Source organism: Pezoporus wallicus, unplaced genomic scaffold (assembly GCF_028554395.1).
Source record: "Pezoporus wallicus isolate ANWC-B61680 ecotype Strahan unplaced genomic scaffold, APGP_CSIRO_Pwel_v1 contig_7162, whole genome shotgun sequence".
Classification (NCBI taxonomy): Eukaryota; Metazoa; Chordata; class Aves; order Psittaciformes; family Psittacidae; genus Pezoporus; species Pezoporus wallicus.
Genome location: NW_026641997.1, coordinates 513,746 through 585,834, shown reverse-complemented (window position 1 = coordinate 585,834; position 72,089 = coordinate 513,746). Strand labels below are relative to the sequence as shown.

At 39.1% G+C, this 72,089-nt stretch overlaps 2 protein-coding genes across 3 annotated transcripts; both read right to left on the bottom strand.

The window, feature by feature from the left end:
- Positions 1-37,975: 37,975 nt before the first annotated feature.
- LOC130608516 (protein FAM240B-like) lies at positions 37,976-46,344 on the bottom strand. The gene is made up of 3 exons (XM_057426465.1): positions 46,262-46,344; positions 39,722-39,879; positions 37,976-38,347 (listed from the first exon to the last, which is right to left on the bottom strand). The coding sequence occupies exons 2-3, from the start codon at positions 39,859-39,861 to the stop codon at positions 38,269-38,271; spliced, it is 219 nt and encodes a 72-aa protein (XP_057282448.1). The 5' UTR covers positions 39,862-39,879; positions 46,262-46,344; the 3' UTR covers positions 37,976-38,268.
- Positions 46,345-65,324: 18,980 nt separating this feature from the next.
- LOC130608519 (cryptic protein-like) lies at positions 65,325-70,000 on the bottom strand. 2 transcript variants are annotated; one of them, XM_057426470.1, is made up of 6 exons: positions 69,768-70,000; positions 69,123-69,172; positions 68,839-69,015; positions 67,834-67,948; positions 67,620-67,729; positions 65,325-65,545 (listed from the first exon to the last, which is right to left on the bottom strand). In XM_057426470.1, the coding sequence occupies exons 1-6, from the start codon at positions 69,788-69,790 to the stop codon at positions 65,421-65,423; spliced, it is 600 nt and encodes a 199-aa protein (XP_057282453.1). In that variant the 5' UTR covers positions 69,791-70,000; the 3' UTR covers positions 65,325-65,420. The 2 variants fall into 2 exon arrangements, with proteins under 2 accessions (XP_057282453.1, XP_057282454.1); XM_057426471.1 differs by lacking the exon at positions 69,123-69,172.
- Positions 70,001-72,089: the final 2,089 nt, after the last annotated feature.

The following is a 72,089-nucleotide window of genomic DNA, read 5'->3' as shown; positions in this document are numbered from 1 at the left end:
GTTCCTCCCAGTTTGCAGGGCCTGCAGTACATGCTGTAAGCTCCCTCAGGAAAGGGAGGGAGGGAGCTTATATATGATATATATGTAATTACAGATGCAAGATGCATAAAACAGGACAATGTGGAATGTGCTGATGAGGTTTAGATGGTACTACGATCTTTCTATGGTCTGGGAAAGTGTTCTTATTGTCTCAGCACTCCTCTTGCTTTGCTACTCAGAAAACACATCCACCAACTACTCATTCAGGACATCTCTGTAGAGTTCAATTGCTGAATCTTGTCTTACTGCCATCTCCTTTTCTTTCCTCTCAAGCTTTTGCCTGTGTTGTGTGGATGTGTCTTCTGTTGTGTGGTTTTGGCCAGCAAGGTCAAGCTTCCTTAAGCCTAAAAATCAGGGTGATGAATGTTTTCTCTGCAACTAGAAGATAAGCAGTTGACAGAATTTAAGGGTTCTCATTACCATCTTCCCTTCTGTGTCAGGGGACAGTGCTTTCTGTGTGCACCAGAAAAGGAGGCATACCATGGATGGTTCCCAGGAGAGACACGCCAAAGAGAGAGCAAAAGTAAAGGACAAGTCAAAAACAGTGCAGTGTGTTGGCCCCATGATTGATATCTCTCAGGTCATGTAGATGGACATTATACTGTATGATGTGACATTATTTCATTTGTATTGCTATAGGATGGCAAGCATGTCTCTCCAACAGTCAGTTGTATCATGTCACTGGTCCTGCATAAGCTAACTGAAAAAATATAAAATTATTGGAAAAGAAAAGCAATTTGAGAATCTTGAAAACTAGGACATGCTGTAATGCTACATTGATCTGCAGCTTAAAAGAAGACTTGAAGGACTGACCAATGTGAAGCAAAAGTCTAGATACAGAAAATGTCCAGAATGGAAGACTACACAGGGGCTCTATGAGTAGGAGGTTTCAGGCTCTAGAGAGGAGTGGAAAAGATGTAATACCAAGAAAAACAAAACATTTGTGAAAAGTCTGAAATTTGGCATGAACAGAACATTGGGGAACCAACATAAAATCTACCAGTGAAAAATTAACCTGTCAAAATGTTTTGAATTAATCTGACTTTGCCATCTGAGTTTATAGTTAGGCAGTGTTTTGCACTGTGGTATTGTATTACTGGAACTGGAAAGCTGGCTTTGAAAGGCACGGAAAAGTGGCTTAGAAATGCGTGCCTAAGAGGCTGTATCAGGCTACATAATTTCTTCGAGATACAGTCTTAATAACACTCCAAAGTATAGAAAGAGTGGAAAGATTATTACAGTCATGAAGACTGGGAAAATAGCCGCTGTAGTTAAACCTATACTTCAGTTGACAGTGAGAAAGGGACTGTATAAGAATTTCTATTCCCCAAGATGATGTTTTATTCATAGTCACATGGTCAGATCTACTAATTACATTTTAACTTATTTTTTCGGGGGGGGGGGACGGACCACGGACACACAGAATTAGGCTAAAATTAGGGAGACAAAATTCATTCTACAAGGTAAAGAGCTCAATAACGAACGGGTCCACAGTTTGGGTAACTTTTAGTGCTCAGCTTTTCACAATTTGGCAGGTATAATATGCATTTTCTTATTATTAGCTGTTCTTGAAATTTGGTATGAGAACTGATGAAGGAAAGGTCTAACCTGAAATGAAGAGTCTGACAACAGTGAGGCAAATCACAAACAAATGAAGACTCTGAAATGCCTGGGTCTGGGGAAAATTTTCCACTTTCAAAAAGCAACACTCCTAGGAAAACCTCCTGTACTTTCTATAATGGTATTGTGCAGCTTCATAGTTATTTTACCAGTTACCATAATTTGCTTAGGTTTTTTATGAGATTCAGCTAACAGGTTTTCTTGAAAATAAGACCCATCTTAGCTGATGTTGTCTGGGTACCTAGGTCCTAAATATTTTAAGCACAGACACTGGCAATGTTGAAGCTCATTTTCTGGCCAGCCGAAGTGAAAAGAATCTCTTCTTCCTCTAGGTCAAGGCCAAAGGGAGGCATATCACAGTGGGAACTCTCACTTTTGCCTAACATGCAAGCATCACAACATGTAAAAAGCTTTCTATCCATTTCTAAATAAGCATTTGATGTCTCGAGCTAAAAACCAGTTTGCTGCCAGCAGATGCTCTGTGGACTTTATGCCATGATTTTGTTTTAGCTCATCATAAAATCTTACAATGTTTCATTTTGGAGCTTCCTCCTAACACACTCAGGGGCTCTTAGGCTTCATTTTTATTGCATTGCTCCTCCCTTATGGTTTTATTTAATGTTATCTATCAATGTCAGATGTGTTACTGACACCCTCTTATGCATTTCCACATCTTGGATGCTTTCACACAAGGCAATAGCCACCACTGTACTGCCTCAGCTACTCATCACCTCCGCAGTGCTAGCAGCTATCTCCTCTCCTGCTCTAACAGATGCAGTGCCAAAAGAAGTCACTAATACTTTCATCCAATGCAGCCCATATGTTTAAAGAGTCTGAAGAGTAGGATCCTGCTCACACAGATGTTTTGATGGAAATGGTTTGGCGTGAGATCTCATGACAAGCTCTGCTGACAGATTGAAGACAGGAGTGCTGAGGACTCTCACAGGGCCAGGTCACTGCTGCTAAAACCCACTTGTATGCCTATATTATCGCAGACATGAAAAAGAAAGCAAGCCTGTGTTTTCCTAATGGTTTTATTTGCTCTCTCTGGTCACACTGATGAGCTACATATTGTATTTCTCTATTCAGATGTTGCTTCCTTCTGTCCCAATTATAATTTACTTTTGAACAATACTCAGCTCCTGGAATCTAGGAGGAAATGGTAAAAGTGACAAGTATTTTTAAGTAATCAAAACATTATCTGCAGATGGTGGAAATAAAACCATTCACCAATGTTTTAAAAGGGCAAATGTCCATCACAGTGACGGTTGCTTCTAGGTGGGAAAAAGCTATGGCTAAGAGAATTTGCTACTCTGGCTTTTGTGCAAATATGGATAATGCAGTGAGCACCTTGTTACCCAAACATCTTTAATTTAAACTAAATGGTAGCTTAGAGGCTATCTGTGTCCTTAAGCTTCTGTTGCAGGAAAAAACGTTACTGCAAAAGAAGAAAAATCTTTTTTAGAAGAGTTAGTGGTTTGTTTTTGTTTTTGTTTTTTTCTTTTTGTTTGTTTGTTTGTTTTGTTTGTTTTTTTTTTTTTAATAAAAGATGTTTCCCACAAACAAAATACTAAATTTTGGTATTTTCTGACTTCATCTCACTTTTAATCTTTTTCTGTGTCTTTGGAGTATGATATAAGTGAAGGTTGTGGGCAGGATGATGTGAACTTTAGGGTCTTGTGTTTAATAGCATAAGAGCTCCTCAGTGCTGTTATGAATGTCAGTTTTTTTCAAACTAATTTCCTCAGAGGTGGTCAAGCAATTGTAAACTGTCTCAAAAGGGAAAGGTTCTGAGTATATTGGAAAGCACAGACAGGAAAAAGAAAAAAACCCTAAGCCCCATCCACCATTCAACAAAAATTAAATAAATAGATATATTGGGGAAAAAAGAACACACCCCCCTCCAACCCATTCTAGTAGTTTAGTGCAATTTTGTCTGGTTAAGTATTATATTTCTGTTACATACAAGTTAGTTTAAAATTAGTTCTGTATCTAGTTATATTCTGCCCAGCCTACTTTATATGTGGTAATTGTCCTTTATAATCAAGCTATTAGAATGACATTAAAATTTAGTCCTCAGAAAGTAATTTATCAAATGTTGCGTTAGCCCGCTTGACATTTTAATTTACAAGCTTTTTATTATTAGTTTGGTCTCTCGGTCATTAATTGCCTGAAAAACATGTCATTTTTCATGTCTTGTTTAGGCAAATACAAGAAAAAAGGTCAAATTTTAATCTTGGTGAAACCAGCATAAGTGAAATATAACTGCACTAAGTCAGTAAAAGAGTTACTCCTGTATAAGAGGCAGCTTCTCCCATATCTAAGCAGACTCAAATGAAAGTCTGCATCAAGCATTATGTAGAAAAGACATAATTTCTTTACTTGGATTAAAAAAAAATATTTTAGGCTGGGTTTCTTTTGACAGTGAAAGAGACGCTATTCTTTCCTCTTTTGTTTCCTCAGTAGTAATATCATGTAGAGCACCATGTAATTTCTCAGCTATGTTTCCTCCAGTCAGGCAATGTCCTGAAATGTTTCCTGTAAGGGCTTGGATGTCAGTTTCTGAAGCCGATAAATAAGAACTTCTTGAGCAGAAAAAAAAGATGTAAAATCACCTTCTGCTCCCACTGAAAAAGCTGGACTTGTGCTTGTTTATGAGCTGGTATGTATGGCATGTATATTTATCTTATTGAAAAATAATGAGTTTTGCTGAGAAAACCTGGTATTGATGTAATGTTTATTGTCATTTTATACCACTGTTAGGACTGTGATTACCAGACTGCTTAATAATTTGCAAGCAGCATGTGAAAAAAATTGCCAAAATCTTCCTGTTAAATTGTCAGTGGTGAAAGCAAAATGTTGAGCACGTATAACCAGCTGACCTGGAAAGCACAGTACTGTACATCAAATCTAGACTTGCCCTTTACGTTCACATCTCAAGCAATAAACCTAAAAGAAGTGAGAAGCTAACAGTCAGAGGTGCTGTCTGAAGAGATGGGGCTTTTTTTTTTTTTCCCAGAAACCCAAAGAAAGCAAGGGTAGCACAGCTGTCAGTAGTGGAAGCACAAGGAATAGTCTGCTTGTTTACAGAGCTTTTTACTTAAAAACCTTGCAGCAATTTATTTGGGATATAGGTGTTGTTTTAATTTTATAGATGGGAAGAATGAGACTTTGAGGAGTAAAGTGATTTGTTTAAAGCAACTCTATAGCTGATCCACGAATCCATCTATTAAATAACTGCAGAGAACACGCCCTATGCTATACTTACACTGGGACTGAGAATCTTTGGCTGAGTTATTCACTTCCACCATATCTCCTTTTTCATCTTAATGTGCTTTCTTTGGGCCATGATTGGGCATGGACAAATGCTGGGGAAAAAATATCTGTTATGATGTTTATAACAGAGAAATATCAGGAAATGTCAGAAATCTTTCATATTCTGGTTTTGCCATAGAAATCCAGTATCCCTGTAAATAGGGCTAACATGGCTGTCACCAGTGAGTAATAATTTTTCTCCCCGTTTCTTCTTTCATCTTTCAGCCTCCTAGCTTACCATTTTCTGAATTGCCATAATTAGACACCGGTATCTTATTTTAAAAAGAAAGAAAGAAAAAAGGCTCTCAGCATAACATCTGAGTGCCTTTACTGCCTTTAGTGTGTGCTTAGAGATAATAGAGAATGCCTCTGTCTGTTATGAAAGCAACCCTATTTCTGCTCTACCATGGGAAGTTAGGCATAAAAGAACTGACATATTATTACCAATCTATATCTTCTACAGACACACCATAAGGAGTTATTGGCTTTCTCTGTATTTTCTTTTTAGTGTGTTCTCACATTCGTACTTCGACCCTTTTTTTGCTATCCTTTATTGCCAGATAGCATCCAAGATCTTAATTCAAATAACCCAGTGAAAGACATTCACTTAATCTGTTAAGTGAATGTGACCTGACTTAAGTGATGGGACCTGATCTAATTCCAGATTAAGTCTGCACATTTTGCGTTTGGTTTGTGACAGTTTATTTATTTGTCTGATTTCTGAAAGTCTACAGTCCATCTTGTCTACATTTTTTTGTTTTGGTTTCTTTGTAGATATATCTCTACCAGACCTCTCCTAAGCAATCAAGGGCTTTTAAAAGATCCAGCCCTAAATCAGTAGTAACTGGACCCAACACTGTATTTTGTTGTGATTGAAATTCAGTCCAGATTCAGTGATATAGTACTATCTGAACATGTCAATGAATTTGGTCTGAATTCTATAAAAAATGGAAACTCTCTCTTGCAGATTTCCTGGACCAGTCCAAATCATCTATCACTTATCATAGGCAGGAGATGCTTGTCTTCCTTTTCTTCAGAAGAGGAGCTTTATGAAAGCTGTACATAGTAGGAGGTATGTGAGTGGTGAACATGGAAGAAAATAGGAACAAAGAAATGGAGGAAAACAAAAACTATGACAGTGGAAAAAGTGAAGTGAGTGTTTTATTTATATACCTTGAATAGCCCATGTGTGGCTTGGAAAGTCTATATTCACTGATCTTCTGTTTTGAGCTGGGTTTTCAGACTTACTATAAATGACTGAACAGGCAGTTTTAATTATAGTAAAGCATGACAACAGAAATGAATCCTCATGGTTAACAGGTCATAAGACTGCATCACAATCCTCGGGGACTGAGATGGTGAGGACTCAAATGTTTCTAAATAGTGCAGGTGTTGAAAACCAATATGAGGTTATATAATTTCTTGACCAGAGAAATGCCAACACATGTCTTGCAGCATTGTGGTGTGTGACAGTAGATTTCTGGTGGCAATTTACAGGCAGGGAAAAAGCTCTTTGATGTCACTGCAGTTGGAAACCTTTAAATTTCATAATCACTCATTGCCATCTCAAGATGTGCTAGCTGTCAGACAGAAATAAGACTAAGAAAAAGTGGCCAGCTGTGCTGCTAGTTTTTCAAGAAGAGAGCCACACAGTCTATGTGAATAATTTTTAGCCCATTATGTATGAAATACTACTGTTATTAGTTTCAGTTTGTTAATTATTCTTTCATGCCTAAGGATGCAAGTCTCATAACTCTTTATCTACTATTTAACAGAGTGACCACAGCTTGACAGAAGAGCAGAAAAAGTGGTGAATATCTAAAGAAAAAGACTATCTCTCAAGGATAATTGGTATGGAAACAGTGCAATTTCTGTAATTGAGAAGTAACCCACTGTCATATGTCCATGAAGACACAAGATGGGTGTCAAAAAACCTGATACAGTTTAATACTGTTTCTCTGAACAGATTTTTGCACTACATTTTCTAAGTTTTGTTCACTGTTCTCTTGTCCGATCAAACTTGCTATATTTTGTAAGGTTACCCTCAGGACTCAATATGGGCTTCAGAAATAGCAGATTTTATGAGGTATTTGAAAATATATGCAATACTTTCAGGGTAATCAGGACCATTTTTCTGTTTTGTTTTTGTTTTACTTTTCTGACAGAAATTGCGTTTCCATAGTGTTACAGATATATTACTTCTATAATTGCTCATTCAAGCATCCGAAATGTTACAATAATGTAATTTTAAGTCAAATGATAAGACATTCCATTTAAACTGCACTGTTGCCCTGAGCTGTACTCAGAGTCTTCTGTAATCCAGATTTATTGCCTTCCTTATTCTCAGCAAGTGTGAGCAAACATGAAATAGTTTTCTGTAATTATATAAAAAAGAAATATAAGAAAAGTTTCAAAGAGATGTCAAGGTTCGCCATACGCCACTGAATAATTTCCTGAGCATCTGTTCATTCCGGCTATTGTAGAGTCTAGCAGTGCAGATATGGTGTAAATAATAACAACAGTACTATTTACTGGGGTCTAAACCTGCAACTGTACATTTTGTAGAAGTCCTGCTGAAGGACATGGAGTTTTTAAGATGGAAACTTTGTGGGGCTGGGCTGCGATTTTAGACTGATCATAAAAATCAGTATCTGGCTTGACCTTCACTGCAACAATGTGCAAGTGCAGCCTGAAATCACACATGTAGCTACCCAAAGGGAAATACAAAGAGTTAGTACATCCCGCCACAGGGAATTATCTGTCCTCTTCATAGTTGGACTTTCCAGAAGACGGGGGTTTGAAATGTGATGGGCTGCAACACTTGGCAGCTGTTAACTGGTGCAGAGTAAAAATCTGAAAGGAGACCTCACTTCTAAGTGTGGCTTCTCAAATGACTTTCACAGGTTCCTTTTAATGTGAAGTTCATAAAGGATATCAAGACACCAAAGACCTGCTAGTTCACAGCTTCTTTTCACAGATTAAAATGTCACAGATTTTATGCCATGTTCTCACTATTTATTTTTTTTTGTTGACATTTCTGTGGTATATCAGGTAAGAGAGTCATTATCTTAATAGTTTTCTTTGGTGGGACTCCACTGTCTGTTGTCATACAAATACGTATTTTTATAACACTGTGAGAAGGGCCTGAATCAACTAGAAAGATTTGGTCTCTGTTCAGGTCATCTGTGCCTTCTCTGGGTTTCCTGGCAGCCATTCCTGACGGCCCTCCAGGAGACAGAAACTCTATGACACTAACGGCACATAGACCTTGTGTATAGCTGCCAACACTGCCTTCCTAATCAGAGACTGTGTCTCTGATGCCGTCTCAGCAGATAAGACTCTGAGAGGTGCTATTTAGTGTCTCCTGAAGGCCGTGATTTTGCCAGGATCAATTTAGTAGTGTATCTGTTCCAGGCTCACTGAGCAAACCTGGTGCTTTGGATACCTTTGTGGCTGAAAATTGCTGCAACATGCTGCCAGAGCTCCTCTAGAGAACTCAGCAGCCAGCACATGTCTGGGGTTTTGGCAGGGCACACACAGATGTATTTGTGGCCTGAATCCAGATCTAAGCCTGTTGCTCTTCCAGCCTTGTAGAGGAGCATGACAAGCTGCCCAGGGAAAGTGGGCTCAGTGCTTCCCTGAGAAAGAAGGATAGGGCAAGTTGTTTCCATCTGAGGAAACAAGCCTTTAATTATAACTGTTGTAGTGAAATTTGCCTCTTCTCATAGTTCCATAAAGAAGTGTGGAGATAAAATAAATGAAGAATTGGAGAAACTGAAAACTCCTCAGTATTTCACCACCAGTAATACTTAAAATAAAAATAGAAAACAGCTATGTTTTGAAAAAATAAGAAAAGTCACCTGGATAATTGAATTGTTAAGGAGTACAAGTTGTAATGAATAGATTTAATCAGGAAAGAGGAAGTACAAATATTTGCCGTGTTTTGACTAATACTTTCCAATCTGTGCACTTCTGTCCTAGCCCCTTCTGTTGCGTAATAAAAACTAATGATCACTTCCATGATGAGATAACATATACAATAAGATAATGTGTTTAATCTAATTTAATTTTGACTAATGTAAGTAGCATTTTTTTTCCCCTCTGGTAGCTCTGATTCTCTGTGATGAAAGAGATATCAGAATTGCACTGGACTCTACTGAACTGCTTTTCCGTCATTTACATCTAAGAAACACAGAGTGAAGCATTAGTGCTTCCTAATTTCAATTTATTTTTAATAACAGATAAGAAAAAAATTGTGCATGAAATATATCCCCTTAAGTGCTTAAGCCTTACTAAAAAAAAAAAAAAAGTAATTGGGAGCTAAACAGGATTAAAGCAACTTTCTGAACTTTCCGCTGTTTCCTGAACTGCATATCGGTGTTTGCTATCTTATAAGGTAAGTCAGAGATGGCTGGCTAGAGTTCTATACGACTCCTTATGGGGTGCTTTTTTTTTTTAGCATGGAGCAATGCCAGTCAGTTATTAGGTCAATCAGACTGGGGATATTGCTACATGTTTGTGTAGGTGGGGATGGGAAGTGTAGAGCCAGATATTGTTGGCAGAGTTAATTGAGTGCAGCTGTATAGATTGCTTCTGAAAAGTTAGCTGAAAACAGAACTTGTCCCATGTATACATAGAACATTTTTTGTCCCACATTAGGCTAGGTGGGAAAAATCCATTTCTGAACTCTTGATGACTTGTCTTTTCTTGAAAGGGGGAAAGTATTTTAATCAGATTGCCCTAATGGAGGAAAAGACAAAAACTCTCAGGCCCTGTGGGGAGCTAGACAATTTGAAAGAATATGTTCATTAAGAATTTTTTTACCTCCTTTCATTACATCAGTTGACATGTTTTTAAGCAGAATTTCTGTAGCCCACATAAGGAGCGAAATGTTTACTATAGTGCTAGATAGAGCAGTACCTGAATCCATTCTCCCTGCTGCAGGAAATGGCTAACTTATTGGTGGTCTGTGCAGGAGCAGCTATATAACCAAAATAGGAAATATTCCCAACATAGGAAAGGGTTATGAAAGAGAAACTATTGCTTGTGAATCAGATCCCACCTGGGTATGAACATACGTTGTTTTTCTTATACCTACCTCACTGACTGTCTACAGGCTGGCAAACATGGAGCTCTTCTGGGCATAGAAGTTATTGTGAGATATGGTATCAAAAAGATTACCTTGAACATCCTGTGTCAGTATAGCAAAGCTCTCTTATTTACCTTGGATTTCTCTGTGGGAAAAAAAAGAACCAATCCACCACCACCAAACCACCAAAGTAAAACAAAACAAAACAAAAACAGGTGCATTCCCCCCCCCCCCCCCCCCCCCCCCCCAAAAAAAAAAAACCAACCAAGCAACCAACCAAACCCAAAATAAACCAAAACCTGCTCTTGGAAGTAAAGATATCAATCTCTGAAATGATGAGAATTAATGGATCAACCAGGACCTAAGGATGTCTTGTGTGCTTTAGATAAATATTAACATTATGAAGCCTACTGGAGTGATCTATGTATCATAAACAGCTTCCTAAGCCTGATAGAAAGATCAGCTTTCATTCAGTTGGTGTTAGTCAAAGACACCTGGCTTAATAAGTAAATTACAATAAACCATCATTGAACATACATTTCAGAATTTAGCTTCAATGATGTGCTAGGTCTCTTATGATAGGCATAATCATAAATCTGCTCTGCAATAGTTCCAGACTCTTCCCTAGAGGTAAAAAACATATGAAAAGGGGAAATGAGATTGAATTTTGTGATTCTTCCTGCCCCATTTTGAGTTTCAAATGAAACTTTTTAAAGTAGAAAATAAACACTTGGATCAGTTAGTTATCAGAGCTGAAAAGGCTCTGAGGGAGCACAGTGAAAAAAAGATATCTTTATTTTAAGTTATAAATACTTCTCATGTGAATTTTACAGCTCTGCTGAAATAAAGAAGTATAATTGAGACCCCAAGAGAAAATTGTTAAAGGAAAATAAAATCAGTACTGCTACTTCTGCTTCTGGAAGGACAGTTTGATATCTCAAAATTTCTCTATGCTGTATTACCTGGTTAAACAAATTGTTTCTATATAATTTACATGTTGGAAATGCAGTTTCAAAATTCTGACAAACATTAGTACTGTATGCTTATAATTTGTAAGGATAAGAAACGGAAAATGTGTTTGAATAAGTTTTGAAATTAAAATTTATTTACACACGGCAATAGTAACTGGAAAGGTGAAATACAGACCTAAAGCCCCAATACATATATAAGATTAAAACTTTTAAAACTGTGATTTAAGAGAAAGCTTTCTCTTGGAAAAAACAAAACAAAACAAAACAACAAACCCCAATAGGGTTGGTGCAGAAAGGAGGTAGGCTTTGTGCTGAAGGCTAAGTCCTTCAGACCTGGGTTCAGCCTTCATCCAGACAGATGGAATTTCTTTTGTGAGACCTGAACAAACAGAAAACTTCCATTTAAATAGCTTTAAATTAAGCAGAAACAAGAATGATTTGCCTGGGTTGTTTCAAGTTCTTTCTTCCTCTAAATTACTTCCTTTCAGCCCTCCCAGAAACTACTTCAGCTGAACAGGCAGTGATGGAGGGTCCTTAAAGACAGCCTTCACAGTTTTGAAAGAGCAGCAAACAGCAGCACTCAAAACGTTTAAGAAATGACTGATGAGATTTTATGGTGCTTAGGAGAGAAAATATAAAGTATTCATATGTAAATCTCAGATATTCACCAGAATGTTGCTTTTTAAGTGCTGCCATATTTTTCTTTGCAAGTGCATATGGAGTAAGTAGCTGGAGGTAATGGTCCCTCTAGAGACTCAGAAATTTGTTTTAATGTGAAACAAAAATGTCAAAGTACTAAAGCTCTCAGGCTTTTTCTTCCTTGCAAGGAAAGTCCTCAAGGGAATATGGATAGAAAAATTCATTTAAAAGAGATTAACAAAATCCAATTAACCTGGTAAAACCATTAAGGAAATTAGCAAATTTGGTAATCAGAATCTTGTCCTTTTTTGTTTGCTCAATTCTTGCATTAATAGCTTAACAAGGTAAATGTTTAACAAAGATGAGCCCTTTTTTTTTTTTTTTGTCACACACAAGCATAGACAAGTTCATGCATTTAGAAGACTTTTGTTTGAATTGAAGAGCCTCTGAAAGAAGTTCACTATAGTTGCTCAACTGTGATGATTAACATCACCTCGTTTGCATATAGAAAGCCAGTTTTTTTTAGTATATACATATTTGTATATATTTTAGTAATTTTAGTATATATATATTTAAATATAATTTATATATTGTGTATGTGTGCATATACACTATGTACATAGATAAATATCAATCCGTGTATTCACATCTCAGCATGTGTACTTTTTTTTTCATATGCACATGTGTATGCATACATATATACATATACTCATCAGTTCTTCAGTTTCTGGTAGGTCAGTCAGATAAATTAGTATCACCACTAAAAGTAAGGAACCTAAAGTGTTCTTCTCCATTTGCCTTCCCACAGGGGGTAAGTTTCACACTTTGGACAAGCCTATAAGCTCCAGATATTGTTTATCCAAACCTTTCAAGCTTCATATTGAATTTAATGTGGAGAAAAAAAAGAATCCCCAAATAATCCAATAAAACCCCCACCAAATCCAGACCTCTAATTTCTGAAGCTAACACTTCAGAAACACTAATAAATATTCTCACACTAGTAAATAGAAACTATGAAGCAACATCCTGCATGTGCCTCAAATCTGGATCAAAAGGCATGATTGTAGAGTAGAAGAGCCTACACTTGTTTTCCAAGTCTCTCCACTACTGTGATGAGTCAAATATCAGGATACTAATGTAGAAAAGATTTGGCAACTGGTAAAACCTAAAGTAACTAGTGATGGACTGGCCCCTAGTGGGACTGATGCTGGCTAGCAGAGCCTGTTTCCATCACACGCACCCTCAGCCCCTGCCCCTAAGAAGCTTTTTCCACCCACACCTAACAACCTCAAACCTCATCTGTCCCCCTCCAGTTTACCCCAAGCCACATCCTCTGTGGGGAGAGGTAAGTGCTACTTTTGTAGCAATTATGACTTTACACCACATTGGTGATCAGGAACATGGGGACCTGGTTATGGTCTGGGGGAAGCATCACTAGATGCCTAACACATTTAACACTTTGATAGAGGCAGGTGAATTGACTCAGCGACGTTCAGAAGCATAAATAACGAGGCTGGACAGCTGAGTGATTATTTAAGGACTCTCATCATTGAAGGCATCCTGCGTTTCTTACCACAATCATCTCTTAGATCATGAAGAAAACAGTGAAAGACCCCATGGCTACACTGGCAGAGCAGGTGTCTGTCCTTGGTCTGCTCCCCCATGCCTCACTGTGAATCTGTGACCTTAAGAAATAACTGCAATAATGATGATAATGAAAATAATAAGGAATAATAATAAAATAAAAGCTCCAAGCTCAGGAGTGTCGTGTCCCAACAAGAAGAAAATGGGGCAGGAAGGCCAGGAGTACTCCATGGATGGATAAGGAACTGCTGAAAAAAACTTACAAGGAAAAAAGAAGCTTATAGAAGCTGAAAGCAAGGACAGGTGTCCCGAGAAGAATATAGGGAAATTGTTCGGGGATCTAAGGATCAGGTCAGGAAAGCTAAGGCCCAGTTAGAATTGAGTCTGTCCAGGGATGTCAAGGATAACAGGAAGGGCTTCTATGGGTATGTAGCAAACAAAAGGCAGACTGGGGATAAGGTAGGCCCTCTACAGAAGGAAACAGGAGAACTGGCTACCCTGGATCTGGAGAAAGCTGCGGTTCTTAGTGACTTCTTTTCCTCAGTCTTCACTGGCAAGTGTTCTAGCCATGCCACTCAAGTCTTGAAAGGCAGATGCAGGGATTGTGAGAATGAAGACCTTAGACCCACTGTATGAAAGGATCAGGTTTGAGATCATCTTAAGAACCCGAATGTACACAAGTCCATGGGAACTGATGAAATCCATCCACAGGTCCTGAAGGAGCTGGTGAATGAAGTTGCTAAGCCACTGGCCATCATATTTGAAAAATCATGGCAGTCAGGTGAAGTTCCCGACGACTGGAAAAAGGGAAATATAACCCCCATTTTCAAGAAAGAGAAAATGGATGACCCAGGGAATTACAGACCAGTCAGTCTCACCTCCATGCCTAGCAAAATCTTGGAGCAGATTCTCCTGGAAGGCATGCTAAGGCACATGAAAATCAACAAGGTGCTTGGTGACAGCCAGCATGGCTTCACTAAGGGGAAATCCTGCCTGACCAATTTGGTGGCCTTCTGTGATGGGGCTACAGAACTGATGGACAGGGGTAGAGCAGTTGATGTCCTCTACCTGGACTTGTGTAAAGCATTCTACACTATCCCACATGACATCCTTGTCTCTAAATTGGAGAGACATCAATTTGATGGATGAACCACTCAGTGGATAAAGAACTGGCTGGATGGCTGCACGCAAAGAGTTGTGGTCAATAGCTCAATGTCCAGTTGGAGACAGATAACAAGTGGTGCCCCTCAGGGGTCAGTGTTGGGACCGAATCTGTTCAACATCTTTGTCGGTGACATGGACAGTGGGATTGAATGTGCCCTTAGCAAGTTTGCCAACGATACCAAGCTGTGTGGTTCGGTTGATACACTGGAAAAATGTGCCTAGGAAGTAGAGTTACATGTCTTTGTAGTAAGCTTGTTATTATTTCTGGGAGAAAATTCCACTCCACTCCACTCCACATTTTACTCACCTGATCGGTTTATCATGTTCACAATATCTACCAGTAAAATACTTTGGACATATGCAAAATGTCCCCAGGAAACAGGCTCCTCCATTTTGGCAGCGGTTTGTCTTCAGTTCATGGGCTACAGTCAGAAATGAGAAGTTATTGCAGAAAATCTGTTGAGCAAAAAAGGTACCCACTTCAGCTGCAGACAGCTGGGCCACCAGTTTTAGCCTGATGCTTTTAATATTTGCTTTGTTTGCCTATTGCAAGGACACCAATGTTATCCCAACTTGTCAGCAGATTCAGAAAGGTTGAAGACTAAATTAAGCATCACACTCATAGGCTTTAATTACTCTTTCAGTAACAGATACAATTGCCTTTAGGCTTTTGTTTTGTTCCTGTGCTTAAACAGAGATTAAAAGTTTACATAGGCAGTCTGTCAAGGACCTGACCTTTCATAGGTTCTTTGAAAACATAGCAAGAGTTACTTTCTTTGATACAGGTTTCTAGCCATCATGTCTGGAAAAGATATGCAAACCCTGCTGTTTGAACAGGTGACTATAGCTCTTAATTAGAATATTTCTGGGCTAGATGGGTCTGGATTCTTAATAAAAGGGAGTAGGTAAAAAGATGTCACCAAGAAAAAAACTCTACAGTTTGTATTTTCAGAGATGTTTTGGAAGATACATCCAGATAGTGAAGAAAGACAAGTGTCACACATACCTAGTGATCAGGCATTGCACATATTGCTGCAGTTGTAGCTGCTAACACAGATCTTACATCACACTGAGAGCAGGCTATGGTAAGCATCTTTACTGCTGTCATTTCCTTTTTTCCTCTAGGAACATGGTATGGAAAATTTAGACTTTTAGAAATTCTCTTCTTGCCAAGTGAGAAGAAGGGAATTTATAGGTGATGATAATCAGTGCTGCTGATTCATGTCTCTTAGACCAGGGGGGCTGTGACTGGCTTTCTGGGTCCTATGTATGAAACAAAGGATGTTCTTCTTGCATGCCAATTCTTGAGCTTGAAACTACCCCCACATATCAAAATCAGGAGTTGGAAAGTGTTTTTCTCATCACGTACCATCCAGTGTTTAATTGGCCATGCAACCTGAAGCTGTTGTCTCACCTCTGAAGGGTGGAAGATTTGGTATAAACTTCCGAATTTACCTCCACATCTGATTCCTTTTTTAAAATAAAATCATCAGCCCTTTCTAGCTTTCTGCATCAGTTAACAGAAGTAATGAAATGATCATGCAACACTTGAAGTATCCACTTCAGTGGATGTTTTATCAAGCATTTATGACATCTTCCAAAGCACAGAAAAGTGCATTTATGTTCATAAAAGGGCTTGCTAACTGTGCTGCCAGTGGCTGCATGCATACTTACCAGGCCTCACAGGTTCAAGGACTCCCTGCTATCTGATAAAGAAACTACACTGTAGTGTAAAGGACCTTTGCAGGGGAGTCTGCATGTTTTTATTCACATGTAGGGGCTTCTGTTTGACTCTTTGTTTTTAAGTAGTATAGCCATCAGGAGGTATCAATGCCTTTTGTGCATTTGGCTGTGCTTTTAAAAGATGGTAACAGAAAGTATACTCTGGAAAATAGACTTATATGACTTTCATGCCCTTTTTCCCTCTCTAGAAACACCTTCACAGTAGACACGAAAATCAGTTATATTCTCATGTGATGAACAACTTACCATGTGTTAACTCAATGACAGGTGAGATGTCAGAAGGGTTTCTTGTTTTCCTCTTGGAATTGAGGTTATTCTTTTCCCTAAAAGTGTTCCTCAAAAGATGTGCTCTGACTTTCCCCATTTAGGGAGCTGTCCCAGTTTTCCCCTTTGCACCCTTTAAACACATCAGTTAAAAAAGGACAGTGGGATTCCTAGGAACAACTAAACCTCAGAATTAACACACAATGCTACATAGAAAAATTGACAGCATAAAATCATTTCTTATGAAAGTAATGAGCATCAAAGCTGTAATTTTAGAAAATGGTAGAGAAGCTGTGTTTTCTATCTTACATTAACTATTTTGCTTCCTGCTTCAATACAGTGTCATTACATCGGTTCAGGAGGTGGTAGAATGGTAAAATAAAACACACTGGAATGTCTGAATTGTTAGTTTTGTTATTTACATAAAGAGTAACAAGGGATCAGGGCACATACTGTGCATCCTGAACACACAAGAGATAGACCCTATCATCAGATGCTGCTGAAAACTCCATGTAAACATCCTTCATCCTTCATAATGCAACAGAGCCTGGCTCACTGAAGAAGTTGATGTGGACCACATTGCAGAAGACCTTAAACCTACAAAGATGAGGGTAATGTCACTCACAAAAGTAATCCCATTCACGCTCAAAGATGTCTGAAAACTGAGACTGTAAGACAGTAGTTATTTTAATGCTAGTTATTTACAGGAGGGGGATGGAACTGTCTTTCGTTTTTATTTGCTTTATAAAACCACAGCCCATTGAAAACCAGCCAACCAACCAACCAACAACAAGAAACAAAAGCTATGTCTTACCAGTTTCAAACTGAAGCACTTGTAAAAATAGTGACAAATCTGCAATGCAAAGATAAAGATACGTGAATAATGAATTCACAAAAACTTTATTAAATTATAGCATGAATTTAGTGAAATGCAATTATAATTTTGGAATATGTATGGGGAAAGGAAGTAAGCCATTGTCTAGATACAAAACAAATATTAAGAGAGAAGTAATCTCCCTATGTTTTAGGTAACTACTACAAAAAAGAGGTGTGAAACATACAAAGTACAAGTTTACTAAAGTTCATAGACTTGTTTTTACTGTAAGCAGTAGCAAACAGTTTCTAGACTGCATCTTATTATTATTATATAAAAATAAAAAAATCTTGCCTAAAAAGCTTTTTTTTTTTTCCCTCTCTGTCTGTATTTCACTCTTTTCTTTGCACATGAAATTCCTTTGCTCTAAGCTTTAACTTTGCACTGCTAGGTACACACACAAAAAATTAGTTTGACAGGGAAGTTTTGGTGAAATATAGAAATGAGAGTAAAGTGAATCCTCTGCTTATCCATCCAAGGGAAAATTGGTGTACTTCACTGTCTGAGCTTTAACAGTGTACTCTCTGCAGCAAGTCATTTGCAGATGATCAACACCTTTCTACTCTCGCCTTCCATTTCCCTACTTGACCTCTCTTTATTAACCCAGTAATTTGCGATGACATTGGTTGGTGGATTTATCACACAGCCTGCTCTGAAGTGGTCTCTCGAGGCAACAAAGCTAAAGGTAAAGTGAATTTCCTATGTGAAGGCTGCTTTTCTTTTTTTCTGTTTTTCATTTTCTCTTGTCTTAGAATACAGTACGATTGCCACGACTCAGGTCTGGTTAATGACATAAATGTAGAGCCATATGGTCAACATACTATAATTGCTAGAATAAATCAAGTTTTGATCTGAAAAGTAATATTTTAAACTTTATTCTATTGTAATAATTTCTATTTTCTATATGCCTTTTGGGTATAGAGTGTATTTTTTATGTTACATGTAGCAGTTTCAAGATTGGTTTATTTTAGCTTGATGGTATTAGGGTCTCAGTATTACTGTCCTGGGAGGTGAGAAAAGGAATTTTGAACCTAATCTAAACCAAAACCCATTAAGTGCCAGAATTTGCTTTGCTTTAACTGAACAAATGTCCCTAAACTAGTGAAATTTGTGTGGAAACCATTGCAATGAAGCCCATTTTCCTCCTGGATATTTACATGCCTCAAAGATCGTGCCTTTTATATACCATCTGCAGCAGTGTCTAATCTCTGCTGTTTTGAAATAACTGGTTGACCTCACCATAAAATATTCTTCAAAAAGCTGAGTTAGGCCTGAGACTTTTGGCTTCACTTGGTTTGCACTTTATTTCTTGTTATTGCTTTTATTTTCTCTCTTCGCTTTTCCAAAGGTCGCTCTTCACAAACTGAGAAATCACTGAATTAACTCATATTATTTCTTTCCACCACACCTTTCACGTGCACACATACAAATGACTTTGAAACAATTACCGTCCTCAGCATCCTGGGACAATTTTAGGAGAGTAGACTTGCAAATTGAAGCAGTGGTAATTTCTGTCAACTTTGATTTAGATTAATGATTGTAAATAATAATTAGTAGTCGCTATTTCAGCACCTTGCCATTGAAAGCTCCCCAGTGATTACAGCACATCTAAGTCATTTAGATGAAAAGTTCCCCTTATTCCAAGGCAAATGAGCAGGATTTGTGGCTGAAATCTAGGGCCTTAAGCATGACTTAAACTTTGCATGCCTTGAATAACACCACTGAAAATGATTCAGTTCACTCTAACACATTTGTCTTGTGTGAATTACCATTTCACCATTTTGCCTCTCAAGATGAAAATTCTGACAGTGAACACGATAGACAAACAATTAAACCCCCATACATTTCCTTTTTGATTCTTTACAATATTTACTTGTTTTTAAAGTCATATTTAATTAAAAATTAGGATAAATATGCAGTTGCTGTAGTGAGCCCTGAGGAGTCTAGGATTACCAGAAGAATACTAAGAGAAAAATGAGCTTGCTTAGTTACCAGCCATTACTAGGAAGTTCAAAGTCCTTGCTGCATTATTTCAATCAAAGCCTATTTGCTTTCTCTACTATCCTGTAATTTCTTTAAAGTTTGATATTTGCCATGGTTTATTAGTAAGGAATTTCTTTTGATCAATGATTTTCTCAGAAATCTTAATGTAAAGTCAGTTTATTGAAGATTGTCTTGAAATACTAACTACTGTTTTAAACTTTTTTTTTTCTAATAAACAAAGTATCTGTAAACCTCAGAGTGTTTGGATTTTTTTTTAATTTATTCTTGCTAAAATAAATATTTACTGCTTTATGCTTTGATTCCTTTTTTATTTTTCTGCAAGATAGAATTGAAAGCCAGTGCTTCTGGGGAGGTGAAATAAAACTTAACAGCTTTTTAAAATCTAATGACTCTTGGTGTAGGAGTATGTGGGTGTCAGGGCAGAGGGCATGGAAATAACAAGGCAGTTAACACAAAGACTGTTCAAGTTTGTCATTGCTAGGTCTTACTGTGATGTGGCCCTTTGCCTTACTCTGTGGTTTTTCAGAAGAAAAAGATTAAGTCTTGAGAACACAGGAACATAATTTTTTTTTCCACCCGGTTCTATCAATATAAATTACAGATTTCCTTAACTTGCTTACTTCTTAGATGTGCTCTGGAGTTTCTTTCTTGTTGATGTGCATTTAAGCCAAATTATCCAGAATTCCTATAACACAATAGTGAGTGAAACCCCTTCACTCTATTCTAACCATAACTTAGCATGAGTAAGGTGAGTAAAGCTGGTAAATTACTCCTCTTCCCAAGATCATCCAGGAAGTACTAATGTTCCCTTACCTGCATGTTGTTTCATATTTCTGTGGTTCAGTTCCCCATTTATAAGAAACCAGATGAAAGTATTCCCTTGCATCAGAAGAGCATTATGAGCTCTTCATAAAAGTGATGAGTTACGTAAAGATGTTCATAAACATATTGCTGAGAAAGTAGTGTTATAAATGACTTTGGGATAATGGGCCTGCCTATCTAATGGATAAACCATTTTCAAAACAGTTGCTAAGATTATGGTTTTCATCTTTTTGATACACATATTACACCAGGAAAATGCAGCTGTCTGAATCTTGTAAAGATGATGTATAACTCTCTTCTCCCTAAGCTTATGGAAATTTTACCCTGGGTCACTGTTGTAAAATGTCAGTTTCATATTCTGTGTTTGGCTAGAGATAATTTACAGACTTACCTGCACATTTTGTGCAGCCCAGCAGCACCATTATGTAGGCATTTCTGCATGTGGTTTTTGAATCCTAGAATGCTTGAGGCATTCAGGGTTGAAAAGCAGAAGAACAGGGAATTTTAAAGAGGTTGGAGTTGTCTAAAAGTAGGTTCTTTGTGCAAGGTAAGTCTGTGGTCAATGTAAGAAAAAGAAAACCAACAAACAAACAAAATCAGATGTTAAAGTTAAAATTTACAGGCAAAATTTTATATGGAAATTATGCTAATCCTTATGAGTCTTCCTGTTGTAAAAAACTTTAGGGGAATTGGGAAAAATAAATCTCTCATTAGTGGGTTTAATTTGTTTTTCTTTGTGATGAGAACAAACTAGTCATCCAATGAAAAGAGCAGATGTACTCAACTTGGAAAAAGCTTCACACTGTAAAGCTGAGCTTGGGTGCTAATATATTTTCTCCTTGGATTATGTCTATTTTAGAAGCAGGTAAACCCTATATGTTTCATTCAGTGTACCTCACTATCGTAGTAGATGTGTCTCGATCTATTATTGGCATTGTTCAGTCAAATATAAATTGAAACTTACTAATTGGTGTTTAGGAAAATCCATTTCCTTGCCAAGTTCAAAGTGAGAATATAATGCCTTGTTTTTTAAGAACTGCCTATTTCAAAGAGAGGTCATGCATGGTACTGACACAAATAAAGTGAGAGTTAATCTCCTGTTAATGAGTTAAAGATGTCAGAAGGCCAATAGCTTTAGGGCTCAATTATGTGTTTGTAGAAGTAGATGAGAGTGGAGAAGAACAGATCAATTTAGGGTTTTTTCCTACTTAGTCATGTTTTATCACAGAAATGTCAATGGCTTCTTCTAAAAGTCCTTTGGACTCACACCTGCTGTTTCTGAAACAAGTGGTTTGGTATTTGAAAGTGTACATATAAGGAGGGGTTTTTTTTGAGTTATTTTAACACAGCTTATTTCTGTGATTTGTGTTACAATTTGACCCCACAAATATTTGTATTGGTAATCTGCATGTACATAGAACTGTGACACACAGCTAAAGGTCAAGATTATGGTGTTTAACTTCACCCTGAAGTTGCACCAATCACTTTCAGGACAAGAATATTTCTCAAAGGAGTTTATTTTCCGAAAGGTGCTGCTTGAGGATTCACAAAAGATCCAAACACTGCCTCACACTCTGCAGGCCCACACCTGGGGTGACTCCTCCTGGTATTTTTTTGCATAGATTTTGTCACCCTAGCAGGGTCTTGTCTCACAAAGGAATACACAGCCCAAGATAAGGTAGGAGAGTATCCATGTCTGTTGTAAGTAACTGTCTTCTTCACCTTTATGTGTGAGGCTGACAGGGGGAAATGCATCTCTCTGGAGCTATAGGACATGGTATGTTGGCTATGCACAAAAATCTTCTATGTATTGTTAATGAAAGCAGTGTGGAAGAGAGCTCATTAACAGCCAGTATGAAAATGTTACAGAAGAAACTTTTTTTCTCCTAGTGCTTTGTGCAATGTTACAGTACAACTATAATTGAGGTTTTCAGCTATTTCCTTCTGGGATTAATTATATACTGCTGTAAGAGACAGAGGTAAGAACATTTGTCTGAATACTCACTGTTTAAGCCTCAATGATGAACATGGTTGGCTTGAAGGTTTATACCTATTTTCCTGATATATCAGCTTTACCTTGTTTATACTTATGGATGTCCCCTGCTCTGTCTTGCCTGCTGATCTTGCCTCCAGCTGATGCACTGCATCCTTCCCCTCATGTGTTCAGAAAATGAGTATTAACAGGTCTAACAATGAAATATAGCTCTTGGCATTATGTTTAAAGAATAAGCAGATGTAGAGAAAGATCTTAAAATAATAATAATAAAGTGCCTTGGCCCCAAATGTTGTTAATGCACAAAACACAGCTGATGACAAAACACAGTCCCATGAAAGACATTTATCCATAGAATCAAAGAATCATAGAATAGTTAGGGTTGGAAAGGACCTTAGGATCATCTAGTTTCAAGCTCCAGCCATGGCAGAGAAGCCTCACACTAAACCAGGTTGCTCAAACCCCTCAATCTGCTGGCCGCCCTTCTTTTGAAGCAGCTGAACATGCACTTGGCTTTCCTGGTTGCGAGCAGACACTCCTTGCAATCTCATCAACAACACCCTGAGGTCCTTCTCCTCAGGGCTGCTCTTAGTCTGGACTTTGTAGCTGTGCTTGGGATTGCCTTGACCCAGGTAGAGGACTTTGCACTTGGCCTTGTTGAACTTCATGAGGTTTGCACAGGCCCACCTCTCAAGCATCCCTTCCCTCCAGTGTGTCAACTGCACCATGCAGCTTGGTGTCATTGGCAAACTTGCTGATGGTGCACTTGATCCCACTGTCTATGCTGTTAACAAAGATGTTGAATAGCACCAGTCCCAATACTGACCCCTGAGAAACACCACTTGTCACTGATCTCCAGTTGGACATTGAGCCATTGACCACAACCCTCTGAGTGTGGCCATCCAGCAAATTCCTTACCCATTGGGTGGTTCATCTGTCGAATCCATGTCTTTACTATTCAGAGCCAAGGATGTGAAGGTAAATGTAAAATGCCTTGTACAATTCCAGGTAGATCATGTCACTCATTCTTCCATTATCCACCAACACCATGGCTCCATTGTTGAAGGCCACTAAATTTGTCAGGCACAATTTGCCATTAGTGAAGCCATGCTGGCTGTCACAAATTATTCCCTTATTGTCCATGTGCATTAGCAGAGTTTCCAACAGGATCTGCTCCATGATCTTTTTGGGCCCTGAGGTAAGACTCACTGGTCTGTAGTTCCCCAGCTCTTCCTTTTTTATTTTCCTTTTAATAATGGGGATTATATTTCCTCTTTTCCAGTCGGCAGGAACTTCACCAGCGTGCCAAGACTTCTATAATACGATAGCTAATAGCTTGGCAATTATATCTGCCAGTTCCCATAGAACCAGCAGAAGTATTTTTCAGGTCCCATGGACTTGCGCAACTTCAGTTTCCTTAGATGATCTCAAACCTGATCTTCTCTTACAGCAGCCAGTTCTTCATTCTCCAAGTCCTACCTTTGCCTTCTCTGACTTAGGTGGCTGCAGTTCTAAAGCTATGTTTTCCAGTCCATATCCTTACAGAGATTTTCAACATGGAAAAATAATCAAGGAACTCTGCTTATTAATATGAAAATTAGAGATAAAAGAAAAGAAAAACCTTTACTTTGGGACTGGCCATGCAGCCACTATTTCTTTTGCCCCTTTTACTCATGCAGAGAGCATATAATCCTGTTTGAACCCAGTCTTATTTGTCTTTAGGATCTTCCAGTGGTTGGACAAGGTGCCTGTAGGTTTGGCTTTTTCTACCTTTAAATTTTCCAACAGTGTCCCCAAAGACATTGTACCTCCAGATAGTCCCACAGTACTCCAATGCCCAGGGCATGCAAAGACACCAAGTCTGCCAAGTGAAGAAAACTTCCCTCCAGTAAACCAGACCTCACATTAACAGAGAAACCAGGAGCTCAATCCCTCTCTCCTATCCCCACCTCACAGTAATAGTTATCTCTTAAGGCCATCAAGACATGACCAGGAGCTAAGCTTTTTGTAGTGCAGCCAGTTTGTACAACTTCAGCTTACAGGAACAGAGTTGTCCTTGTTCCTGTTTCATTTAAACAGAGTTTTCATGACTAGCGTGCTGCTTCTACATACCCAGACTGAGCCTGGTGTAAGTTTCCATTTGGCTCTTGTAACCTGGAAGTTCTTCTGTTTCTCCAGGTCTTTTGGCTTGTATCACTACCTTTCATGTAAATCAGTTCTATATGACAACATCCAAAAGTTTCCCAAGTGAGATTGATTCAGATATATATAGTTTGCCAAAGCAAACATTGAATTTAAATCCCCTGCTCCTTCTCTTTTTTTGTTAGTTGTGTCAGAGTAACATCTGCATCCCTCTGAAACAGCAGAGTCAAATCTAGCCACCTGCATCACTGCAAGTACACGTGCCATCTGTTTCTTATTAAGGGCTGTCAAATTCACATCATTTAGAACTGTATCTTTGCTGACAGAGAAGCTGTTCAGAAGTGGCACTGGAAAAATAATGAATGCCAAGGAGATAATCAGAGGAATGTGTTAGTTTTACTTCTCATAAAATTTTTATAGTTTCTCAGAGATATGCTACAATCATGAGGAACGAAATGGCAAGAGATGGGTTTCCTTTCCTGAGACATCTGCCATAGTACAAATTAGTTAATATAAACAAAGGTACAACTGCAAAGAGGAAAAGGATTTACCAGGAAAATTATGTATGGTAAGAACAGGTATGGTGGATGCTGCTATGCTTAACCATCCTGTTCTTACCTGCTAGTGAGGAAAATAGGTTAATGTAATATTGCCATGGAGACATGGCCTTAGTGACACTGTCTTAATATCAAACAGATCTATAAATCATCATGCTGTCCCCACACTGTAGAAACATTCAGAAGCATAAAAGAGAGAGGACCCTGCTAACTACCAAAAGACTGAGGCAGGTTGAGCTTGACCTTGGTAAGGAGTACAGCTAAGTTAACAGTGCCTGATTTTCCTCCCAGATTCAGAAGGCTGAAGTTCAAAGACCTTCTGGAAAATGGGAGCGTGTTGGTGACCCATCATGAAGATCAAAAGTGAAGAAAGCAGAGCTGTTACCTGCTAAAACTGAACTGCAGAAATACTTTGGAGTCTAGGAGGAAGACAGCTGTGTCAGAAAGAGTAATCTTTATTACTTTCTTCAGAAATGGTGTAACAGGCTCAATGACTGAAATGTATGAATGAACTACAATTACATAACTTCATAAGGAAAGACATGAGGATTTTCATAAGGAAAATGGCCTCTAAGACCTGAAACGCTATAGTTGCAAATTATTAATACTGATATTTTTTTATCTCAGCCTGGAATTCTCAGACAGCTTGAGCCTGTGTTTGGGCTTTTGTCATATGACAATCAGCAGGGTTGTGCTTCTTGCCTGTAAGGGTTGTAAGGCTATTGTGTCCCATGTCAAAATGAAGCTGTGAGACCTGTGGGAGATCCTGGAGGTCCTTTCCATCAGCATCCTAGTATATATATTATACTTATGCAAAGATTCTGTATGCAGAGTATGAAACTCTGTCTGGGGAGAGGTAAGCAGTCCACAGAGAGTTTGTGGGTCAAGGTTAAAGGGAATATAGCTATGGGAGACATTACTGTGGGGATCTGTTACAGACCACCTGATCAAGGAGAACCTGTGGATGAAGCACTCCATAGAGAGATAGGAAAAGCCTCATGCTCACAGACCCTTGTTCTCATGGGGGACTTCATCTGACATCTGTTGGAAGGATGGTACAGCCCGGCACAAGCAGTCCAGGAGGTTCCTTGATTGTGTGGAAGACAACTTCCTTCTGCAAGTAATAGAGGAGCTGACAAGGAGAGGTGCCATGCTTGACCTTGTGCTCACCAACAGGGAAGGGCTCATTGGAAATGTGACTCTCCAGGGCAGCTTTGGTTGCAGCGATCACAAGATGGTCGAATTCGAGATCCTCAGGACAGTGAGAAGAGCGTGCAGCAAGCTCACTGCCCTGGGCTTCAAGAGAGCAGACTTTGGCCTCTTCAGGAACCTGCTTAGGAAGGTTCCATGGGATACAGCCCTAGAGGGCAGGGGGGCCCAAGACTGTTGGTTGATATTCAAGGATCACCTGCTACAAGCTCAGGAGTGTTGCATCCCAACCAGAAGGAAGTGCAGCAGGAGGGCCAGGAGACCTCCTTGGATGGATATGGAGCTCCTGAGGAAAATTCAAATGAAAAAAGAGGCTTATAAAAGGTGGAAGCAAGGACAGGCAGCCTGGGAAGAGTACAGGGATGTTGTCTGGGAAGCTAGGGATCAGGTTAGGAAAGCTAAGGCCCAGTTAGAATTAAACTTAGCTAGAGGTATTAAAGATAACAGGAAGTGATTCTACAAGTACATAGCAAATAAAAAACAGACAAGGGAGAACGTAGGCCCCCTCAGGAAGCTCTCGGGAGAACCGGCTACACAGGATTTGGAGAAGGCTGAGGTTCTGAATGACTTCTTTGCCTTGGTCTTCACTGGCAAAGGCTTTGACCAAACCACCCAAGTCGTGGAAGGCAGATGGAGGGACTGTGAGAATGAAGACCTTGGGCCCACTGTAGGAGAGGAACTGGTTCGAGACCATCTTAAAAATCTGAATGTGCACAAGATCATGGGTCCTGATGAGATCCATCCGCGGGTCCTGAAGGAGCGGGCAAATGAAGTTGTGAAGCCACGGGCCATCATATTTGAAAAATCATGGCAGTCAGGTGAAGTTCCCGACGACTGGAAAAAGGGAAATATAACCCCTATTTTCAAGAAGGAGAAAATGGATGACCCAGGGAATTACAGACCAGTCAGTCTCACCTCTGTGCCTGGCAAAATCTTGGAGCAGATTCTCCTGGAAGGCATGCTAAGGCACATGAAAATCAACAAGGTGCTTGGTGACAGCCAGCATGGCTTCACTAAGGGGAAATCCTGCCTGACCAATTTGGTGGCCTTCTGTGATGGGGCTACAGAACTGATGGACAGGGGTAGAGCAGTTGATGTCTTCTACCTGGACTTGTGTAAAGCGTTTGACACTGTCCCCCACGACATCCTTGTCTCTAAACTGGAGAGACATCAATTTGATGGATGGACCACTCAGTGGATAAAGAACTGGCTGGATGGCAACATGTAAAGAGTTGTGGTCAATGGCTCAACGTCCAGCTGGAGACCAGTAACGAGTGGTGTCCCTCAGGGATCAGCGTTGGGACTGGTCTTGTCTAACATCTTTGTTGCTGACAAGGACAGTGGGATTGAGTGCGCCCTCAGCAAGTTTGCCGATGACACCAAGCTGTGTGGTTTGGTTGATACGCTGGAGGGAAGGAATGCCATCCAGAGGGAACCTGACATGCTTGTGAGGTGGGCTGATGCCAACCTCATGAAGTTTAACCATGACAAGTGCAAGGTCCTGCACTTGGGTCAGAGCAATCCCAGGCACAGCTACAGGTTGGGCAGAGAAGAGATTCAGAGCAGCCCTGCAGAGAAAGACTTGGGGTGTTGGTTGATGAGAAAATGAACATGAGCAGGCAGTGTGCGCTCGCAGCCCAGAAAGCCAACCGTATCCTGGGCTGCATCAAAAGAAGCATGACCAGCAGGTCGAAGGAGGTGATCCTGCCCCTCTACTCTGCTCTCGTGAGACCTCACCTGGAGTATTGTGTGCAGTTCTGGTGTCCTCAACATAAAAAGGACATGGAACTGTTGGAACAAGTCCAGAGAAGGGCCACGAGGATGATCGGGGACTGGAGCACCTCCCATATGAAGACAGGCTGAGAAAGTTGGAGCTGTTCAGCCTGGAGAAGAGAAGGCTGCGTGGAGACCTCGTAGCAGCCTTCCAGTATCTGAAGGGGGCCTATAGGGATGCTGGAGAGGGACTCTTCATTAGAGACTGTAGTGATTGGACAAGGGGTAACAGGTTAAAACTTAAACAGGGGAAGTTTAGATTGGATATAAGAAGGAAATTCTTTCCTGTTAGGGTGGTGAGGCACTGGAATGGGTTGCCCAGGGAGGTTGTGAATGCTCCATCCCTGGCAGTGTTCAAGACCTGGTTGGACGATTCCTTGGGTGATATGATGTAGCATAAGGTGTCCCTGCCCATGGCAGGGGGGTTGGAACTGGATGATCTTAATGTCCTTTCCAACCCTAACTATTCTATGATTCTATGATTCTATGCGGCTTACAGGTTCAGGAAAGCAGGTTTCCTTTCACATACTGCTTGTATGTGCTCAGCTTCATGCCAGTAAAATTGGTGGTTTGTTTTATGTAATTATTTTTGTTTGGTTGTTTTTTTTCCCAACTAAGTATAAATACCATAAAACAGTAGAGGTTTTTTTTTTTTTTTTCCTCAGAAATGCAGTCAGGAATCTACTGGGGCTGAGGAGAATCTGTATCTCTTTCTTGCATGGAACATGCCCTAAGTGCTAGGCAGAGTACCTCAACTAATGAAACGGAAAGGATTTTCTTTGTCCATTTGTTCTGCATCCCTTCTGTACAAGCTGGTATTCTGTCTCTGCTATCTTCCCTAGGAAAGATGCTCTTCTTGGCACATGAGGAAATATGCCAACCACACTGGGCCTCTCAGAGGCCTTGTTTGCTGCCTTGCCTTTTTTAATGCCTGAGTATGGCACGAGTGAGTACCTAATGGTTCAGGCTAGGGCAGCTCCGGCCTGTCCAGTAGCAAAACAGTGAGCATCTGGGGCAACATTAGGCTAAAACGGCAGAGATTTTGGAAATAGCTCCTTTAGAGCTCTGCAGCTGCTGTTTCAATCTCACATGTCTTAACCTGGTCTTTTTGGTTCAGTATGCTGTGTCTCCTGAGTCTTTGGAACAAAAAAGATCAAACTAAATAAGAAACTAGTCCAACATGAATTTCAACATATGATATTCTGAAAGAAAAAAATAGTAATACTTTAGCTAAATAATTCTTCTATTTTAGCTCTCATTCTTTCAGGAGTATGCAAGTAGAGAAACGTTACATCAATGTCACACTAGGAGGCAATGTTTTGCTCCTCAAAGCCACTCTGTTAAATATAGTCTCTTTCAGGTAATTTACACTGTGAAGTTGAGGACCTTTATTTAAATTTTCTTGAAAAAATATTGCTCTTGAGCTGAAAGAAATTAGAAGAGATTAAGGTCATCATAATCATGAAAGTAATTTGTGGTGTTCTTAACTTATATGTAAAGAAGGATTATATGGTTGAATATAACAGCCTCTGACCTGAGATGGCCACTTTCTTAAATAAAACATTTTAATGTGAACATATGTTGGATGAATAAATGCTTTCTACAGCAGATGCCCAAAACTAACTGCTTCTGTGCAAGCAGTTCCATAGATGGTCTTCAAAAAATTCAGCCTGGATCAGTTTCCATAAAGGGTTTTTAACCTCCATGTTGTTTACATTCTGGCTTTTTTCTTATTTAGCTGCTTGGCCCCAAAATTCTTGGAGGGGTTAAAATGCAAAACAACAATGGAAAAAGGGTGTTTCTCCCCACCTAAGCTCAGGAATAAAACATAGCTTTGACGAGAACTCGTACAGGACAGGTTTGCTATTTGTGTGATTACGCTTGTGAGTTTTTTTCCTGGAAAATGGTGAATGGGGTAAATCATAATACTGGGGCATGTAATTTATGAATAAGGCAAGGCCATACACATAAAAATTTGGGACATTTTGGCCAGTTCAGGTGAATTTTGATTATGTTTGGCAAACAGGCAGTGTTTTCTGGCAGACAAAGGGCTGGACTGATGCACAGAGCTGGGATTATAACCAGGATCCAGCACTGGCCAGTTAAGTGTCCTAAACCACAGTAATTCCCTGCCTTATTTTCCCTGTCAGTGAAAGAATGAGGTAATGAATCTCACCTTTTAATGCTTTGATACCTATTAATAAAAATCGCTATGTAAATTTTAGGTATATGTTACTGTTTGGTGGCTTGGATTTTATTTTTATTTTTTCTAAGCCTTTAGAGCAGTTATTAATGAAACACTTTTACATTCAAACAGACTGGGGAGGTAGCATGTTAAATAGCATGGATATGGGCAGAATGGAGTCTGTCTTAAATAACCAGGATGAGTGGTGTGGTGCACAGCTCTGCTCTCCATTAGCCATGCTGCTGGCACCCTCCTATCCTGTACAAGTACGTGAGCAGGGAGAGAATAAGATCAGGGAGTAGATCTAGCTAAAAATCAACCAAGCAAAACCAAGCTTATATCTATTTATTTTGGCTGGATGGGTTCTCTGGCCTGCTGCACTATGCAGCATCCCCAGCAGCTCTGCCAGACGAAGGAGGAAGATGGAGAAGGTAAAAGGGGTAGCACAGCTCATGGCTAGGGCATAGCTTATAGGGCCTATGAGCTGCTAGTGTTCGTCTGCTCACTTATTTGTTAAATTGCAGATGACGGATCACCCTGTGAGCTTGTGTTGAGGAATCTTCAGGAAAAAGCTTGTCTCCTGGCCCTTCAAGATTTCTGTTCAATGCAGAGAAAACTTAAGGATCAGAACAAAGCTCTCCTCAAGAATCCTGGAATACGCAAAAGAGGTGTGGGCTGAGAGGAGGTCATGGAACAAGCAGGCTATCTGTGTGTACAGGGTCTGGACTGTGCTGCAGAGCTCCTCTCTTGAGCTTAGCTGCTCCTCTTTAACACTGTGCATCAGCTGGGCTAATGGGTCTCTATACTCCCACAGGTCAGTAAGTCCTGAAGGGCTATGAAAAAAGCCTTGGTATTTCTGACTTGCTGGTTCTTATTAATATGGCTGCTTTTGTTATATGTCTGTTGTGCAACATGATAAGGGCCAAACAAGGGTGCCTAGGGCTTTGGTACCATTTCAGTATTCAAATCTATGCATGTGCACTTTTAAAACCACTGAGGAACCACTTTTGGTTCTTTTGGGGTGGTAGCAGATACTACTTGAGGGACTATTCAGCAACCCACAGAATCCCACTGCTTTTGCTTGTTCCTCAGCTTTGAAGCTGCTCCTTGTGGGTATAAAGGCTATCTCAGGATTTGGCTTTTGGCGACATTGCCTATTAATATCTTGCAAACAAGTGAAAGATTATATTAGTTGATTTTTATTTGCTTTTCATTTTCAATAGACTACTTGATAATTTCCTTTCAATAATTTCCTTTCCTTTAAAACAAAACCTAAATCATGAATTCTGACAACAGCATTTAATCTAGGTAAGTCAAGCCAAACAGAAATTACTATTATTTTTTTTTCAGTTGGAATCTGCTCTAACCTTTCTAAGTACAATAATCTTAAGCACCACATGAAGTTTCATTCACATGCTTGGACATTAAATGAACTATTAGGTAGTGTAGGATTAAAGCAACATCAAAGCCCTCACAGATTTCCAGCATTATGCAAAACCTCTCATTTTCCTTTTGACTTAAAACACCATGAAGATTATAGGTTGCATTTAATAATTATACTAGCACTGTTCTTTCCTGTCTATGGGTAAAGCTATGTTAGCATTTCTATTATAATCCCCTAGTTTCAAAGTGCTTTATTATTTGTCCATAAAAATTTGTTCTGGGATAGAATCTGGTATTAAACTCTCATTCTAGGATAAGGAGAAGAAAACCTAAACATTTGGTGACTGCTCCCTGGTCTTAGAGACAGTAGAGATGGTATGCGCATTTTAAAGCAGACAACATCAGTGCCTGAAAATTCTCTACCAGTTCTACAATTCAAAACCAGCTCTGTTTTCTACAGTGAATGTTGGCAGGTTGCTATTAGACTGCTTGGTGCATTTGTTCTTTTTGTTCTTTCTTCTTTCTGAATCAGAGAAGGGACAAAGGGACACAAATATAAAACACTCAAATCTCAGAGTAAACTTCTCTAGTGACCTCTGACACCAGGGCTGCTGCACTGAGCCCTCTGATTCAGAAAAGTGGTGAGATGGTAAAAAGGAATATGTGCAAGGAGTGAGGTGGGAATCAAAACAAGCCTATGGGAAAGGCTCAGTGCTTTTAAAGCTGCTCAACCAAGACCTTGCACACTGCTCACTAATAAGAAAATGGTTGCAGAAGAGGATGAGGAACGGAGGGAGTTTTTTCTTTTTAAGGAATGCTCTGTTGTGCTTACATTAGTATCCTACAAAAAGTAGGATGAACTGTAGAAATGTAGGATAGGTTAAGGATGTTATATCTACACATTAACTAAAAGTAGACTATATTGGTAGAAGAGTAAGTTAAGAGATATCAGTAGGGTATACTGTGACAGCACTTTATAAACCATCTCTGTACTGGGCTAACTTTCCAAATGGCTACCAGCTGCTACAGACAGCAGGTTGCCAACAGATAAGCACCATGAAAGTGTAAGGCATCAACCTAAAGAGTGGTGAGCTTGGTGAATCACAGCTGTCTTCTCAGGAGGCTCTCAGACAGAACATATCTTTGGGCATTCTGGTTTGATTTTTCCCTTCTTACTGCAGGCATTGTTCTGTCCTTGCTTTAATTATAGAATCAGAAATTCACTGAACCATAGAATTACAGAACGGTTTGGGCTGGAAGGGACCTTTAAAGGTCATCTAGTTCCAACCCCTCTTGCCAGGAACAGGGAGTTCTTCAAACAGATCACGTTGCTCAAAAGCCCATTCAACCTGTCCTTGAACACTGCAAGGGATGGGGCAGCCACAGCCTCTCTAGGCAACCTGTGCCAGGGCATCAGCACCCTCATTGTAAAAAATTTTCTCCTCCTGTCCAGTCTAAATCCACCCCTTTTCAGTTTAAAGCCATTGTTTTTTGTCATTAAAGGCTCTGGTAAAAATTCTCCCTTTATCTTTCTCATAAGCCCCCTTCCTGTGCTGAAAAGCTGCAATAAGGCCTTCCTGAAACCTTCTCTTCTCAGGCTGAACAACCTCAAATGTCTCATCTTCTCTCCATATGAGAGGTTTTCCATCCCTCTGACCATTTTTATGGCCCTCCTCTGGCACCCACTCCAACACATCTATGTCTTTCTTGTAGAGGGAACCCCGGATTGCACTGGGGATCTCATGAGATCAGAGTAGAGGGGGAGAAACACTTCCCTTGACCTGTTGGCCATGCTCCTTTTTTATAGAACCGAGGATATGATTGGCTTTATGAACACGTTACTGGCTCCTGTCCAACTTTCCATCCCGCAGTATCCCTGAGTCCTTCTCTGCAGGGGTGCTCCCAATACATTCATCTCCTAGTCTGCATTGACACTGGGGATTACCCTGACCCACAGGGAAACTCTCAGAATGGGTTTTTCATCCTGTAAATTCAGATACCATTCAAAAAGCTATCTATATTTTGACATACTTTGTAGTGGATATAAGCATTCCCTGTTGACCTTGAAACTTCAGGAGTCTCTTACCAGTCCTCCTTGTAGGATGTAAGCCAGTTTGGCCCAAACTGAGTCCTCTTTATGCAAGAAGAGGGCAGCTGCACCTTTTAGGATGGGGAAATGTCTTATCTGAGTACAGAAAGGCTCACACACCACCATGACTTAGGCTTCAGATCTATCTCTAACATGACTTCCATTGAGCTGCTGCTACAGATCATGTGCATGTCCATGGTTAATGTGCGTGTGGCTAAGCTAAGACCAGCAGTGATATCTGGGAGAGTCTCCATGTGTAACACGGAAAGATGAGAGGATGAGCTCAGAACAGCAAAACCTGTAATCCATACTAGGCCTTCAGCTGAATCTTCTCAAAACCGTTTCAGTTTCAGACATTACCTCTTCTTCATCTTATTTTAAATTCCCTCCTCAAAGTTATCTATCCTGCTTCTCCAGGCACAGCTATCTTTATGAATTTGGCATCCCACTGGCATGTGTCTCTTAATTTTCCTCAGACTTTTATGGTAAGATTCCAGTTATATGAATAGTGGTTCCCTCATATGCAATGTATTTTGCAACAGCTATGGCCCCTTTCATGAATAGGTTCAGGATGTTCTTATTTTTCAGACCTTTTTATTAGAAGAAAATGTCTACGGATTTTAGTTTCAGCTGGAGCACTGCCTGCTGTGTACATGGGTCACCTTATCCCTGTGGAGCAATTGGACCATGGCTTCATTCCCGGCCCAGATACCATGGCTGTTCCCTGATCTCTGGCTCTGCCCAGTCTTTCCACTGCCCCTCCACTGTTTCTGTCCCATTTACACAGTGAGCTTTGCACTGTCTGGGATTCTCTCTTATGTTGCTTGTATATCATGGGCTGTAGGCTTTTCTGTAGTGCAAAATAACTCCTTTGTATTTAATGCTACATTAAACACAAATATGTTAGGTAAACTTTGCATTATATGGTGGGTTTATTGCAGCGCTGAAAACTTCAAGCACGTCAGAATTGCCATTAGATCAGTCTCTTCTTCTTCGGTGTATGTGGCCAGAAGCCCAAAGAGACATAACTGCATGGCCACAAAGTTCTTGTGCAGTATGGGTGCTACAATGAAGACAGTCTGTGACCCTGCACTAGGCTACAGGACAGGCTTCACTGTAGAAACTCTCCTTTAGCATGGATGTGGACCTTCAGCTTGGCACAGCTAAAACATCTCCTGATTTGTCTCTACCATCTTACCAGAAAGATGACTTGTCTTTTGCCTGACTTGCATCAGTTTGAATTCAAAACCTTGCCACAGTGGCTGAGTTATGCTTATTTGCCCCTTAATTTGGGAGCCCCAGAAAGGAGCATCTTGGTTAGGGAAGGATGTTGGTCAGGAAGGACTACCAAGCAAAGAACTGTATTTAAGCCGTCTCAGTTCAGGCTAAACTGCTAAGAAGTCTGTTAAGTTACTGACAGAATCATTCTTCACAGCTGTCAGCCCTTATCCATACACTAGAAGGATCATTAATACAGCTAAAATGGAGTATCTGTCACTCTTGTGCCAACACACAGCATACTTTCCATAAATACTACTTAAAAGGGCTTCAGTCAAGAGTGTGACTTAGTTGCTTCAAAGGACAGTAAAACTTTACTACATTTGACTTTTGTCACTGCTACAAGCTTTTTAATAAAGTTCTGTACCAGCATTCCTAATGAGAAGGCAACATGCATTTTCTTGCTACTTAGTGTCAGGATGAGGCAAAGGAATGATAAAATAAGGACAGCTAGGAAGATAAGCGAGTATCTACTGCATTTTAATTACAAAGCTAATAAAATTAGATTGGCATAACTCAAAATCTCTTGCTGTTACACTCAAAAGTAATGTGAAAATATGGATAGAAAAAATTAAGAGAAATTGTTTTTTCAAGAAGCTATTTTATAAACATTACAGTTACTAAGTTTAACCCATTTAACTGAGTACTGCACTTCTCTGACACTGCATATTGGTGAAAAATAGGCTGAAAAGCATCTCAGCATCATCTCTAACCATGACTTTAAAATACCCAGCTGATTTTATCAGTTAGCAGCTGATGAGTTGCCCAGTCCTACAGTCAGGTTTTTCTGCTCATTTTTATAATATTAGGGCTCATTTCTGAGTCTCAGAGAAATTGCAGTTTACTTTTGTGTTGGTTTTTGGTTTTTCTTTTTATTTTTTTTTCCCCCCTCCTTTTAATTTCTCTTGTGACCTTCAAGGTAAATTGAAGATTTCTATTTTTCTGTTTTTGAATTGCCAGAACCCTTTTCATCTTGGAGTTTGCTCCAGCTTTTGATTAATATTGTTTCTTGACATTTAGATTTGAATTTTAATGCTATTACAGTTTTTTATTTTTGCTGATTGACTCTAGATTATATTATTTCTCTGGATATGTTTGTTTTTTTTTATTATTGTTTTGTTGTTGTTTTTTTTTGTGGTAGCTTACAAAACTTGTGCGTAGATTACTCCTGCAAAAGCAGTGGCATTTGTATGAAAACATGTTGCTAGCATTTAGATAATAAAGATCAAATGGCCCGAAGTCCTGAATTTAATTCTGTGGAACCTGAGCCTGAAATAATTCATCTAGACACTAAAGGTGAAATTGCAGTTCTCAGAAGAGGTTTAATTCTGGATATACGTTTTCCGTACTTCTCTTGGCCTTGGGTTGGAATAGATGAAGACTGTAAAAAATAATTTCCTTTTTTATAATTTTAAAGGTATTATTTTGGGGTGTTCTAGCTTGATAGGGACCTATTCTAAAGCACTTTTAAATTACATAACCATATCAGATGTGCAATAAGGGACTCAAATGGGAGTCACTTCCTGGCATGTCTTTCCCTGCCTTTTCTTGGATTTTCCTCAGTCTGACTTACATTATGAGAAAAGAAGAATCTCAACTGGGTGAGATGCAAAAGGTGAGGGGCACCTTTTTAATTTTTTAAATATACCAACTCTGATTCCCTCTGCTCTGCACCTTTTGCGGTCACACATGAATGAGGGGATGTAAATTTGTTCCTTTGGCTTACTTCAAATTCTAATTTCAGCTAAAAATGGTATAAAAATCAATCACAATGGAGTTTGGGTAGGGTTACAGTAAAACAAGGCACAGAAGGTGATGGGAGAATTGAAGTCTGTGAACTGTCATTTTCAAAGAAATCTAACTTTTACTAAACCCTAATATTGTATAGATACTTGGTGACAGTTTATTAAAACATAGCTATATTGTAATGATATTATTACGCTGCATATTCCCCATTGATGATACTTTATAAATTGCTTAAGAAAAAAACTCAACTGAAGAATATGAATTTTGCAGCTTTTTTCAGCTGCCAGGCAAACTCTGCTCTCAAATTTGGTAACATTCCTGCTTGGTGTCTTGATTTTTAAGTACATGTTCCAAGGTCATCTCTTTTTTTCAGACTGCAATGGATTTCTCAGGTTTCTCAAACATTATTTACATGTTTAAATTCTCATAACAGTTTTGGTTTGACCTTGGGGGATACAAAAGTTGATTTAAAAGGTGATTGGTAAAGAAAGAAAAAATAGCATTTCAAAGTTTTGTTTTGCTTTAAAAAGAACAGATTTTCGAAATATTTTACAACGCCAAGCCCTTCTGCTGTTGTCTTCTGGGTCCACTGGCAAATAACAAATTCTTTACTCTGAAACAGTACGAATTATCAGAGAATTAGCGAAACGGTCTTATAGAAAGGATCTAAAAGTTTACGCAATTGAGTGAAGAGATTTTTAGCATGTTCTAAACCTCTCATTTTGCAGTACATTACCCCAAGCATTCTGGTGGCAACAAAGCAGTCACCCTACAAATGAAGCAATTTTATTTCACCTGCCTATTGAAATGCTTTGATACTGTTGGAGGAAATGCCACATTTCCTAAGGAGGTGTTAGGAAAGAAAGGAACTACAGACATTTTTGACTAATGGCAAATGTGGGAGAGGAAGCCTGCCATGTTTCTGAAGGTACTGGTTGTCAAGGAATATCTACTGGCTCTTAGAGGGGAAAAAAAGTGTTAGAGGAAAAAGTGTGCTTGTCACTTATGACAGACACCTGTGAAAATACATCAGGCTGCTCTGTGAAACAGATTGTCAGTACAGCTCTAGACAAGCCAGGTCAGGTACAAGAAGCAGCCTTAAAATGCCAAGTTGTTTTGTCTTTACTGATAAAGTGTCTTAAGTTAGCTAATGTGGTTAACTGATTGAACAATTCTTTTTGGTGTCTCACAGAGCCTATTTGTCAGGGTACATATTAATAACTTTACAGACTTTATATGGCAGCTAGGATCTGTAACTCCCACCAGGCTTGTCTCCATTAGTGATGTGGGATATGGTGCCATCCTTTGCGCATGTCCCCTCTTTCTTAGTCTGAACTGGGCTCTGCAGTGTTAAAAACGAACCACACCAAAACAAAGCCCGGAACTATTCATTAAACAATTTTAAAAGAAAATAACTTCATAAGGTTATGACTAGTCTATGCAGAAACATAAAATGTTGAGGAAATGCCTCTGCTGAGCCCTAACTGTGTAACTAAATTCTTTTTCCAAGCATCTACTGCTCAGCGAACCATGATTTATTAGTCTTCGGAGTACTAATACAGAGGATTTCAGAGTACTTCAGTCTCTGTCAAATGAAGGGATGGATGCATAATCTTAAAAGCAACATCAGACATGTTACAAATGAAACTTCTAACAATGACAGCTAATTAATTATAGCTCATGTAAGCCACAGAGTAAAACTGACTTTAGCTTTTGCATCACACCATCATGCTTTCCTATGAAAAATTCCCTTTTTTCCTCAAACATGTAATGAATGTGGGGTCTTCAATTAGATGTGTCTTCAGGTTGGGTCCTCAACATCTTTATTCTCTTTTCCATCCTCTCCATCCATTCATTTCTGAGCCTAAGGACAGAAACATGGATTAGCTTGCCCAGACGGTTTTACAGGGAACAGGTTAATACCCTTCATGTTTCCCACTGGTGGTGTGCTTTGGTGCTTATTCCCAGTTGTCATGCAGGCTGACCTGCCCCTTTAGAGTGCTTTGCTGGATAGCACTTGAGGACCAGTTCTTAAAACCCGATGATGGCTCACCTGAGATCTGTGGTTCATCTTCACCATGCCCTCAAGTGCCTGTGTATGCTGGAGTGACTTGTCACCTGCACTGGAGATTGCCTGCTGCCACCTGCTGGGTGGCATCACCCGACATCTCCCCAGCCTCCTCCTCCTCAGAAGTGCCTTAAAAAGAGTGCTGCATAGAGGCTACTGAGCAGCGAGTGGCTTGGAAACACTGTGTGAGTTGAAAATTCTGCTAGACCCATAGTGCACAGCTTTAGGTGATAGATGGCATTTTGTGTACTTTGGAGTGTTTTTTTATCTTAATATCTAGGTGCCACAGAAAGACTGCCTCAAATAGAAAAGACAGAATTTCACAATTGAGGACTCAGTCAAGACACAAAGATCATGTTAGTTATGAATGGATAAAACGTACTAGACATAAATGGATAAAACATACTAGACATTAATTCCAGTGTTCTTTCATCCAGTGTTATTCATGCAAGGCCACCCTTGCTCTTATATTTTGAAGCATCAATATTAAAGAGAGGTATGAGGGAGATTTTGAAAAATAAAAAATGTTTACTCATTGAATGATCTCAAACCAAAATACCCATATTTGCAAGAGCCTACAACTTATGGAGACTTCATGTGAAGTAAAACTACTGGCCTTGCTGAGGACTGATCTTCCTCATTGTGGCTGATTAAAGTAAATATAAATGATTGACGTAAATACAGCTATGGATCACAATTGCCTTGGCCAGTCAGTACACTTAAACTGTCTGCTTTATTCTGGATTTACCTTATTCAAAATCAAGATAATGAATTCAAACTATGTTCATGTGAAAACAAGGCTATAGAGAAAGAAGGTGGGACAGGTACACATCTGTGCTAGGTATGCTGTGAACATAAGTCTTGGTGTTCAAGACAAACCTGCACTGCTAGATATTGTCCTGGTAACTTCAGAAAGTTCTACACTTCAAATTCATTTAAGAATAAGAGTGGAATAAGAGTGAATTAGTCTCTTATTAATCATTCTCTTATTCTATAAACCATATCTTAGACATGTTAGGATTAGCATGTCAATTTGGGAAGACACATTATTTTCTAAAAATCTAAGAAAAATATTTTCAGCTTTCATTGCATGACTTAAATATAGGTATCACTTTTCTTTAAAAAAGAATTACAGTGCAAACTCAATATTTCTGGATGCAAACTACCCACTTTGTTAGAGCACTTCTTTGCTGACGTTCTTTTTCAATCTGCAGATACCGAGTTTGTTGTTCAATAGTCTTTTCCCAGAAGTTCCTCAGGTCACTAGTTTCACATCCTCTCACTTCATGACGTATGTATTGGCTATTCATTTTCTCTAAAGGAGAAATCTGAAAAAAACATATAACAAGTTATTGGTTCCTTGTCTGTTTTCATGGCTAAAGCACACTCTTGGTGTTTTGGATTTTCACAGCATGGGGGTCACACAGTTTGGTTTTGGGTTTGTGTTTGTCTTCTTTTGAAGCATCAGGATAACAGTGGGCATGACTCACTATTTCAGCTTTTCATTCCTAGTTATGACACTTGAGAATATGCTGTCTTCAGTGATCTAAATTCTTGCTAATTGACCTCAAATATATCTCACTTTCACCTGCCTACGACCTTTAAGCACACATTACAGGGCAGTTCTGTTGTATTCTCTAGTTTGATGATTAAGATACTTTTTACTGTACTCATAAATTGGAAGGAAATACAAAAATTGCCAGATCTAGTGGGATTTTTCGCACTGTTTTAATGACCATAATATGATAAAGTGACCATTATAGATTAAGACTAAAACAGGGAAGAAGAGCCCTGGTGATTTGCTGTTAATTTTTATCTTACCTTAACATTATTCAGGAGTGGAGAAATTTTTTGTGTATAAAAGTATGTACATAATTTTATAAGATGTTGATTTGCAAAAGTCAATTTGCTTATTAAATATTTCTCCCTTTTCTGTAATTTTCAAAACAGAGCAAATTCATTGAATATATTTGAGTATCTGTGACAATTCTGTACTCCCCCCCTTCATTTAATGTCACCATAAAAATAAATCTTGGAGTGAATTTTATCCTAGAAATCTATCTGTCTCAGGATGACAGTCATAGGCTAACAGTCAAGCACCTGTATCCCACATTACAACCAGAAAGTCAATCATTACTTTCAAAACTTCATTAAATATGGAATGAGTATATCTATGTTGCCTTCCAAATTGCTGTGTAGTTTTGTATGAATATGCCATTATAATATTTTGCAGAACTTTTTTTTTTTTAAAATGTATTTAGAACTCTCTCATGCATTGTTTGAATTCATGGCAATTATTTGTAATTTATTTTAATCAGAGCCATAGACAGCTAGCAAACAAGCCCCTCAAGGCTAGCTTGGAAGAGCTTGAAGAAACTGCTGCCATTCCCCTGCCAGGCATTGTAAGAAAAGCAAAATTGGGAATTGGTAATCTTTAGAAAATTTAATTTAGAGATTTGGCTGTTTTGTGAAAAACTGTGAGACATATTATGAATACTCTATGAACAGAAAGCAAAGACAGGCCTTTGGAAAAGGTCCCTTTCTTGCTGAGATTTCCCTGTGACTCTCCCGTGGCTCTCTATAAAACCTCCATACATCTTGTGGCCAAATGACAGAAGCCCAGTATTTAAGCATGATTTTTGCAGGAAAAAAAATAAAAATAAAAATTACTGAGCATTTTTTTTCAGGTTCTGAGCAAATTATAGGTGGATGTATAAGTGTTTGCATCAGTCTGTAATGTGAATTGCAAGTACTGCTGAACACCTCCAGCTGTGCTACAGTATAATTCCTTGGCAAAAGTTTTCTTAATAAGAATATGTGTTTCTAAAAAATATATGTATTCTATAAATATCCAAATATATATTAATGCCAACCCACATTTCTTCTCCCAGGTAGCAGTTACTACCTTTTTTTAATTTTTGTGTAACAGATCTAGAGATATATGAAAAATACACAGTGACAGCCATCTAGGTGTTTTTTAGTCACCTAAATTTTAGCCATGTAGTGGACTTTCCTCTCCAAGAGTTAATCTCTAAGAATAATACTATTTCTGAAGAGCAGCAAGTAAAATTCCCAGATATCACTGAGGCTCCAAAATAAACTGCCAGGAAATAATGTTTCTTGGTTTCTTTGATCAGAAGTAATCCCAAAGCATAAGAATTTCCACCTTCAGAATAATTATGAATTCCTGTTTAATATACTATAGATGTATCTTTTCTATATATATGAGGGTGAATATCTCTCCTGAATAAGGCAAAACTGTGGAACTCATTGTCATGAGGTATAACTGAGTCCAGGTGTATGTTTTTATGATACACCTATCCTTTACTAGTTTTAAGTACTCTGCCTCCTGGTTTGATTGCATATATTTTTGTTGCTGGCTTAAAAGTATAGAACAGATGTGCCTCTCCAACACCCCTCCCCACAGCAAAAAAAAAAAAAACAAAAGAAAAAGCTTTAAACACAGTGAAAGAGAAGTTCGGAATTAGTTTTCATTGTTATTCACCTCACATCTGGCACTGGATGTTAGAACACTGTTGAGATTACTAAGGATGTATAGTCTACACATTACAGTTTAGGTAGGTTTTCTGGGTGGGGGAGCAGGAATTAGTGCTTTTCTCTGTTATCTGTAAAATTTTATTTTTATGTGCTTGCTCAGGCATACCAAGAACATTGTCCAAGCCTTTTATTTTGTGTTAATGTATGGATACATGGGTGTTGAATTTTCTCTTACTCAAACCTTAATCTTCATTTTGTTTTCCCCTAATACTGGAGAACTGTCGAATATGTATCAAAGCACCTTAACTTAGAATTTCTGCATCATTATTTAACTGATCCTTGTATATCCTTGATAAACGTGTGTCAATGTGTCAGCATTTGCTTTTCTGAACTGTAAACTCATCCTATCCTAAATTACCTTTTATTTCAATCTATCTGTTTGAGTCTGCTCACGGGCTGATTATAGGAACTGCATGATAACTCTGCTAAAAAAAACCCACCTAATTTGCTTTGCCTTTATGCATTGTGTGCCTAGGTGTTTGAATTCACCTCTGTTCTGCCATCCGTCTCAGAACTGTTGGCCATAAGCCTTCAGAGTTGTGTAAGAAATCAGAGATATTGAACCTAATCTATCAGTGTTTCACTTGTCCTAAGATTGATTTTTCGTACTAAAACCTCAGCAACGGAAACTCTATTTTCCCCTCCTACTACATTTTTTTTTCAGAGGTTAACAGGACAAATGCCTGTATTGTGGCTTTCCACCAGCAGTTATCACCTGGGTACACATTATTTTCATGCCTAAAAACCTCATTCAATGTAGTTAGCAAAAGGGACATCATGTAATATGGAAAGAAAATTGTGGAAAAGACTTAATGAAAGCAACCTCCAAAGCAGCCTTAACAAATAATCTCTATATATGATACAACAATTTGGCAAAAATACACTGTTAAATCATTTAGGTCATTGTAATAATGCTTTTATAGATCTTGCAGTTAGGTCTGACTTAAACTACACTGAACAGCTAGGACTAAATGTAGGTTTATTTAAGTCTCTAGTGACAGTCCTTTAAGACAACAATAACGTGAGCCTCTTTGGTAATCATCTTTGACAGAGTCCTGTTTGCAAGCTGGTGAACAAATGTAGCTGCTCAAATGAAAAGAATAACTGGGTAAACTCTAGGAAAGCTTTATCCTATATAAGATGAAGATTATTATTTTTAGATTTTAAAATTTTGTTATTTATACTGTTTGTTAAAGGATGTCTTAGAAAGGTGGGGGAGCAGTGACACTAGCACTGTTATCTGGATCTCTGGAAAAATTATGTTTGCAGAACAAAAGAGGAATGTAAGATCAATTTGATGTGACATCTTGACTTTTTTGTAAGTAAAAAAAATCAATAGTTTGAGGCTGGAACTCACTGATTGTATGAAAAAACATTACCATGACAAGAAACATAATGTTCCGTGGAAAGAATTGGAAGTCACAAGCTTCTTAGATACAAAATGGTATGTAAGGAGAAGTGTAGGGCTTTTTTTTCCTGTAGTAGAACACAAATTATTATTTTAAATGGTTTTTAAAATTTACAGAGCACCTATATGCATCAGAAAAGCTATTTTTTCCACCTTCTTATGCTTCTTGCATAGCACAATAAGTTTTCAGGGTGTTATGCATTTTCCTAGAAATAATACAGTATTTTATTCATCTACATTTTCATGGACCTTGCTTGGAGACTGTGCTTATTATATAAGTGCATTTTATTAATAAAAAAATTGCATAATGTATGGGAGAGTAGGCTATTTATGCTAATGTTGATGTTCAACTTTAAAACAATGAGAAATCTGCTTTGATTTTAGAAAATTGGACTAGTAATCACAACCATGATTTCCATTTCTTCCCTTGCATCTTGAATACATAATTTATCTTCTGCTTCTGCAGGTAGCAGCAATTCACATCTCAAAGGCCTTAATGAGGTTTGCTTTGAGATCCTGGCTGGGGAAGCATACCTGTTTCAAGTCTAACTTAGGTCTTTAGACCCTAGGTAAAACCCTTTGTGGGCAGAAGAAAGCATTTTAATTGAATCTCCTGTGTGCTTCTGTTTGTGTGGCAGTTGCATAGTGCTGTTTATCTCATGAACAGCCTCATGTATTCTCAGTCAGGAAACTGTTGTCTGGGTATAACTCCAGTCAAATTAATGGGATTTTTCCATGCAATGGGAATTTTATGTGTATGAAAATGCCAACTATACTGACATGTGACTGAACAATACTAGTAGGAGTTACCTGTGTGCATGAGTTACAGGTTTGCATTTAGCTAATCAATTCTAACATGCAAGCTAAAATGTTTGCACTCAGGCACTATGCAGCAGCCTCTATTCAACCATTTTATCTTGGCCCTAATTCTGACAGTTCATTATTGCTTTTCTGTGAAAAGCTAATAGGTCTATTTTTCTGATCTCGAGAATACCTGCTCTTAAAATGCTTTGAGCTATCACAAAATGTGGACCTTTTCTCATATGAAAAAGCCAGGTTGGATTTAAGGTCCCTTTCAACCCAAACCATTATTCTATGATTCTATTATATCATACCCTTTTGATGAAGTAACATAATAAGGCAAGGCTTGCAGCAACTATGTGGTTTTTGAATCTCATACTGCTACAGTGGCAGTATCAATGACTTTGAACACCACACACTCCAGGTATTTTCTTCTGTCATCCTCATCTGTTAGGCCTCAGTTCTCTTTATCTGCTTTCACTCTTCCCTGGCTACCAGACTCCAGTACAGTTGAATTATCAAACTGGAGGGAACTGATTCTTTGCCTTGCTTTTCTGTACCAGAGGGCTCAGCCGTCCTCTGGCTGAGGGTTAAAATTCTTAAAACCTTTTGAGCAAAACGCTTGAGGAATCAACAATTTCGTTTCCCTCCAGGTCATCCATTCAATTGTTATTATCCTAGTTCTGCTCCTGTGCCTGTTTGTTTATTTAGCTTCTTGCTCTCTGTCACTGTGCAGTTCTTGGTGAGACTCTTTCCTTAGCCCAGAGCCAAGGGTTTCCACAGGAGGTCACTTCAGGTTTTCCTTCTCCACCTTCGTGTCTGCTGAGCTTCTCCTCCTGCCCTGTTCACCTCCCATGCCAGCCCTCTGGATTAATTTGGCTGACTGACACCTCTATTTTCAATCATTTTCCCAGCTGATTTCCCAGGTCTGTTACTCCCTCTGTAGATTCTCACTCCATTTCTTGCTGGGGCTGCTTTTCTCCCCAGCTGCCAATGCTGATATCACCAACCTTTTCCTGGAGCATCTTTTCAGCTCCCCTCTTCTCCTCAGCTTCTCCCACTCCCTGCGCCTGTCTCTCTGTGGTGGCTGCCTGCACTCCCACACATCCTGACAGCAGTGCACACAAACAGGACTGTGATGGTAGTTGCACAGAGGTGAGCATCAAGGAAACAAGCATTCATAAGCATCACCTAATACAGAATGTCCAAATACCTTCCCTCAGCTTTCCATAGATTCGTCAAACTTTTTTTTTGCTTTTAATTTCAACATCTAAGGCATGTTTAAAACAGCTGCCTATCTTGTGTGATCAAATACTGTTTCTGATCACTAGATTTTCTCCATTGCCAGGTACATTTGAAGCCTGATCCTATGAACTGCTGAATTCAGAAGATCAAGTATATAGCATAAATTATTCTAGAACCTTGAGCATATTTTGTTTTGTTTTGTTTGATGTTTGAGTACAGAAGGACCTGATGGTGTAGGATCAAAGAAGATAAATCCTGCAAAAGGCTCATGTTCTTCATCAGATCATCCAGTTCTGACAAAACACGCAAAAGAAACTAATCCTGATTCATGTGAAGGTGTCTATCATCAAATTAAAAAGCCTCTTGGCAGCAGATTGCTGTTAAAAAATGCTTGTGAGAGGAGTGTGTGTGTAACCTTGGCTACTGCTTAGCCTATAAGTTAAGAATATACAGCCACATATCCTTCTGTTTTATCCAGGGTTGTGGCATGGAAATTGCCCGTAAATACTTTTTTTCTGTATCAATGCTACTCAGCTTCCTTAAAATGCTGCTAAACTGAGCACTTGTCACTGGTATTTTCCTTACAATCTCATCTTTCCTAGCATAGACTTTAGTGAGTATTAAAGTTAGTGAACAAATGTATTTCTTTTTGACACTACTATGAAAAACTTGCTACAACCCCCCATATACTTGCTTACCTTTGCAGTTGAACTCTTCCCGCAAATAAATCCTCTGTGAGACACAAACAAAAAAGGAATATGACCACTGCAGCCCTGGCTTCTCCAGTGTCACAGGGCAGTAATGAAATGCATCCCTTTGTGCTTTTTATTTGAAGTGAGGGTAACATAAGTCCTTCATCATATCAAGGCTATTTTGAACAGAACCAGCAGCAAGATAAGATCATTTAATGAACTTTGCAGCCCCCTGCCTGAGATGACCATGAAACACAGGTCCCCTTGAGAGCATGCATCCCTCCTACACTGGCAGATACCTCAGAGAGCATGACTTGGCAAGTGCTGAGAATTTTCTTTAAAACATGTGCTAGTATTATCCATTTTAATATTTATCCTGTGAAATTTGAAAAATTCCACACTGCTATCTTAGCTTTAATGGAGGTTAAAATGGTGTGACAAATCACACTTGGTTTTGCATTACAGGGTGACTTACAGAAGTATGCAGTGCTTTGGAGCTGTTGATCTAAGGATGTGTGCTTGATTATGACCTATAACACATTCTGTTCTCTTCAAGGCAATCGTCATAGGAATTGTCTGGTTAACATTAAACGACAAAATGCATTGAGCCAGCACTAGTTTTACCATTTGGAGTTGTTATAACTCTATTACAGATAAGCACTTATATCATTACATTTCCTTTTCTGAGGAAAATACTTTGTAGGTTTGATTGATGACAGATGTATGCGCTTATCTCAGTTTTCAATAAATCTGTCTACACTGCTAATAAACCATATGTGACTGCTGGCTTAAGTAGTATTTATACCATTGCTGATTATTTTAACCTTCCTTTGTTGTAATTTTTCAGACCTTAAGTAGCAAAAGCAGCATCTATATAATGGTTGCTTTCTGTAGTTTAAATTTAAGTGTTTATTTTTTCTGCAGTCATCTTTACAGGAGAAATCCCTGAGCAAAATCTAACAACTGCAGCCTTTTCATGTAAAGGAAAATTTCCAAATACTGGTCAGTTTGTTTAACTCTTTAAAAATGTTGTTAACTTTCTTAAATATGTTGTTCCATCTCATAACTTATGAAATCACAAAAATCAACTCTTCCCTCTAAGCATACGATAATAACAATGATAACCTTGTCTCAGAGCTTTTGATCCTAGATGCACTGAAAAAAAAAGTATCATAGGTAAAGTTGATTGCTCTATTTTTGGGACATCAGGTCAAACTCTCTCTGACTTTGAAAATCCCAAGCAAATGCAATCTGCTGGGTGAATATTAAAATAATACAGTATTACAAAAATAGGTTGGTGCCCAAGCTTGATACAGCAGTGCTAACCAACCGCAGTGCTGCAGAACAATATTTTTGCTTCCTTGCCATTAGACTCAGAGCTTGAGTAACTTCTCCCTAAACACATCTAGATAAACTTACAATAAATCAGAGTTTTGTTTTTTTATGTTACAATATAGGCAATACCTACCCTAGACATTCACAAACATCTCATTTCAGTAGGACACTTCAGTGTTCAGGTTTCATCAGACCATCAGACCAGAACACTTATTTCTGGTGCATTAGTATTTCTGCATTTGTGCAGATAAGATGCCCTGTATAAAGCACAACCAAAATGTGATAGACGTTGCGTACGCTTATAAAGCACAACCAAAATGTGATAGACGTTGCGTACGCTCTGATCATCTCCAGTAGATTAGATACATCTTGTATGATACATGCTGACTGAATTTGCAATGAACAATCCATAATTCATGGTAGCATCTTATGTGACAATAAATTGATGACCAGCATCCAGAAATCCTGGCAGAAATAGTACTCTGCTGGGCTACCCATATCTGAAGAAACAGACAAATGACAAGTGACTGGAAAGACGTAGTTTACCCTCAAAAGGAGGGTAGGGATCAAGTACGCTTTTAGATAGTGAAAATTATTTAAGCCGTTTGTTTACTTCATAAGTAAACCTCAGAGCTCCTTACCCTAACCTGCTTGTATGACAGCACTCATCTATAGTTTGTAAAAGTTTTTGCAAACACATGCTTAACATCATCAGTAGGGACCACAGAAGAATCTGTAAAATGACTGACAAAAGTGTAAACTCTTGGAAGGGCTGAAATGTTACTTCTCTGCAGCAGTTAAGCCTCTGCGTTCTGCCTGTGTGCTGTTGCTATTAGAGTTGGAAATAAAAAGCAGCAATCAGCTCTTACACTTAAACAAGTAATCCTGATATGTTTTACTTGTATTTTGTCCATTTGGCCCCTTCACTCTGTGTGTATTCTTAGACCTGATGCTAAAGATAAGGATGTGAAAGCAGAAGACATCATATAAAATGTATATAAAACCTTGCAGCAACCTTCCAATACAGAAAGGGCCTACAAGAAAGCTGGAGAGGGATTTTTTTCTAAGGGCAAGTAGTGGTAGGAGAAGTGGAATGGTTTTAAACCAAGAGAAGGTAGATTTAGATTAGATATTAAGATGAAGCTCTTCACGATAGGGGTGGTGAGACACTAGAACATGTCCATAGAAGTTGTAGATGGGACTTCGAGCAACCTTATCTAGTGAAAGGTGTCCCTGCCCATGGCACGGAGATGGGAACTAAGGTCCCTTCCAACCCAAATCAGTCTGTGATTCTATGATTCTGTGATTCTTCAAGAACTTGTTAATTAAATAAATATCTCATGCTTCTTTTCTCTTTGATGTTAGAGAAAATAAAACCCAGAGCACTGAGCTTTTAAAGCAGGTATTGCACCATATTGTTGGGGTGTCTTTTCTTCTCTATTCACCATGCATCTGGTATTCACATCTTTCTCATTCTTGATTGATGCAGTGACAGTCAGAAAGTTGTGAAGAGGGATTTTTGTCAACACTGGACTTTCTTCTCGTTTGTCCAGGAGCAGAACAAGTTACAACAGCTTTAGTAACATCTTCAAAACTTCACAAATTCCAAAATGAAGTAGATGACTCAGATGGCAGGTATGAGCCTGATCAGTTTAGGTGTCTGTCTTCCCATGAAAGTTGATTATTAACTGGTTTTGATGCTCCTGTAAATATTTACAGTGTGAGGGTTTTAAAATTTATCTTTGAAAACCATCAAACTGGAGCCTTTAATGGGTCTAATATTCCAAAATATTAGCAGCAGGCAGGAAGTTCCTCGATGGCCTGTCCTGCAGTCACTCTCATATGTCTGTGCAGGGGGCCAGTGCTCCCCTGTTTCCCTGATGCACATGCATTGGTTTGAACTCTGTGATGCTGCACTGGCACCTCTGAAAGTGCATCTGGAGAAAACAAGATGCTTAGAAGTTTCTAACCCTGCCTACTGGGTATGACACTGAGTGTCTGATTAAAGTATATGGGGAAAATTGTGACTGGGCAAATGAATGGGTCAAATTAATTTCAGCAAGCTTTTCAAACCATTTTTCCTTTCTTGGGCTGAGCTTTGAAACTAACAGAAAAAAAATTAAGACTAAGTAGGAACTAGAATTCCACTTTACACACAAGAATACCTTTTATCTACTCTGAATTTTTCCTCTGAGCGTATTCTGGATGGTACATACATCACATCATCCATACCTAAGACACACAATTATTTTCTTTCTAATACCTCTTGTAAGACAATCTCAAGGTCAGTAAAGCAGCAGATTAAAGAGATGACATGTTTTACTAGCTGAATTGAACTTCTTATTGACACCTCTTACATGACATCTGAAACATTTATAGAGGTTGTTTACTGTTTACTGGAGTTGTGATAATGCCTTTGTGACATAGATCACAACAAAATAATTATTTAAGACCCATTAGTAACTTTTAGTAATTCTCTTGTAGTTGCCTGCCTGCAGCTTTTTTGAGATTCTATTTTACCAGGAATGTAAAGTTTTCAAGCATCTTAAATTGCATCAGGCTGAATTTTACCCACTGGATCTGCTAGATACACAGATGCTTTCCCATGGAAGTGTAATTAGCCTGGCTCCTTGCACTGCAGGGGGGAATTCTGCTACAAAAGAAGGAAAAGGTTTCTGGTGTCACCTGCTCTCAGCATTTCCATGTGTTTGAAGCCACCTTGAAGTCCACATCAAATAAAGTAGACCTCTATAAGGACATGTCCAGAAAGGTTTGTATGATGATGTGTTGATATGTTTGCCTATAAATTTAGCTTGGATGTTTTTTTTTCTTAATATGGCACTGGAGTTAGGAACTCAATTGCTGTAGACACCCTCAGGCATCAGTAAAATAAATCCAGGGAAAAGGTTTTTGATCCTCTGTTAAAATCAGCCAATGCAGAGCATACTCAACTGCACATGCTGTTTGATCTGGGGTGGGAGCTGTTCTATCCCATAAAAACCATGGAGACAGAACAGTTTCTCAGTGGGGTAATGCAGTCTTCTGCTTCTTGTAGCATTATATTTCCTTTCTAGCAAAAATTTAGGTGCTTCAGTTAGATAAATAGGATGAAATGGAGCTGTTGGAGATTTCAGACTTGCTGCTAGAAAATTAATGATGGTCCACAGAGTCTTTCCTATCGGTATTAATTTCCATAGGGTAGTGCCAAGGAAAGTGATAGGGAAGTACAGAGTTAAGGCAGCATGTTAATTGCATGGATTTTTATCTTCTTTTAATACTGATCATAACTTAAGTCTACAACTGTTTTGCACCTGAGGCAAATGCTACACTCCAGTTTCCAAGATCATCTTTAAATGAATTTGAACAACTTTACTTGGGATGAAGGTAAGGTAAGAAGAAGGATGATTAAGGTCCCTGTACATCCCTGTTTGCTTTTAAAAGTAAAATTCTGTGGTCAGAGCCTCTGTGTAAGTACCCGACAAGTGCTATAGCTTTACCGCTGCTGAACCCCAGTTTTAACTAAAACTCAACCTACTAACGAGCATAAATGTACTTAGATGTACTCACTTTCCTTCCACCAGCATATCAGAGGGAAGGGATGTGTCTGCATTACATCTCAGGGCACCTCTGTGCTACCCAACAGTCCCTTACAAGAGCCAGATAACTGAACTGAGAAGCAGACTGTGTTTTGCTGCCTCTTGGCTCCTGTTAAGTATCAGTTAGCATTAAAAAGATAGCCCAGACTTTATTCTGGCTAGCCTGAGATTTAGGGGAACATGAATGTGAGATCTGAGGGCCTATTCTGCTTCTTGTGTGTGCTTCCTGATTTTAACTCTTGTACTCAATCCAGTAATGAAAAGTAATGTCGGATGTGAAAGGTTGTCACCAACATGTTTCTTGTAAACATTGAGATACAAACTGACTATTAGCTCTTAGAAGCTGCCATTATAAAAGTCTCTGACTAAAACAATCCTCAGTGAGCAAAGATTGCTAGCAAGATTACAAAGTACCAAGTACGTGTTAAGTAAAATTCAAGTCATGGCAGATTAAGATCACATATTTACGAGAGAGCAGGGAGTGGCCTGGGCCATTACATAGCAGTGGACATTGGCATCCCAAGCACTGCAAAAGCTCTGCTCATTTGTTTGCAAGACGTGCTCTGTGAATAGCTTGGAGACAAAAATCTGCCAGCTGCGAAACAGCCAAACTCAAAGGAGAGATGAAAGCGAATAGAAATATTTTCTTGTTCATTTTCCTTTTCATTAGTGCATATAAGTAATGCAAATTAGCATAGATGATAAAGAGTGTTAAGTGTGAGTGCGATGGCAAATTAGACCACTTAGACCACTTCCTAAGTATGTATTTAAATGACTGATACTATGTACTAAGAGTTAAAACTTTTGTCCATAGTTGTTGGAAGACCGCAGTAACTTGGAATTAAATGAATACACAGTAGTCAAATGAAAAAAGGAAATGATATGTTGCTGTTGGCTAAGAATATTTTTCTGAACTGAAGCAGAATAAATTCTTTGCTTTCCTGTTGTGTAGACATAGCTTGATGGCAAAATTTTAAAATGCTTAATATCTTAAATATATCAATCAAATTCATCTAAGGAACCATTATATCCCTCGGAAGTATGAAAAGAACCTTCACAAACTGTATTATCCCATATATTCAACTTGAAGTCAAAAGTTCTTCAGTGTAAGTCTGACCTATGCTAAAGTTGTTCTGGAGTTGAATTCTCCAGAAAATAATCTTAGCAGGAATTTAAAATCTCTCTTTGCAGGAAATTTTGTGAGCTTGAATAGGCTTCAGGAAATTCTTCAAAACCATGTCAGTGTGTGTGGGTGTTCTCAAAGCACATCTCTCTACTTGTTTGAGCTCTGCTCCCCGGATTTTCATCTTGTCTTCCTTCCTATTCACTGTGGAACAGAAGTGTTAGTGGAGAGACATGGGTGGCGTCACTAAATGCCCTGCTCCTAGCCTGTATTTGTTTTCCTCTTGTGATGCAACTCTGTAGCTGATCACCTTCCTGACTGCATAGTAAAGTGTTGGAAGGATGAAGCACACAGTTCAGATATGAGCTTCAGAAAGCCACAGGGATGTGGGGCAAGAATACCTTTGACAGAAGAGACCAAACTGCTGTTTATTAACCTAGCTAAAAATCTGGATGTACCCCATCCCTGACGAACACAACTGGCAAACTGGTAACAGTGCAGGAGGAAAAGGCTGAGGTACTCCACAACTTTTTGTCTCAGTCTTCACTGGTTTCTCTTCCCACATTTCTTGAGTGGATGGACCCTAAGTCAGGGACTTGGACACAAAGTCCCTCCCACTGTAAGAAAAGATCAGGTTCATGACAACCTGAGGAACCTGAACATACACAATGATGCGATCCATCCCAGTGTCCTGAGGGAATTGGCTGCTGTAGCTGCCAAGCCACTCTCCATCATATGCAAAAAGTCATGGCAGTCACATGAAGTCCCTGATGACTGGAAAAGGGAAACACTGCACCCATTTTTAGAAAGGGTAGAAAGACAAACCCTGGGAACTACTGACCTTTTAGCCTCAGCTCTGTGCCTCTGAAGATCATGGAGCAGATCCTCCTAGAAGCTATGCTAAGGCACGTGAAGGACAGGGAGGTGATCTGAGGCAGCCAGCACAGCTTCACCTGAAGCAAGTCCAACTTAGTGGCCTTCTATGAAGGAATGACTGCATCAGTGGACATGGAAAGAGCTATGGATGTCATCTATCTGGACTTCTGTAAGGTCTTTTACACAGTCCGCCACAAAATCCCTCTCTCTATTGGAGGGACTTGGATTTGGTGGGTGAACTGTTCAGTGGATAAGGAATTGGCTGGATGGCCACAAGTAGAGAGTACTGGTGAATGGCTCAGTATCTGGATGGAGATCAGTGATGAGTGGTGTCCCTCAGGGGCTGGTATTGAGACCAGTACTGTTTAATATCTTCATCAATGAGGCTGAGATCAAGTGCACCCTCAGCATAATTGCAAGTGACAGCAAGCTGAGTGGTGCAGTTGACATGCCACCTATAGGGACCTAGACAAGCTTGAGAAGTAAGCCTCTGTGAACCTCATGAGGTTCTGCAAGGCCTCGTGAAGGGCCTTGTACCTTGGCTGGGGCAACCCCTGCTATCAATATGTGATTGAGATATTGATATAATATAAGGGTTGAGAGGAGCCCTGAGGAGAAGGACTTGGACTTACTCGTGGATGAAAAACTGTCGATGTGTGCTTGTGGCCCAGAAGGCCAACTTTATCCTGGGCTGCATCAAAAGGATTGTGGCCAGCAGGTCAAAGGAGGTGATTCTGCCCCTCTGCTCTGATACGCTGAGGCCTCACCAGGAATGCTTTGTCCAGCTCTGGAGACCTTATACTGGAAAGACCTGTTGGACCAGGTCCAGAAGTGGGCCACCAAAAATGACCAGAGGACGGAAAACCTCACCTATGAAGATAAGCTGAGAGAGTTGGGGTTGTTTAGCCTGGAGAAGAGAAAGTTCCAGGTAGATCTTATTGTGGCCTTTATGTACTTAAAGGGGGCTTATAAGAAATATGGGGGCAGAACTTTTAGTAGGGCCTGTAGCAATAAGACAAGGGTTTTTAATCTAACAGAAACTAGATTCAGACTAGATACAAGGAAAAAAACTTTTATGATGAGGATGGTGAAGCACTGGCACAGATTTCCCAGAGGGGCGGTATGTGCCCTATCCCTGGAAACATCCAAAGTCAGGCTGGATGGGGTTCTGACCTAGTTGAAGACGTCCCTGACCATTGCAGGGGGGTTGGACTAGGTGACTTTTAAGCATGTCTTACAACCCAAACCATTCTATGATTCTGTGATTCTATTATTCTATGATTCCAGCTGATAATGGAGGGTAAAGACAATCTTCTTCTGTCAGGCTTGCAGATTAATTAATAACTTCATTAAATGAAGCAGCAAAATTGTAAACTTCAAGGAAAAAGATTATTCATGTCTGAAACAAGATATACAAGCTGCAGGAGGCAATATACTTTTTGCTTTCCATCTATGTTTAGAAATTGTTTGTCTTGAAGGGAAGACTGTTCTTGTCAGTGTTATGTCCTTCTCATTTCTGATCACGACAACACAGTACCCGCTGGGCTTTACCTCTCAGCAAAGATGTTTCTGCTCTGCTTCATGTTCAGAGCAAGTCTTTCTTTTAATCCCCTTTCTCTAGTTGTCGCTATAGACCAACTGCTCAATATTTGTTGCTATTATATTGTACATATACACACAAATCTACCATACCATCTACTCTGTTTTCAAACTGAGACACAACTCATGTAGATATTCTTGGGGCCTTGGGGCTGGCAGCCAGAACACACTTTCACGAGTCATGAGTGCTTTAGCACCTCTGAAAAACAAAAGCCACATAGACAAAAGAGACAGTTGACGCAGAGAGTGCAAAAACTCCCTCTTATGTGCCAGTGTTAAGGTAACTGTGGAAAACAGTAGCCCTATAAAAGAAATAGGCCTGAAATAGTAACCTCCTTCAATATAATATAAGCCCCATGAAATCAGTACCGATGGTTCCTCTGATCCTGGCAAGAAGGCTGCCAGCACTGAGAATGCAGCCTGAATCCCTTGTAACTCCCCCATTTGACTTCATATTCATGATCTTGTGTAGGCAGTTGAGAGACATGTGTGATCCTCATCACAAAAATAGACCTTGACGTTGTTCATCCTTTGCGGGTGTCTTCCAGTAGTCCTGATGCTATTTCTAAATTAATTTTTGAAGACTTTAATGGAGTTGACCCTTATTTTTCCTCCTTATTTTCAAGAGCATTGAGTCTTTTGGGGGAATTTGGCTGGAGGTACCTTTCTTTCACACTGGTGAACTGCTTTTGTGCTCTTGGAAAGCAGCTGCTCCTATGTGACTACTTCCTTTTCTGTCATAGTTTCCCCATTAGATGGTGCTGAAGTTATCTATTAACAACTATGTGATGCTGGGTCCTCGAGCTGTTCCTCCAAGTAGCTGCACCAGGTGACTGCATGGGCTAAAGCAAAACATGGAAGGTTATATGAAATGTGCAAAACTAATGATTCCTTCTTCACGTCATACATGCAATATACCCTGTGACTTCACATCTGTCCCTGTGATATATTGCTATGTGTTTTTTATACACCTCAGCATTTTTGAATTTCACTAACCAGAAGGAGGAGATGTTCTAGGATTCAGTTTATCATGCACTGTGGAAAACTGGTCTCTCCTTTCCAGACCCATCTTCTGGAATTAATTTCCAGGCTTGTGGTAGATGTACAACCAGTTACTCTGGAGAAATTTGGGTTAATTTTTTAACCAGGTAATTGCAAAAGCTGTTAAAAAGCTTTACTAGTCATGGATTCGTGGCTGTTCTTCCTGTCTGAATCACAAGTGCTGGTGGAGAATAGAAAGGTGACCTGTAAGCTAGTCTAGGATGAAGCCCAGAGTGTTCAATCAAAATGAAACACTAACTGCTATCTGTAAAATCATCTGTTGCAATTATCAGCCATAGCTGAAAAATCCTTTCCTGTTATGTTATATTTCTGTTAGTGAGATTAAGGGTGGGAAGTAGCATTTACCAGGCTTTGAAGTACTCCTGCATTTCTTCTTTCCTAGATTGCTCCTTAGACCTGCCATTAAAGGAAAAGTTACTCAAATTTCTTGTTTGATCAACTAGCTATCACAGCTGGTCTTTTCCTACCTTTTCTTCAGGCTGTTCATGAAACTCAGCTCCCTCGGCTCTTCTTGGTGTCTTTTGTTTACAGAAGGGGGAGAAATAGTATTTCAGATCTTTTGAGTTTAAGCTGTAGTAAAGGGCGGGATCTGTGGCCCATGATGCTCCACAGATCCATGAGTGCTTGTCTGCTCCATGTGTCACCCAGAAGTGTTTTGGACAGAAAACATTTTTATAGTTTGAAAGTGAAGATGTGTTGACTATGCTGTGTGGAAATAAAGGGGTATCACTTGCAGTATGTGTATGGGTTGCAGGTAGATTTTGACAAGGAGGGAACAAATAGGTAGCAAGACAGTATTATATCAATAGATGGAAGACTCTTGGCAAAAGAGATACAGACCTGTGGCTTTTCAGTGCCTTTTGCTTAATTGCAGAACAGAGGTGGAGTTAGTCTAGCTGTACCTGTAAGGATTTTGTACGAATGGGGAAAATGGGCATCCTGCATAGTTTTTCTTCAAGTCATTGAAAGAAGGTAGCTCATTGTCCAGAGCAGCATACAATTTTTCCTGACCTTAATGTTTCTGTGATTTAGCTTATTAAAGTACCAGCCTCATTTTAGTCTTAACTCCTGAGAACGTTACCACAGGCAGAGCTGTTTCCCACAGCTTTTTCTTAAGGTTAAAGCACCCTTTAGTTTGCCTGGCAGCATTTCTCATCAGTATTCAGGAGAAGAGTTATACTGTAAAGGAGAACAGGCAGCATATACCACAGTACCGGTTTCAATGTATTTTGAATTATTGAAGAAATATTTTTATTGTAGCTAAGATAATCACATATGCAGAATAATCAAGGTCAGTGCATGAGACTGTTAAGGAAAAACAATAAATGCAGCAGATAACTAATTTATCTCTTGGGAATGTTATTTCATGCACTGACACGTTTTCCTCTTTAGCATCAATCTATATGGCTGAGTTCTGTGAAGTGCTTTAATTAACCTAGCATCATGTACTTATTTACAGTGCCCCCAAGTGATACTATCAAAATACAATAGCCTATTTCCTACCTCCACTCTGTAAAATGCTCAAAGATTTGAATATTGGTTCTGAAGTAGTGATTTTTGAAATCAAATATTTTCAAGCCTATTTTATATGTGTACCTTGGGACGCTGTCAAACTGTAATTGCCAGCAGCAAGGGAATGCATATACTCTTGAAAAGTAACAAGTCCCTGTTACTTCTTTTCATCTGGCGATCTGATAAAACTCCTTTAAATTAGTATTCAGCACCTCAGAATCCCTGCACACAGGGCTGGTATAATTTGTCTTTCTGACACACTTAACCCAGCAAGTGGGTTCCTTGGTCTCTTTGATAGAACAGTGAGATTAAAGGTAATTATTTCACTTTCTGTAAGTCTTCACACAGTAATACAAGAATCACTCCTCATCCTACAGTAGCTAGGATCACACTTGTTCACTCACTGCAAGTTTGATTTAACACAAGTGGAATGGTGATATGAAAACCACTTGAAAAAATAGTATGCTATCGCCCATACCTTTAGTTTTGTGATAGTGTTTATGTAATTGTATGGTCCTTTCAGCAGCCTAATATTTTATTTCTCTTAGTTGCCTAGGAAAAACTGTCTCTTATTGATTCTACAGTAAATGTAAGAACTGCTTTTGCTGAGTGCCAACACTATGCTCGCGTTTAGTACAAACAGAGGTATATGGTTTGTAGCCAAAGTAAGAGATAACAGCAGCTTCACCTTTTGAAAATTACTTTAAAAAAACTGACACGTTGCACTCAAATACTTGCTGTGGTTTCCTTTGAGTACATTAAGTTTTGTCAGTAGTGTGACGCTCAGGAAGTCATTCATTAGTGCTCTATCCAGTCTTACACTTGTATCTGACTGCAGAGTTAAAAGTCAGTGATACTAACTTCTAATGATGCCATCTCCTGGTGAGTGGTGCCTGTACTGGTGGTGTGATCTAGGACCAGTACAGAGAAGATGGAAAATAAACAGCAAAACCAACAAGGTTAATAAAACATGACTGAAGGAGTGTAAGCACACTAAGGGTTTTGCCTTGGAGTATGGAGTCTGACTCTAGTGCGACATATACTTTATTAACTGCCAGAAAATAATCCATCAGTTTTTGTCCGTTGCTGAGGGCAGTTCTTTCTTCTGGCATAACAATGCCTGGCACAGCAAAATCTCAATCTTGGCCAAGGCTTGTAAGTGCTCTACTAGTAAGATTTCTGTGTTTGAACACAATGATGATGCTTGCAATTCACGTTCATGGCTTTTAATGTTATTGTTTGCAACAAGTCAGTGCACAGATTGCTAATAATGTCTCATTCACTCCATTTCTTTGGGTTTTCTTTTTCTTCACTTGTAGCACCTTCAGTGATTGAGGCATCAAAGCTTGCTCCACAATTGCCTTCATTTACTGGGCACATGTGTACACATACCAGCATGCATGCAAGACTGCCAGGTCATTGGCTTGATAGACTTAATAAGCAGCCTCTCTGCAAATACTGGATGAATGTTAATTTTTAACACTGGTAATGAATGGTGTCCTTGTCTCCTGGAGAGAGGTATACTGGTTGCACTCAGACATATCTGCGTAAAACAATTAAAATGGTTCTGTTAGTTCAACAAAGTAATGGGACTACATATTTTCCCATGTGCCCATGACAGGGATCTGGTTATTCTTACATTCACAGTGAACAGAACTTGCTATGCTTTCCACCATAGTGTATATTTTCATGCCTTAAATTATGCCTTTTTTTTTTTTTCCTGGAACTTCTACAAATTTCAATATCCTTTACAATGTTAAAATGACGAAATGGCATGTAACATTCCATTGATGGTGTCATTACTGCCAAATGCATAATTATATATTACTTTTATCCCCATGAGATGTTGTACATTGTAATGGGAATTCATAAGCAGCCAATTAGCATTTAGTTCTTTCCATCATCTCTGCATTCCAGGTTACTGCATTCTTTTGAAAGTAAGACCTGCATTCTTTCTACCTACCTAGGCTATTAGCATTAAAGCAGTGATTATGTAACCAGTTTTGGCTCATCTAATTGTGGGGCCCCCTTCACCTTCACCTGCATGTCTCTGCCAGTTTTGGCTCATCTAATTGTGAGGCCCCCTTCACCTTCACCTGCATGTCTCTGCCAGTTTTGGCTCATCTAATTGTGGGGCCCCCTTCACCTTCACCTGCATGTCTCTGCCACATCCCTGCGTTAGTAAAGATGGTCTAGCTAGGAAAAAAGATCAGAAAAGAAAATTTTGGATGGATAAGTTAGTTGGGCCTGGCTGACAGAATGGCTGTGCCTGATACCAGTACAAGGGAGACACACACCTTTGTGGTCTTGTTATCACTTCAAACTACTTGAGAAAGTCTGCACCTGGAATTTGCCTTTGCTACGTAGTTTTGCCTGCACAGATGATTCCTTGATGTAGCTGTTGAACTGGAGGTTGACCTATGTATATTTTAGCTCTCATTACTGTCGAACTTTTCCAGGTTTTGTTGTTTGGTTTTTTTTTTTTTTTGTTAGCATCACTCACAACAGGCATATAACTAAGAAGAAGTGCTCATAAAAGAACACAGCATAGGAATGTACTGAATTGGCTTTAGTTGCATATTATTGCACTGCTGGAGGTGCTATACTCCACTGTATTTCTGCATGTCTTTTTTTTTCCACTGGCTTGCTACTCATGTATCTATACAGACAGAACTGAGCTATAACCTCTGTGAAGAACAGTGGAAGGGAGAAACAGAGGAGGGAACACGCTCCTATATGTCTTCTGTCCTCTGAAGACTGATATCAAAAGCAATAGGATATTTCCAGTTGTGTTATCAATATGCATCATAAATGTTATTTACTAAATTAGCAAACCATCACCAGCATAGGAGACAGGAAAACAGAGGTCAGTTAATTTTCAGCATCACATGGTCTTCATATCTACCTTCAAAGCTAAAGACAATGTTTATTGACACTATTTTCCATCTGGGATTTCCTTCTTGTACAAGAAGGTGATGCTGCATTACACAGGTTTGAGGCAAAGGAGCATAATGTTGTGACTGAAGGAACAAAGCTGATGTATAAACCATTGGACTTGACAAATTTGTTAATCTTCCTTCTTTCTTTTTTTTAAACTTTTTGATTCAAGAAACAGTTTTCCGAAGAGTTCAGGCACAAAGTCAGGTGGAAATGATCATTGACACATATTCTCTTTGGCCCTGACTGTTTGTTCTGTTTAAAGATGCTTATGCAAAGATTGTCTGTCCAGCACTATACCACTTCTGCATCTTTAATTAAATTTTTCATGGTACTCCTTTCTATACTTTTTGGAAAGATGTAAGATTGGTCACACAAAACCAAGAAGCATAACTTTCCCTACAAAACTGTCTAGAATTTGACTAGATAATTTCTGTCGGTACAGGAGACAGAACTCTCTGTTTCATTCTATATATGAGATTTCTTTTGAATTAAAACCTTTTGAAATGCTTTATGAGTAGGATGAGTCACATAAAGTTTTCTGTGCAGATACAAGAATCATAAAGAGGAGAAGGTGCAAAAATATGCTGCTGGTAAGAGATGCAGGATATTATGTGCCATACCCATAAAAGAAGTTAATATTTGGGAATATTGTGCTATCTGATGACAGAAAACTGTATATATGGGTTGAAAATGTCCCCCATAGTCCTTACAGGCCCAGTCTTGTGACTAGGGGACTCGTAGGTTATATGTCTATTTCTGCTCACAAGTCTCTGTGCCTAGAGAAAGACGACCAGATATGCCCCAGATAACATGCGAAGCCCAGAGAATGAGAACTTCTGAGACCATGGATTCAGGAGGTTCAGCAAGGACAGTGTGCCTTCTCTAACTAGTAGGACTATAACGGTGATGCCTCTCTGGCTGTTTATTTTTGAGCTTTTACCAGTGCTTCTTTTCTGGTGGAACATTCCCAGCATTTTATCTGTACATTTTCATATGAATAATATCTGAAATGAAGCCTCACTGGCTGGCTTATACATTGTAGTTTTGTAAAGATGTTGTTTGGCTGCAGCAGATGAAGACAGCTGCTAATGAATACTACTGCTGTGCTAGGATGGACCTGAAGACAAATGCAAGGCCCAACATGCGTAAGGCATCTGGTTTTATACCTGTGGCATAAGGTAGCTTCATGCCCTTAAGAAGAAGTCACCCTCACAGCAGCAGCAGCCAAGTGCAAAGTCAGTCAACCAAATGTGGAGGGAATTGCATGTTTTAATGTCTTGTCTGACCAAGAACGTGCTTTGCAATCACAAGGAGTGCTCATGATGCTTAGGTAATTTTGCAGAGCACAAGTATACAGCTGCTTGGCTGTTAAATCTCCCATGCTTATACATGACTCTCCTGTAAAAAGGTGAGACAGACAGTGAATTACAGGGGATGATTGCAGGGTGACTAGATAAGCCTCCACAAGACATAAACCTACTTGCAATTCACATGGCTGCTCTATACATGAGCTAGTCTGCTGTAATGTATCAGCCTTACAATAAAAGGAAGCCAAATACATAAAAGTTGTTAAATATTTGCTTTGGCACATGGAACTGGTGGGTATAATGATCCAGACACACAGCCTCCTGACACACCATTAGACCACCAAAGTCAATGAAGGACACAATAAAATGTGTGTGGGTAGACCTTAGCAATCTTAAATATGCCAATTAAAAAAAAAAAAACAAAACAAAACCAAACCTCAGGATAAACAAGTGTGGGAAATTACTTCAGTTACTGTTTTGGCTGGGTGGGAAAAAGGCGGCTTTTTTTCACTAGGTGAGGGAAGGCTATTGGCACCTATGGGCACAATTAACACTTCTCAGGAGCAACAAAAATTCATCTCTCCTTACTAGGAATAAAGTCACCTTGAGAGATAACCATCAGATACTCAAAGTACCACATGAGTGACACTTTCTCGGCATCTGGTGCCTGCAAGTTAGTTTTTCAAATTTGTATGAGGAAACCTTGCTGCACTATATGGCCTTTATGCAAAACCAATTGCTTCCTTCAAATGGACAGCATGTTCAAGAGCAGCATCTCTCTGTGGACCTGGGCCAGGCTGTGGAACTCCAACTCTGGGGGCCCTTGGTCACAAAGGAGACAGCCCCCACTGCCACATTTCTCCCCCCAGCCTGGGGTCCTTATCAGCAGCATGCCCCAAAGGAGTGGTGGAGGCTGCAGTGATTGCAGGGGCAAAGCTGTGGAGACCAGTTGAGCTGCTCCATTTGCTTTAGTTTTGGAGTCAACTGTGAGGAGCAAAAGATCTAACGGCTCTGGGGCCTGTGAAGCATTTGATAAATATTTCTCTTTGAGGGTTTTCTCCCTGTCCAAACGTGGCTGCATGTAGAGATGGCACATGCATAAACTTGTGGCAACAGATGTCTGTTTTGCTGGGATATGCCATGTTTGACAGAGTGGCCCATGAGTTAGCAGGAGGCTGGAGAGCAAGCATTGCTGTTTGCTTACAAACAAACCTTAGCAAAGTACCGCTAATTGCAGTGTTAGAAGGTTGGCCAGGCCTACATGGTAGCAAGGGAGAAAAATTATGCTTTCCTTTATCTGTTATTGCAAACAACTGGAGACAGATAAAAGTGGAGACAGTTTTAACCTAAGCAAAGACTGTGACTGTGTGCTTCCTTCGTTCCTCGGTGCTGTTTTCCTCCTCCCTAGTTATATTTTAATTTGTAGATGGGATTATGCATGGGACAACTTCTGAATGATTTTACTTTTTTCTCCCTCTTCTTCTTTTCTTTAACTAAAGGAGACGCATATTTCTTCTCAAACTCAACTCCGGTGGATGCCTTTGCTTCAGAGGTGTGCAAGGACAACAGGGTCTGTGCTCTGTTCTGCCTACTCAGGGCAACTTCCAGTGCCGTGACACAAAGACCAGACAGACATCTTTCACAACTAGCTGTCACTGAGGGTATGTTTTGTCAGAGTATGATAGATGTAAAACAGTCCTGAAGCTGTAATTTTAAGATTTTACAGTAACACAGAATGCATAAGATAGATAGAGGCAGAAAAGGAACTGATATCGCTATAACAAACCCCTTCTATCATTTCTTCTAAGTACACAGGAGAAAATTTACAGAGTGAGTGATGATTTACATTGACTAATTAGAATCAGCATGCCAAGTTCCCCATGCAATGCTTTGAAATTGTAGAAAATGTACCTTCCACCTTCTAATTAGATGCCTTGGACTGATGTTTTGGTATAGCAGGAAAATGTTGCTTTGCTAGACCTTTCAATTGCTCTAATTCTTCAAATCATACATGACTCCATCAGGGTGACTCTTGCAGGCACATAAGCTCATCTACATAAAGAGTTATTCCAGATAAGCTTTCTCTGATTAAATCTGCTGTGGATGTTATTGCAACAGAAATAGCTGTTCCGTTGTAAAACGTGTATCAGATCACTCCTTCCTTTTGTTAATTGCAATCTTTTATGGCTCTGTATGTTTTCTGTAGGGATGAAAAATAAGTATTACTTCAGATATAGTTTTACTGTACTGTATGCTTTCCACATATCTTGCTGCTTTCCTTCGAAAAGTAAAGCCTATTTGAAGCACATTACAAGCTGTATTGCCTACAGACTTCTCAGGTATTCTTTAAGGCAAGCCAAGATGTTTTCACAACGGCACTCCTGCAATTTCAACATCTGATAAATAAAGGCATGACAATTTTCCTCCAGCTGTTCTCTTTGATATTTAATTGTCCTAAACTGGTACTTCCTTTTCAAAGTCTGGGGAAACACAGGCATATGGGTACAGATGAGTTTGTGAGAAGTAACGAGAAAAGGAACTTTTCTGGCCTACTGCATTTCATGTGAAGAGTGAGAAACCTTAGTTTTTCCACTCATATCTAGGATGTGTAAAGGAACAGCCTGAATCTTTCGCAATATTTAACTTGAATATGTTTTTACACAATGACTCCCTATAAAACTCTTCTACTGAATAGTCATAGATTCAAAGGCAGCCACAATATTATGTCATTTATTGGTGATACATCTTTGTCTGCTTCTTAACTGGATTGATGTCTTGGTTTGTGGCACGAAAGAATAAAGAAATCTTAAGAATCAAATATATTGAACTTTTTAAAGTTGTTGAGGATTTTATACATCAATGACTTCTTTTAAGCACACAAAATTATAAATGCTATTGTTTCTACATGGTAGCTCCACATCCAGAGAATGAAGATATATTTTATGCTTCTCTTTGCTTTTTTTTAATCAAACCATGTTTCGGTTGTTTTATAAACTTGCATTACAAATGCACTTACACATTCCAATTTTTTTTTATTCTACAGCCTAGAAATATATATGAACAGTATATAAATCAAGACAAGTTTCCTCTAGAAAAAGTTTCAAGAGGCTGCTCTTTGCTGTCCTTTTAAAAATAAAAGATCTCATATTTCTAGGATGTAAAATAAAATAAACCCCAAAAAGACAAATAAGTATCAGCTATGTGTTCTTAAGAAACATGCTTCCTGCCTAAGACTGTGCATATGTACAATTTAGCTATAATAAATAATAAAGTCTGAAAAGCTACACAACTTTTAGAGTTCTTCTGTATAGTAGGGTTTGAAATATATCTACCCTTAAAAACCTCCTTATCTCTTCAAATTTCAGATTGGTCATTCTACCCTACTCTTTACTTACCGTTTTGTTACATAATCCGATACAATGACAAATGGTAGATGCAAATTTTCAATTTTAAATAAAGCCAAACATAAAAGCTCTTCATAAATGAAATCAGCTTTATTTGCTAAAGTTGTACTGTGTACAAAGGAAATTACTATAATTTACAATACTTAAGTACAGAACATTGAAATTTTTTTTGCTTCCTCTGGAAGGAAAGTATCTTAGAATTAAAGAATTGTTAGAATCAGACATTGATAGTAGCAATAAAAATATAATAATAAATACTTAATATTTATATAATCTGTTATAATAATCCAAGCATTTCAGCATTAACTAGTACGTCATAATCTTCCTCCAATATGTAAGTAGAAGTCTCTTTTGTAGCTCACTGAAGAAAAAAGTATGACTCATCGTGAGGGTATTTCCCTTTGTCTATTTTCACAACTGCCAACAGCAGAGCTCCAGGACGATGGTGAGCAGGCAAGCAAGTGCAAACACTGTTTGCTGTATTCTTAGCCCATTAGAAAATTGGCTGGTAATGTCTTCATTTTCTGATTTCAGTTCTAAAAAAAATAATATATATATATATATCTCAAGATAATAAAATAGTCAACGATCAAACTAGGTAAATTTTAAAACATGAGGATTTTCAACATACTTTGAAAGTCCTTTGACATCTCACAGGTACTTAAGTTAAAGGTATCAGCTGTTAAAGCCAATCAAAGAGGCTATTCTCAAGGGAGAGATGTGAATAGATGTCCCATCAATGATTGTTTGAGGAGCAACTGATAGCACTTATCAGCTCTTGCAGGCATTAATCTGAGAATAATCAAAAGTAAATACCAAGCAAAAGCAGGAGCAAGATCTTCACAAGAGGTATGTGCTCAAGCCTGCATGCAGCCTTTTAACCTTTCTTTTAAGAAGAGGAGCAAGATTTATTAGCACAAGCAGAAAGCCTCATCCACATGCACGTGAAAGCCACTGAGATCCTGGTCAGAGGATTAACAGAAAACTCTTCACTGCCACCTTTATTGAGTATGTTAAGCTGCGATCAAGGGTAGTAAGAAGTAGAGTGCTTTTACTAGCATGGCAAGGCCTGTTAGGTCTTTTTGCTCTATAATGGGAAACAACAGTGCTGATTCGAAGGTAAACACGCAAGGAGCCTGAGCATTTAACTCTTCTGAAGAGTTTAACCTGCAAGTTGGGTGCCACACATAATTAGTCAATACAAAATACTTCAAGGCAAAAGTGGTTTTGACAGTGGCTTTTTGTTGTGGTTTTGTTTGTTTGGTTTGTTTTGCTTTGGTTTAGTTTTGCGGTTGCAAAGACAGGAATGTCACCTTTCCTTTGCATTTCACTTTGAATTTGTGGGCTTATCACACACTAGGACGTATCCAGGGGACTAAGAGGCTCAAGTTTTGAAATCTATATTTACTTCTGGGTTGATGGTATAACTCAGGAGTCATAACTTGATCAAACTTCTACTCAGACAGGAATCTGGTCAGGAAAAAGGAAGTGGATAGTTCCTTCAGGTGGAAATGAATCTTGAAGCTACTTAGGTCTGTCCCTGCTAACTAGTGACGTCGGCAGAACTGAAGGAAAGTATATTACAGCGTGGGATTGAGACATCACGGATGGACAAGGTCCAGCCAAGGCCAGGTTGGATGGGGCTTTGAGCAACGTGGTCTAGTGGAAAGAACTGCCCATGTCAGGGGGGTTGGAACTAGATGGTCTTTAAGGTCCCTTCCAACCCAAAACCATTCTATGAAGAGCGAGAATATTTTGCACTCAATTTACCACTGAAAAGTAATGTAATGTAAATCTACTATATGTCATCTCAAAGTATTGAACATAGTCTAGATCTCAGTAGCCTGTTTTCAACGGAAAAGCACCTGCAAAGCAATATTTAAGTTACTATACTAGCTGATACTGTGTTTTCAAAAGTACTCATACTTTTATAAAGGAATTTTCGCAAGCTGATATATAAAGACTTAAAGTAATAGGCTTTTGAGGAGATTGGGTATTACTGTTTTACATTGATATGGATTATGGCTACACATTTTCTGTGAAGTGTGCTCAGTCTTAGAACTCTGTATAAGATTTTGAAGATTAAGACAAAGATCTTTATTCAAGCTCAGGCTAGTTTTCTGACATTTATGTGTTAAATAGCTTATGCAAGCACATGCAAATTTTCAGTACTTGTTTCTCTAGTGTGACACTGTTTTCTACTTCTACCACACCAGCTTACACTGCTGTTCTTTCTCTTTTCTCTTTCATCTAAGAAACTTTTTTGTGTGTTTAGATGTAATTTAATTGTACAAATTCTCCTGGTTTAGTGGGAAGTCTCAGACATTTTTAGGTTTTGCAGAACAGAGAAAGTATTCATCTCTGTAATTTTCATTTAAAATTGGAGGAGTTTCGTACTGCACAATTATAAAGATCAGATCTTGAAGTGTTTCTGTGATTTTCTATACAGGCAAAACCAGTATAATTTACTGTCTTACTGATGGATTCTCCGAAACAAAGCAGACCACTGCAGAAATCTAAATAGAGCACATACAGCATCCTCTGAGTATCCCACCTTTCTAGATCTGCTATCCACAGGATAAAAATGGTTGGTTTAATGTTGTTTCTTACCACAGTTACCGTGCATTATTTCTGAGAGACAGTTCAGAGTACCATATCCGCAACGACACAGCCAACAGCCCTTCAGCACCCAGGTGCCATGGGCAATGCTGCCACAGTTGCTGTCAAGAATAAGGGAGACATTTGGTATATCCCTGATCCCACCACAGAAAATAGCCATTCAGAGCAGCTCTCTCACTCTTTCTAGTTTTGGTCTGTTTTTTACCTTTGCCGCTCATCGTGTTCACAGTATCTGCCAGTGAAATGCTTTTGGCAGGCACAGAAAGCCCCTAGGATACAGGTCCCTCCGTTTTGGCAGCAATGTCTATTCAGTTTTTTACCTGCAAGACAAAATTACAGAGCCTACCAAGCATCCTGGGGATTCCGAACCTCCCCTTTTCGTCACTTGGTCTCTCTCAGGTCTCTCCAGCTGCCAAAGGATCTTAAGGATATGTAGTTTTATTGTCTTTAGAGACAATAAAATTATCTGCCTGTTAGGAGTGTTTGTTCAGTTAAACCCAGTTTGTTTAGTTAAGGATTAGAAGCAAACTACTAGGGATTACAGGATGGTCAAGAAGCAATGCCTGGCAAGTCCTGTAGTAGCAGCAACATATACTGAAGCTAAATATTTCACTTTGACAGAGGCAGGTTTCAGTCACTGTAACAAAAGGGACATTGTCACAGGGAAGTGGTGCTTATGTTTGAAGAAAAGAAGCTTTGTTATTGGAAGAGTTGCTCAGTTTTGAGAGAGGAAAGCTTCCTTATGCCTTTCTCAGACTTCTGGAATTGAGTACCAAGCTAGAACTTGATATATGTGGAAGGAAACAAGTCTGTTCTTGTTTCTTTTCTTTTAGTACTGTTGCTTTCTGACAGCTCAATTTTTTTTTTATTTTTATTTTTTAAAATTAAACTCTTTTTGGTCATGAAATACGGTGAATTTTAAAAAATGGACATAATTTTACAAACACCTTTGCGAATCCAAGGGACCAACCCTTTCTTAATTCCTAATAATTTTTCCTCTTTTCCATTACCACATTTTCTAGGTAAGAGATCCCAGTTCTACCTAAAATTGTTATCATCATTTTCTAAGTGGCTACAGGAATGATTTAAATGAGCAGCCACAGAAAACCAAAGGGCTGGAATCTTCCCGGACAACAGTCAAGGCATTACTGCTATAAAGTATTTTAATAAGCCATTCTGTGGCGTTATTTAAAGAAATAATGTTACCTACTCTCTGTAATCCCAGTAAAAGGTACCACTGCCAGGGAATTTTGCTCCTTTCTGCTCTCATAACTCTGATTCATGTCACTGAAAGAATTTATAGTAGTCCCTTCGTTCTTGGGCTGCTGCTTTTCTGCTGTGGCATTGAGACTTTTCACATTTTCTTCAAGTTCTTCTTTTTCACAGCCTTGAAAAGGAGTATAAGATATGGAAGAGAAAAGTAGCTTGTAAGGAAGCAATGCATACTGTAAATGTACACAGGGAGGGGTGGGGAAAACATGAAGTTTTCCTTACCTTTTCCCAAATGGACAGCCTGCCAGACCAGAGTCACAGTGAAAAGAATTCTACAAAAACAAAACAAATCAAACAAAAACAAACAAACAAACAAACAAAAAAAACCAACAAAACCCCAAAACCAAATAGCTGAAATAAATTTGTGCTAATAAGGCACAAACACCAAAACGAAGCTTGGGTGAGCAGGGCTGGGTGGGAGAAGATTTTTCAAAGCTTTATCAACCATTGATAATATAGACTATACATATTTTATGCCATCAGTAATTCGGCAATTCAAGTTAACATATTAAAAATACCTAAACTTGAAAAGGTGGCTGGGAGGGGATTGGGAGTGTGAGAGAGGGGAGACGGACGGGCAGAGAACACGATCATACAGCTTAATCTTACTTCGAGAAAGCTACAGATTCCATACATTTGCTGATTGACAAGCAGTCAAAAATGTCTCTTTATGTACGTTTCTTTAACACAATACGTTCCCAGCAGTTACAAAAAAGCAGCAAAGGCAAGAGGAAACCAATTCACCCGCAGTTCCAGGTACATTTGTTCCTTTGAGCTTCCTACCCTGATTATCAGCAAAAAAAAGCACTGCTAAAGGGAAAAACAGCCTTGGCTAGAGAAGGTCCCTGGCAGCTCAGGCAGCCTTACCTAACATGATTTCCCCAGTACATCTTTCTTCAGCCTGAAACACCCGTTAAAGATCCTCCAGGAAAGCTTGAGAAGTAAGAGGTCCAAAGCCCCTCACTGAAGGCTGTTGCATGCAGCAGTCCTCACACCATGCACGGCAACGAGAAGGAGCGTGGATGAAATTTTTCTCTTTCCTTCCAGTTTACAACAACGTCGAAGAGACATAGTTTCCAGTTGCACAGTTTGCTGACCCCTCACTGGCCGACAGGGACCATCTTTCCGACCTGGGACTCCCTGGCCGGCTCCCGATTTACATGCATGGCTGAAGGGTGGAGCAAAGCGGGGGGTCGTACTGCTGGCGGGGGACACTTAAGGGCCCATGACCACAAAAAAGCCCAAGCCAGAAAGATTTTAACTCCATTTCTTAACCTAAAAAAAACCTTGTTATCATCACTTACAGGGTGGGAAAGAAAATACTGCTCTGCAGAACTGCAAAAGGTATATAATAAACTGCAGCAGGTATATAACAAAGGTTAAAACCCTTCAACCCTACTTATATGCTTTGTTTCTGCTAAGATTTTCCACAGGGGTCTCTATGAAGTTGTGCCACTTTGCAGCACCGACACTCCTTAGAGCCTGCATTAGAGATTTCTGCCAAAAGTATTACAGAAAGCAGCATAAGGTTCTTGACAGAAGATTGTTGTCTCTCAAGAGCTGTTAATAGTCCTGAAATTCCTTTTGAGACTTATTTACTATTATTAAGATCAGACCCATTAGTGAAGCATTCCTAGCCTGAGCCCATGCAATATCAGCAGATAGCTAGATTTAATTTACCACCTATGCTGGAATGGCCTAGAGCAACTCACAACTTTACTTTGGCTCAGCAACATCAGCAAAAATTGATAAAAAAGCAGCTCTGGGCAGTCTTTTTTCAAATGGCTCTACCTGTACCTGGGGGTCCACATTGCCTCTACCTAAGCTGCAACAGGAAACTGCAGCAATACAGCTTTGTTTTGTTTTGTTTGGGTGGGGGGAGCATGCGGAAGAGTCATGCTTTCACTATGCTAGTGCAAAGCAAGCTAGTACAAGTTGCATCTTGGCTAGATATACGATCACATCAGACATATGGGTCAGATCTTCACTAAAGAAATGGCTCTACTGGCTAAAGACATTGTCATCTGTTGTTTGTAACTCTGTGGCTGACAGTTGTCAGCTTTGTCCCATCTAAACTAACGGTTTGGAAACTACGATCCCTGTTATCCAATCTGGATAGCTTAATTTACAGAATACTGTCCAAATTAATTCAACCTGCTTGACACTGTGGCAGATGGAAAGTGTTCTGAGGACATGTTCTTTCATGTCTCGTGTGTGGACATTGATCTCTAACAAAAGCATAGAAGTTTATGGCTGGAGATTTGAAACGGCTCTTTCTGTTGCAGGTAATGTTTGCAGGGAGTGCTCTGCTGGACTACATCAGTCCTAGTGGATAAGGCATTCCCAGTGCTGCTACAGCTATTGACTACAATTGATCTATCTATCTCAGATGTTTTCTTGTAGATGTAGACTAACTCCTTTAGTTTCATGATAATTTGTTTCATGTTTGTTACTTATTTAAACTGATTTAGATTAATCTATACTTGTTCCAGAAGTGTACTGAAGAACCTTGGTTTTTGGAACTGAGAGTCTGTCATCTACGTTTGTATGAAAGTCAGCTAAATTAACACTAGAAGAACTTATACACTAATACTTGTAGGTAAAGTCTTTAGTAGAAAGAACGTTACAATAAAAATCACAACATCTTAATCCAGGAAGAGATTTTGTTTTTCATATTTTAAAAAGCAACGATTTTGAAGAGGCAGATTGCTTTCTGCTATCTGCTTCTACCTGCTGTGATTCACAAGAACTTGTAAGCTAAGGTTTAGGTAGTTGCTTAAAACCTATCATATGTGTTCAGTACTGTTGTGACAATAGATGATATTCTGAATTAGAATTGTAAATTGTTTCACAAAAATGAAAGAGATGTCATTTTTGCATATATTTACAAAACATGTATGTTTGTTTAATCAACATATGAAAATGTTTACTTGTAGAACATACAATTCTAACTGCTCTTGCTTTCAGTAGCTGCATAACAGGGTTGGTATTTTGAATTTGAAAAGAACAGCTGCAGTTACATTTATTTGCTGTTTTTTGTTATTATATTAGGAAAAAAAATCAATTTGGCTTGAAGTTACAACATTCAGATGCTGAAATGCTGCCATTTAGCATCTTGTCAGTTTTTCCCCTTCTACAGATTGAAGGCAGAAAAAATAAACAGAAAAGTTGACGCAGGAACATCATACT

Bases quoted from the DNA above. Each gene is read 5' to 3' on its own strand.
- LOC130608519 (XM_057426470.1), bottom strand. From the start codon at position 69,790: ATGTACTGGGGAAATCATGTTAG. The intron at 69,173-69,767 runs GTAAGGCTGCCT...TTGTTTTTGTAG, and splicing joins TACTGGGGAAATCATGTTAG to AATTCTTTTCACTGTGACTC. The intron at 67,949-68,838 runs GTAGGTAACATT...TTTGTCTTGCAG, and splicing joins TTTTACTGGGATTACAGAGA to GTAAAAAACTGAATAGACAT.
- LOC130608516 (XM_057426465.1), bottom strand. From the start codon at position 39,861: ATGAATAGCCAATACATACGTCATGAAGTGAGAGGATGTGAAACTAGT. The intron at 38,348-39,721 runs GTGGGTAGTTTG...TTCTGTCCTTAG, and splicing joins CAAAGAAGTGCTCTAACAAA to GCTCAGAAATGAATGGATGG.